The following is a 72,089-nucleotide window of genomic DNA, read 5'->3' on the forward strand; positions in this document are numbered from 1 at the left end:
TACCGAGTTTTCAAATATAAAAATAACCAAAGGTTCGTTGACCTTTAGTTCAGCGCGTAACAATTGTGAGTTTGCAATAGGGGTGTGCGGATCCCGAAAACTCGGGATCGGGATAGGGGAAAAACTTCCCTTCCCGATACCAACTTAGGGAAATGACTTCCTGATATTCCGGGATCCCGAAAAGTCGGAAAATCCCGACATATAGCGGGTATCCCGACTCTTCGGGATTCCCGACTTTTCATGAATCTTGAGGCTTCGGGAATCCCGGAGTTTCGGGAATTGCCGACTTCTCTGAAATTCCGATAGCTCGGGAAATCCTGACTACTCGGGACCCCGATTCTTCGAGAATCCCGACCTTGGTATTTACCGGCTATTCGGGAATCACGAGAGCTCGGAAATTTCCGATGATTCAGAGAGTCTCGTGTTCGAATCTATAATTATGCAATTAATTATGTGCAAAGAATTTAGAAATGTGACTAAAGCAAAGCTTTAACATAGACTATCTATTGCGAGTGAGAATATGGAGAATGCAATTAAGATACGCATTTGAATTGTGAAAAAGTTGAGTTTTTTGCATTTGTGTTTTGTATTTCATTATTTCTTCGCAAACATGATGATGATTGTTGATAAAATAAATTAATGAAGGAATACCAGTGGGCTTAAGGACCGGGTAACTACCCTGGTTGCCTGTTTCTATACCTAGGCGCTACCGTTGAGTATCACCAATATCTTATTTCTGATTATATAAAAGTGGTCATTTACTTTAAGCATATTTGGATTTGTCGTTGTTGTTGAGTTGGTGTTTTAAGTCCACTTTATGCACAGTAAGGTTAATCGGGACTGGAGCAACAGTTTAAAATGGAATCCGAACCACTTGTGCCTCTACCGGGTATCGAACACAGCACCCCTAGTTTACAAGGTGATGACGCAACCACTGCGCTATCGGGGAGGCCACATTTGGATTTGTGTAGACAAGAATTAATTGAAGACTAAAACTGGTAAACGCTGTAAGTGCCACAAGAATTCAAACACCGTTTTCCACGTTAAACTGTGAAATATGCCATGCTTGATAATGTGGTAAACGTGAAGAGTGGCTGGTAGCCCTCTAAGTAGTTCAATGGGCGTGTAAAAAGGCACTAGTGTGAACTTTCGTACGGGCTGATGTGCTGAACGATGCGATTTTCCAACGCTTTTGCTTTTGGCACTTATGACGTTTACCACTTTTAGTCCTCAATTTAATTTAATGTTGCATAACATAACAAGTATATTGCAAACTCTTGTTGCAATTTAACCTAATATATTTTGATATCATTATGTACATTTAAAAAAAAAAAACACATACCTACAGTAAAGATGTTTTGAACAGTAGCACTCAAAGTATTTAAAAAACAATATTATCTTTTTGTAATTGAAACCTTAAAAATCTAACATGGTCAATGTTTTTTATTGGGGAGAGGTGGAAAGTAGGAGTGACAGGCTGAAGATACATAGCCAAAAAAAATCTTGCCCGGAAGAACATTTTATCTTGAACCGCCCATGTGGAACTCAAGCCGGGAACTTTGGTGGGGTGCATCGGACGAGAACTTAATTGAGGACTAAAAGTGGTAAAAGTTGTAAGTGGCAAAAGCGAAAGTGTAGGGAAATCGCATCATTCCCCACATCAGCCTGTAACAACCTGCACACTAGTGACCTCTTTACATGCCCATTGAACTACTTAGAGGGCTACCAGCCACATTTCACGTTTACCACATTATAAAGCATGGCACATTTCACAGTTTAACGTGGAAAACGGTGTTTGAATTATTGTGGCACTTACATTGTTTACCAATTTTCGTCTTTAATTCATCTCACTCTCACATGCAACCATTGAGGCAGGTTGGTAAGCGGAGTCACAGCCTCCCCCTCCCAGAAAATGAATGTCAACTTAAAATAAAATGGTGTTGAGGGAACATGATAACTCAAACAGGATGAGTGTTTTTTTTTTCAGGGAGAACATGATTCTTGTAGATAATATCCCTCATTTGCCCCTCCCCTTGAAAAACGTTGCTTGCTCTTCCATGGAAATATCCTGCGTGCGTCCGTGCACACTACCCGATGTTTTGGAAATATCCTGCGTGCGTCCGTGCACACTACCCGATGTTTTGGCAGCGTGAACTCATGGTCAAAGCAACAGAAAGAGTCGGAGCGAGAAAACTATAAAGAATTGCATGCGAAATACCATTAGATAAAATTAGATTGTTTATTGTTTATTGATTTTGTTATTTTACTTCGCATTTCTGCCACTTTTGGCTAATTTCGAAGATTGATTGATTTGCTTTAATTTACTTCGTTTCTTGTGCATCTTTTGACTAATTTGCGAAGATGGGCATGAGTGATGATATGATGAAATTGATTCATAGATATTAACAAATACCAGAATTCGAACCTGGGACCCCTGGCTTCGTATAGCAATGTGCTAACCATACCGCCATGAGGGACTGTCAGAAAAGAATAGATTAGATTTGTCTTGCGACTCATTCGCTGGTTGAGATTTTCTTGTGGCTCCCATAAGAATAGCAAAGTATGATAATGAATATATATATATATATATATATATATATATATATATATATATATATATATATATATATATATATATATATATTTCCACAAAAACCCGTGATCAAAGCGAGGGATGATGCTGGGAATGACATCTCCCCAGCTAACAGAATGTTCACATAGAGTAGTAGAGAAATAGGGCATTCACCGGACAAATCCGTTTGATACCATAGCCTATTTGGGCCAAAATTAAGCTATATTTTCATATCTTCTGGTGGATTTAGCTAAGTTCTAGGTGTAGCAAAATGCCCAACCATGCTAGTACCCTCGTACTAGGGTGATTAACAAGAGCTTAAATTTTTGAATATCTAGCTTGGGAATTCTACCCTTAGAGTCATGTGACACTCTGTTGATTAGTTGTGAGTGTACTTGGGTTTATGTTTAAAGCAGGTGGCTAGTCTTGTTTAAGAATGGTGCAAAGGTAGTTTCTTAGGTATGAAAAAACTACAGACTACTTGATTACTAGTTATTTTTTAGATACTCATATTTGCTCAGATCTAGTAAATACTACAAGTATGTTACTTATTAGATATTCTTATTTAAGAGTTCAATTTTATAATTCTTCATTCTTCACATCTTCTCTGCAATAAGAATAACACTACAGTGTTGTCAGGCAGAGGCTCATGGAATTCACATACAATCTTTATATTTGTTTTATCATTGACTACCACTTGTTTTCTTTTTGATGTGTTGATGACAAACATTGGTCTGTGTGCCTTGAATTCACTAGGAGTGTAGTATACATTTACATTTCCTTCAGTTACTCTCTTGTAAGCAGTGTAAGCCTCATATAATTTAAGAGAGTCATCTTGTGCTATGTCCAGATTATCATTATGTCCATTTTTAAGATAAATATTTTTAATCTTGCAATCATCAAATTTGCTAGAATCCTTCTCTTGACTGCTCTCTCTCCCAGTCTGGAACAACACAATTACAAAATCTGGTATATCATAGTGTATACTATTGAATTGATTAGTGGCGTCAAATTCAGTAGGAATTTGTTGATTTTTTAGAATATTTGCTTTGTATTTGGGGTCATAATTAGTTTCATATTCTACTACTGATATTCTTAGCTCCATGGTCTTGATGATACACTTGTCTGTTTCATGTAAAGTGTTGGGTAATGTACCATCAGAATTTAAAGTTCTATAACTCATTATTATTATTATTGTTATTAGCTGCCCTGATAAAAGTGACCCTCAAAGCACCTTTCCATATGATGTCCTTGTAGTCTGAGAAGAAACCTGGCAGCAGACGCATGGAAATAGTACTGGTTTTTTGTCAGAATTTTGGTTCCTGATCCTGGTAATATTTTTGCATCTACTTTGTTCCGTACCTTGTGCTTTTGGAGCTAAGATGGCCGCCATATTATTCTCTGGACACTAGTACCTACTGAAAGTGAGAGAGTGAAGAGTCTGGGAAGTGAGAAGCGACGCTGTACCAGAGATGTATTGCAGGTTGGCTGCAAATAATGTATATTTTGCGACGAATACTACATCAGTTTGATGTAATTGAGTGTCTCATTTATGTGTATTAGTCTACCTACAGCACCATTACCTTCCTGGAATGCTACAAACAGCGGCCGAAACAAGAAAAGAGTCTTCTTGTTGGATGACGGGCGCGAACATGGTCCTCCTTGTGCCGGATGTTGCCTGCGATCAGCATTCGTTGTGTTGTGTTGAACTTTTGTGCTAGCGTGCATTCGTGAACTGTGAATAAATACATTGACATACGGTTTGCTACGGGTAACCAATTTCAGTGCACCTTTTGTAGTGTCAGGAAGTGTTTCGTGCGTGCATTGTAGTTTGGACAACAACAATCCGTGCGCGACTCAATAAACATGGAAGCCATATCGGCAGCAAAGACTGTGCTCAAGCGAGAAGTTACTCGCCTTGAGAATAAAGTGAACGCGGGTTTACTGGACAATGTGACAATCTCGTTATCGGTAAACAAAGCCAAACAATTAACGGACGATTGTAAACAGTTATTATTAGACCTTGCTAGTGCGTGTGATGATGCAACTTTTGAGAGTTATGACGGTGAAATCGGTTGTATTCAAGACCGTTTGGATGCAACCATGTGCAGGCTTTGTTCGTTGCAGCAGCCACAGACTCAAGCTACGGTGATGTCATCGACAGAAGCACGAACAAGTGAAGTGCGTCTCCCGAAGCTCACGCTGCCTGTGTTCACGGGACAATTACAAGAGTGGCTTTCTTTCCGTGATTTGTTTATCGCGTCGGTGGACAAAAGCAAACAGTTATCCAGTGCGCAAAAGCTACAGTATTTGAAAGCTTCGTTAAAGGGGCAACCTGCATTGCTTATCCAGTCCATGTCGGTGACTGATGATAACTATGTAGAGGCGTGGAACATTCTAAATTCTCGTTATCAAAATAAACGGGAAATTGTTATGGACACAATCAAGCATTTAGTCGCGCAACCCAAAGTGCAACGTGAATCCGCAGCAGCTTTACGTAGCCTGCTAGACACAACTACTGAGTGTGTTCGCGTGTTGAAAGTGATGGACATGCCCATAGAACATTGGGATCCTATCCTAGTATTTCATGTGACAGAAAAAATGGACAATGATACTAGACAACAATGGGAACTTTCATTAAAGACAACCGAGTTTCCTACGTTTCAGGAGTTGAGTGACTTTCTTGATCAGCGTTCTCGTGCATTATCAGCTTCAAATCTCAGTGCTCAGAGATTGAAGCAGTCGACTCACAATAGCTCCCAGTTCAAGGGTGTGTATCATGCAGTGTCGGATGATACCTGTGAAAAATGTAAACTGCATCATGCGCTATACAAGTGCAAAGACTTCAAAAGCCTTTCGGTAATGGACAGAATGAGATTTGTTAGAGAAAAGGGTTTGTGTTATAATTGCATTCAAAGTCATCATAGGGCATCGGTATGTGACTCAGGGGCGTGCCGCGTTTGCAATAAAAAGCATCATACGTTGTTACACTATTATAAGCAGAGTGACTCTAGTGAAACAACTTCCCTCCAAGAAGTTTCTTCTCATGTGGCAGGAGAAGGAGACAAGGGACTAAAGCCAGTGTTGCTATCCACTGCAGTTGTGTATGTGCAGGGAAGAGATGGTGTTTATCAACCAGTTCGTGCGCTCCTAGACTGTGCCTCAGAGACTTCCTTTGTCACCTCACGCTGTGTGCAAAGGTTAGGTTTACATCAGCATAAGGCAGACATCACTGTGAATGGGATTACAGCAACGGGTGTAGGTGTAGGCAGTGCAGTAGTGAATCTACAATTCCAACCCAGTAGCAGAAGGAAAACATTCACCACAAGGGCAATCGTACTTCCTAAAATAACAGGAAACATTCCCAGGGAACCTTTACCAGACTTCAGGAAGTGGACACATATTCAAGGACTGAAGTTGGCAGATACAAGGTTTTATGTGATGGAACCGGTGGACATTTTACTTGGAGCAGATTTGTTTCCTTTTCTTATGCAAAGTGGCAAATGTGTTGGGCCAAAGGGAACACCTACTGCACTACGTACTGTTCTTGGTTGGATTCTTTGTGGCAGTGTGGACTTTCCCAAGGTAAGGGCAGTAGCATCATTTCATGCATCTTGTAGTCTCACGGTGACGTATGGGACTTCCAGTGCACCTTATCTTGCAACAAAGTGTCTTCAACAATTAGCTACTGATGAAATGAATGCATTTCCATTAGCAGCCCCAGTGTTATTAAATGATTTTTATGTTGACGATTTGGTATTTGGTGCCAGCAATGTGGAAGAAGCTATCGAATTGCAGTCACAATTGATACAGTTACTACCAAAGGGTGGATTTGAGTTACGTAAATGGTCCTCTAGTGAGCCACAAGTGTTGACAGCAGTACCTGTAGAGTTGAGAGAAACTAATGTGCCTTTAGATATCCATTGCAGTGAACTTGTGAAAACGTTAGGTCTAAGGTGGCATCCTGGTGCTGACCACTTCACTTTTCTTGTGACTTTACCACCAAAACGTCACGCATTGACGAAAAGACTATTGTTATCTGACATTGCAAAATTGTTTGATCCTCTTGGTTTCTTATCCCCAACAGTCATACAAGCAAAAATACTCATTCAAGAATTGTGGAAAGAAAAGTTGGGCTGGGATGAGGCATTATCCGTGGAAACATGCGAACTGTGGCTACATTTTTGTAGTGAACTTCCTGTACTGCAACAATTACAAATCAAACGTGCTATTGTATCTGCAAATGCTATTGCTTGTCAATTAGTGGGTTTCTGTGATGCATCACAACAAGCATACTGTGCGGTAGTGTACCTTCGCTCAGTTTATGTCGATGGTCATGTTGAAGTGAGGTTGGTAGGAGCAAAGACTAAGGTGGCTCCAATCAAGCAAATGTCTCTACCAAGGCTAGAACTATCAGCGGCAGTTTTATTGACACGATTGCTCGTAGTAATCTCCAATGCACTATCCTACAAATTGGAAGATGCGTGTGTGTGGACTGATTCTACCATTGTGCTTGCTTGGTTATCCTCAACACCAAGCAGGTGGAAAACATTTGTAGCAAATCGAGTGGCAGAAGTGCAGGAGAGTCTTCGTCGTGAACAATGGTCTCACATCCTGGGAAAATCAAATCCTGCAGATCTTGCTACAAGAGGTATCAGTGCTTCAGCCTTAGCTCAGTGTGAGTTATGGTGGGCGGGACCAGAGTTCTTACAAGCAACTTCATTGGCAACGTTTGATCATCATGAGACAAGCAACGAAATTTTGGAAGAAGTTACAAAAGAAGAGAAGAAGATTGCCATTACAGTTATGTACAGTACAGTAGAAGAAGATCTGATCAGTAGATATTCAAGCTTTTCTAAAATGCAGAGAATAATGGCATGGATCCAATGATTTGTATTCAATACTCGCCAGTCAGTGAATCAGAGAAGGCAAGGAGCATTGACAACTAAAGAGCTTGTGACAGCAACGACCTCTCTTGTAAAACAAGCGCAGAAAAGTGAATTCTCAGCAGAGTTACATTGTTTACAAGCTAAAATTCCTCTGCCAACAAAAATCAGGTTATTGTGTTTGGCTCCCTTTGTTGATGAGGCAGGTGTCATTCGTGTTGGAGGGAGGCTACACAAAGCAAGAATAACAGTGGACCATAAACATCCAATGTTGCTACCTACAAAGCACAAATTGACTCACTTATTAATTAAAAATGAACATTTACTTAATCTTCATGCTGGTCCTCAGTTAGTGTTGTCCTCATTGCAACGAACATTCTGGATACTGAGAGGCCGAGATACAGTGCGTAACATTGTGAAGAAATGTGTAACTTGTCATCGCTTTTGTACACAAGCTGGGGAACAATTAATGGGTAGCTTACCAGAATCTAGGATCAATCCTTCTCGTCCATTTATAAACTGTGGTGTGGATTATGCAGGGCCCATACTGTTGAAGGAAATGGTTGGACACTCTCGTAAGCAGTATAAGGGTTATATTGCCTTATTTGTTTGTTTCGCAACGAAAGCAGTTCATTTAGAAATAGTGAGCAGTGGTACTACAGAGACGTTTTTGGCTGCACTTCGGAGATTTGTATCTCGTCGTGGAAAACCCAGTAATATTTACAGTGATTGTGGAACAACGTTTGTTGGCGCTAATAGAGAGTTAAAGGAATTCATGAGATTGGCAAAACAACCAAAGCACAATGAAACTATTTCAAGTGCTCTAAGCAGCTTAGGCATCCAGTGGCATTTTAATGTTCCTCGTAATCCTCATGCAGGAGGGTTGTGGGAGAGTGGCGTCAAATCAGTTAAATACCACCTCAAAAGAGTTGTGGGGAATGCCCTACTTACCTTTGAGGAATTGTATACAGTATTAACACCAATAGAAGCATGTTTGAATTCCAGACCGTTATGACGGGCACGAACAACTTTGGAAAATGTAAGTGTTCCTATGGCAGTAGAAGTAATGCCAGGATAGTCTATTCTATCTATCACAGTACCATGTTTTCTAATTTCTACTTGAGAGAACAAGTGTGGTACAAAATGATCTACTAGTTTTATGTTTGCACAAGGGGGAAATGTTTCATTATTTTCATTTTTTACTATTTCAAATTTAATATACAAGTCAGCTCTGTGAGGATGTACAAAACTGTCACCCACGTACACGTCAAAATCAATTTCACAATTGGGTTCATTGAGATTAGCAAATGTACGACGATTGGGAGGATAAGATTGTAACTCATAACTTTCAATATGCTCCATGTTAATGGTTATTTTATATATTGATTTCTATGATTGCTGTTGTAGAAGCACCTGCAAGATATACTACTTCACCTTTTTCATTGGTTACCATCAACTCTGTGGTCTATACAATTGTGAGATACTGAAAATAGATAGGTGAGGAAGGTGTGTAGATGATAGGTTCCATGAACTCAGAATTTGGTTTGAAAGTTGCTATGATTCCAGTTTGTTTGTGACTACCTATGTTGCTATCAGAATTGGTAATCATTCCTTCTGCCACATTACAATGGATGTTCAAAGTCTCTATGGCCAAGAATTTAGGATATTGTGTTTGATGGCAGGCTCAAGTTTTGTGTTGTTCTCAAAACCTAGTAGGTTACCAAGTGTACCTAGATCAACTGCTTCAGTTGTACAAACTAATTCCACCCTGTGTGTAACAGAGTTTTGTGAGAGTAACACACCTCTAGGCAGATGAGCTTGTAATGTTGATAGATTATACTAAACAGGAGTAATAATATTTTTTTCATTTCCTACTGCAATCCTATTATTGTGTTCTGTGATATTGGGAATACGATACATACTGTAGAAAGCACGTAGAGCTATGGATTTAGGATAGATAATATCATTATGTAAGCTAAGTTTTAGTATTGAAGTGTCACTAGTGAGATGGAATACTCCCATGATGCTTTGAATGCCACAATGATTTTTGGTAACCTTTGAATGTTGGGTTATTTATATGAGATAGGAAGGCCAGCATAGAAACACATAGGTGGCCACAATTTACATCCTCAAAACCCTGGATACGCTTGTCACTATAATCAAGATTAGAAGTATTAAGATAACTAATTAAGCCTGATGGTGTTATTCCACCAAAAGAATTTTGTTTGTAATAACAAATTCAGTGAGTGCCTTCATTTTTGAAACTATCCAAATTGACTACTCCACAATCTATTTTATATGGTCCCTTGAAGGGTAAGAAACCTGACATAAAAACACCTCTGAAGTATTTAATTTTCAGTAGTTTAATCATATTTTCAATATCATAGTTTGATAATGGTTCTATTTTTTTAAAAAAATTCTTAAAGCATTAATACCCTTTCCTTTCTTCCCCATTGCCAGATTATGACGTTTTTGCTCATCTAGTACAGCTTTATCTTCTTTGCGTCAATAACTGTTTTTGCTATAGCTGCACTGCCTCCTGCTAGACTCCCCACAGCACCCAGAGCTGCTAAAATAGCTGGAATACTGAATATGAATCCACCAGTGTGTTTCTTTTTTTTTTCTAGAACTCTGCACTCTACTCAAGCAAGAATGTTTTCTTCTCCTGTTGTTCTTTGGTGAGGAGATGTTCTAAGGATCCTAGAGATTTTAGATCTGAATAAGGTACTTGGTATACAATAACTTTAGGTTTCATCCTAATGGGTATATATGTATATATAGGATTATAGTCCCCACCCTAATTTTTGTTTTGTATTCATGACAATGGTTGTTCCTAATGTTGCTATTTTTTCACCTAATGAAGCATCTTTGCTGATTAGTCTTCCAAATGATACTTCTTCCAATTTTTGATCAGCCTTATGACTAACACTAAGGTCATTGTGAGTATTTTAGGCAATGTCATGGTCTTTTCAAGCTGTATCCAAAGGATTAATTCCTTTGTCTCCTTTCTCGAGTCTTTGTTCTAGGCTAGTCCGTGGAGCACAGTATTGGTAACCAGGTAAGTGCATTTCGAAAGGAAGTTTGTTAATAATATCATTAACTAAACCCTGACCCTTCCAGATTTTGGGTGGTAGAGTATTAATAATTTTAATTTAGTATCCTATGCCTTTACTGTCATTTAAAATAAAATTGGATAGTTTAGCACTAATCATATCCACAATGCCTATTTTTTCATTATATAAATTATTATTGCCAGCATTTTCTTATCCTGCTATGGCCAACAATCTATCCATGAGTTATCTCACATCATCCACCGACACAAACTCTTTGGGTAGAGTATTGTAGTGTTTAATGCCACTACCAGTTTTAAGATGGTTCCATATATGTAGGTTTAATCAAATTTCTGTATTTGTCTCCACTGCTAGATTTAACTCTATTCTGACTAGCATCATTGTTTTGGTATAGAGCATCAGACAGTATTAATATTTCTGAGTAACTCTGGTAATCTTCATCTGTATAATCTCTAGGATATTTCTTGATGATGAGTTCCCAAAGTTCTACAGTGCCAGGATATCTAGACCAGCTATTTGCTCCACCCTAATTGACTTTTACGTCATCTCCTTGAAATGGAACTCTAGATTTTTCAATTTTCCAAACTACACCCTCGTTAGGCTCCATGGTTGGATATAATCCAAACACTTCTTCTTTGTCAAATTTCCCAGTACTCAGGTAATCTCTTGCCAAGGGACCTAATTATTTTTTTTTCTGAATCTCCTATGGAGTACTAGAGAAGTATTAATACTAGATAACGGTGTAGGAGGAATATCTGCATAATTTCTAGCAGCAAGAGGCACTATCCCATTTATGAGATTTTTGTTTTGTTCTGTGACACCCTTAATTTCTCTATCAAGACCACTGATAGCATAAATATGGTTGATCTTGACGCTTGTGTTGTTCATATTATCCTCTATTCTCAGATTTCCAGCCTTTAAATCTTTTAGCCAGATAGTCACGTAAATTCAAATTGTCTTAAATTTTATGTTTTGTCATTTTTCTTTATAGGTTATTTATAACATCATAACGTATTTTGTAATGACTCAACATTTATAAAATTGTTAATTTTGTTTCTATATTTTTCATTGTTAGGTTTTTGAATCATATCAATTGTGGCAAATCCAAAATCATCTTTGTTCTAGCAGGAAGAACAGAATTTTGAAAATTGACTGTAGTTTAAATCTCCTCCTACATAGTCATTATATACATGTTTAAGATTAGTGTGTTCCTGACAAAATAGACAAACTAGATTTGTATTATCACGAAGTAACTGTTTGGGAATCTTAGAATAAGTCTGAGCCAGATAAAAACGGTCTATTCTCCTGTGACGACCCTGAGTAAAAAAAATACGTACTTCATTTTGACTTTCTAAAATTACATCATCAAAAACTACAACTGAGTTTTCAAGACAATAGTCAAGTTGCTTTATTTCTGATCCAAAGATAGCTATGCCCAGTCCTTCATACAATCTCATAAGCTGCTGGTATTTGGGTTTGTCTAAACTTTTTGAGAAAACATACAAGTGTCTGGTCTTCCAGTCTAACCAATTGGGGCAAGTAGAAAATTATCTACAAGTAGTGTAGTTTTTCCACAACCAGATGGACCTACAATGAGACACCTAATATTGTTAGGTAGCAACTCCCCTTTTATCCTTTTAGTTTCTAGTAAATCAGGCAAACGTCTGACCACATTCCATGTTGTTGCCATACAATTATTTGGTCTGTGGTAATCCAACTTTTTTCTGGAAGTCCCAGGCATTTCATTAAAAACTTTTTGTTCTTTCCACGTAATACATTCTCAATAAGATACGTATCTGGGTATTCAGTTTTGCTAAGTTCTTCTTCATAAAACCTTCCTTCCAATATTTAATTGCAATTGTCTTTTATTATATATGTATGCCTGTTCCCTGGTAAGACTTCAACCACAATGAACAACTCTGTACTCTAATTTTTAGTAAAACTCTTTTGAAAATCATATTTCAGTTTACTAACTCTCACTTGATCTCCTACTTTGTACTTGGGTTTCTTGGTTGTATGTTGATATTTAGGACAGTAAACAGTAGAAATCAATTGTAATTCGTCAGATTTAGTTACTTCAGCAGGCTTCATATGTATAATTCTATGTATAGACTTATTGTAATTATGAACAAGATCAGATAAAATGTTACCCACTTATAGTTACCTAGCATGCTATACTGTTTCTACATATGATTTTTTAATGTCCTGTTGAAACGTTCAACTATGCTAGCTTTCAAATTGCTGTATGTAGAATAATGTCTAATTGGTGAATGTGGAATTGTAAAATTATTTTCCTCTGTCTGTCTGTAGGTGACGAGGTATTCTGCTTTGTTCAAAAATAGACTTAAAGGCCTCAGTGACACAAGCTGCTGTTTTAGATTTTAGAGGAATAGCCCAGGCATATTTACTAAAAGTGTCTATTACAGTAAGCAAATACTTAAAACCATGATTTTTCTTATTCAGAGTTTTTAAATTTCCTGTCTTCATTTCAGGCAAATCAGCCTGCCACAAATCATCAATTCCTTTTGTTACCACACACAGTCGTTTGTAGTTAGGACGAGCTGGTCTGTGTAGTTCATTAACTATATCTTGTCTAGACATTGTGTTTGGTAAGAGAAGATTACATAAAAGGGATTATCCTCAGTTTAAAACTGTTTAACTTCAAATAATAATTGGTCACCAGTTTCAACATCAAAAACAGACAATTGTTTATCTTCATGTATTTTATATTTATTGGTAGTATTATCCCAAGATGCTATTCGTATTTGAAGTGCCCTGAACACACCAACTTTTCATTGTATAGTGAAAAGTGGCGCCTTAATTTGTTTTCCCTTTTTCAAATATCCAAATTTTAAAAATTGAATAGTACCATTGAGGAAAAATTTATGAGTCTGTGAGTAAAAATATAATTTGTAAATATTACCAGCCTTAATATATGTCCAGTGCCGTCTAGTATTTGGAATACTGTGGAGTCTGACAATCTCAACAGAGAATAACTGACTAGATTCTATTTCATCCAATCTACTCAATATTGGTTCCAAGTGTTCCCCTATAGTATGAACAATCTCATCATAGCTGGGTTTTTGATTTTCACATCAACGTACAGTTGTTTAAATTGTTCTTTTAAATCATGAAGCTGTGTGGTGAAACTTGATAAGGCTGATTCTTGATTTGTTTCTATAGTCCCAATTTGAAGCTTAATATTTGAAATAATTTGCTGTGTACTCTCCACAAGCCTCAATTTTGAACTCTGGCTAGAAAGATCATGTACTTGGCTTCTGATTTCCATAAATAATGAGTGAAATTCACTGACAATTTGGTTGGTGGGCAAAGTGGCAAAAGTTTCTTGAATTTGTGCAATTTCCACCTGAATGTTTTTAATATCTTCAGATTTGAGTATTCTATTTACTGATCTTGTCACAGCTCTTAGTTCCTGAGAAGTAGGTAAGCTAGCTACAGTATTTTGAAGTATTGTCAAAACTTTTTTCCCAGCATCTAATTCAGTGGCATTAGCTAAAATTCTTTACCGCATCTTGGAGTTGTGTTATGTCATTCTGTGTAGGTGTAGATTGCTGTAATGTTTCTAATTTATTTTGTATGTCATCTATCAAATGATGAAATTGGGATAATTCAGATTTAGTGTTCAGATTTTTCCAGCTTAGTAATTTGCTGTTGGACTATAGTCAGAATTTCAGTAATGCCAGGTAATTTTGATTCCAGTATTTCCTGGACATTTGTTAGTTCATTTTTCATTGTTAAAGTATCCTCAGTGTGGGCTATGGTACTTCGAATTTTCCCAAAATCCTCGTAAGTCTCAAGCTGCAGTTTGATGTTACTAACATTATGAGCAATGGCATTTAGTTTACTGGAGGAGGGTAGATTATTTATAAAATTTTCTAATATTTGAAGTTTGGTTTGGACTTCAGTTATGGCAGTATGCAGCTCATCTGTTTGTAGCTCAATTTTTATATTTTCTAATGTAGGGATCTCAAAGCATTGAAACTACTCACGCAAATAAGCAATTATACTATCATAATCTTCTTGAGTTTTAATACTTTGGATACTTGCTTGTAGTTCAGTACGAATACTGTTTGTTTGATTATTTAGTTTTTGTTTCAGTTGTTCTACATTAGTTTTCTGAGCTTGTCTGAATTTCTCAACCTCATTTTTTAATTTGCCCACACTTTCTTCTAAGTTTTGAAGATTGTCTATTGAGGCTAAATTAGTGTATTTTTGCAGTAAGGATTTGAGTTCAGCATCAATTTTGAGAATAGGATCCAGACACAGAGTCTAAGCTAGCTATCTCAGATTGGAGACTAGAGTTGAGAGTTTCTTGTAATGTTCGTAGATCAGTACGTAATTTTTTGACGCTAATGTCAAGTACAAGAATTTCATCACTGTGATCATTGTGTTTTGTATGACGAAAAATATCATTAGGCATTTTGGTAATGGTTATTTATTATAAAATAGATAATTTTCAACTCCAAAAACAGAAGTATGAGTTCATTGAAATCTTAGATAGTTTCTGAAAAATTTGAAAATTTTTAAAAATTAAAAGAAATAATTAAAAAATTAAAAATTTTCACGGGCAGATCTAGTATTGATGTTCGACTTCCAAGGCTAATTATAATAGCATGCAACATACCCATCTGGCACAGGAAAAACAGGCTTTCAGTTATACGTATGGTGCAACAGAACATGTATCCTGTTTTCTCATATTGCTTATACAAGCATAGTAGTCTTGTTATAGAACATTTAATCTGGTAAGTATTAAGCATTTTGGTAGTAATTGTTTATTATAAGATAAGTGATTTTCAATTCTAGAAATAAAGGTATAAGTCTATCATACTCTCCCAGCAAATCTATATACAAACCATCATTTGCAGATATACCATATGTGGTGGCAGTATTCATCTTATCATATTTAATACGATAGATATTACTCCCAGTAAATATTTTTATAGATAATTAGTAGTCCATTTAGTTTAGACAAGAAATTAGTGAAATTTGGTGAGGCTAACTGAACAGGCACTTCCATAGCTTGTTTTCTAAACCCAAATAGATTCATGGTTATTTTATTGGCAAATATTACATTGGTTGTCATCTTAGGCAATAGTGACCCCCATGGTAATGTATGTGTTTCACATGAGAGAATCTGTCTCTTGTCATCCTCTGAATCCAGGTAATTTTTCTTATTTTGTTTGTGGTTAATATATGATCAACACTTTGAATTATTTTTTCTTCCTTTAGTTTGGGTGACTTAGTTTTGAGACAGTTGTATTAATCATCAAAGGAGATTTTATTCTCTACTATGGTTCTACCTACTCCCTTGGCTTTTTTAATAATATCTTTTTCTGATCTAATTACATACATTTTTGCTCGTAATCCAATAAATTCCTTAATCATGACTTTTTTCATGTTTTAGTTTACCTGGCACCTTTTTGTTGTGGGAAGGAATATCAAAATTAGGAGGGTATCAACCAACTTAGGATGTTTTATATCTTCATATAGATTAGGTGTCTTGATATGATATATAAAACTATCTGTGTCCATATACAGAAGAGAAAGGTCATTTTTATAAAAAGGCTTTATTGTATTATAGTGAAGCTGGAACATATGTAGCTTAGACATTTCCAGAACTGCAGCCCCACATAGATAGGTTTGTTAAATTTGAACAATGGCTTTTCCGTTTGGAAAAGTGACGAATCTTCATGATATATTTTACAAAATTGAAATTTTGGATCTGCCCCATGAACAATTCCTGATAAGGTTAGGTTAGGTTACGTTAGGCAAGCATAGTAAAAAAGGAAGGGTTGAAACACTGACAGGGACTTATGTCATCAACGTACGGAGCATCTGGACAAAGAGAATGGGGATGTTAAGAGAAAATAAAGTTCCTATACTCACAATGGAAACTTTTCAGCAGCAGGCTTACAAGACAGCCAATCTGGAATAAGAAATTTAAACGAAACTTGCCAATCAGGAAGAAGCAGAGAATATTCTGCCACCACACGCTGTAACACTACTGCGGTTACCATTGCAACTCCGGAAGCAAAGCGCTTTGTGGAGACGCTATTACGTGTTACGCTACAATGTGCATTTTCATTTGCGCGAAATTGATAGTGAATTAGGAACTGTTTAAATTAAGCTGCCCGACCACTAAAAACTTTTACGATGCAGGCAACTTTACGGTTTAAGAAAATTTGCAAAACCAGTTTTAATACTGACGAATGTATTCATGGTACTTAGAAATTCAGGTTTGAATTCCTAATCGCCAAAAATACAGACTACATTCGTTAAAATATTAAAACTGGTTCTGCAAGTAAAAATGCATTTGCTTAAATCATAATATATATATATATTCATCACAGACTATTATAATTTTCAATACAGAAATAAAAATGTAAAGCAAACTTTTCCTGAAAATAACAGTAAAAAAGGAGAAAAAAATTTACTTGATTCAGTGTAGAGCATCTGCTGAAATGCTATCAACTCAAGACGATTCTTATAATTTTAACTTTAATAATAACAGATAATTTTTGGTGAAATGCTGATTATTTTCATGTCCAATGCAAGGAATATGTATGCACGTCATAGGAGTTTAACAAAAATTGATGTTATATCATTGAAATGAGTTTTTTATGTAAAATTTTACTTTCATTACAGACTACCGAAATTTTGCAAGGGTTGAAATAAAAATATAAACTCGAATTTTCCCTGAAAATAAGCACAAAAAAGATAAAACTTACTTGTTTCAGTGTAGACCATCTGCTAAAATGCTATCAACTTAAGATGATTCTTGTGACAATATTTTTTGGAATGCTAATTTATCATGGTGTTCATGCAAGAAATATTTTTAGCAAATCATATGCAAGTCATGCAGGTTAAACAAGCAAGCAAAATTATGTTAGTAACATAATACAGCCACAATTTTCAGCAACTCCACAAAAATTATCAAATGCGATTTTTAGCAAATAATAATCTGGTCGTACATAGGACTCTCAGTTTTGCATTGTGCATGCTGGCGACTCTAGAACCATGATAAAATAAAAGTATAATTCCAGGTTTCGAAGGCTAATTTTCCAAAACTTCAAGGGCACAAACACATACATTTAGAATATATAATTTAAGGTGGAGAGTTTACATTTGCCACTTCACATACTCAGATTTACAGACCTACACAAATGTTATGGGGTATACTCATTTACAAAAAACTTAATTGTATATTTACCTAATCAACTTCAAGATATTATACCTTGATATTCCGCCTGTCAGATAGATGGTTCTACAAAGAACACTAAAAGGTAAATGGATTGATATAATTATTTTTTTATTTTCCGCACAGCTTTCTCAATAAAAATAAAACCTAAACTGTGAAAACTTGCCTCAGGGCATTTAAGCATAAATGAAATGGGATTTGTATTAATAAAAGTTGAAATTTTTCACGTCGATAGGAAAAAAATCATGCAGAATTCACAGATAATTGCCAAAGCCAATAATTAATGCATAATTCCCAGATTTCAAGGTGTTCCTGGAGAGTAGCCACTCTCTTAAACATTACATTACCAGCTCGACATACATTGCATCAAAAATTTTTAAATTCAAGTATTTTTTTAAAAAGGAGGCACATAGGTGGGAAAAAACTAACATAAATTGCATTAAAAATCAATCTAATTCATTACAATCTGCATCTTTGCATCCTCAATGAGGAAAAAAAGTGGATGAATGCTTAATTAATTGAGTCTTCACTTATGATGATAGAATAACAAATATACATAGCATTAAGTTCCATTTCATAATTTTTTATTGCCCAGTAATGATGTAAATGTAATAATCAAGTTTTCCTTTTCTATTTGTCAATGTACAAGAAAGTATTTTAATCAAAAATTAAATTAAATTGAACTTATGTGTAGCTGGTCTATTCATGTTGATTTGCTGGACTTCTAACCACTATTTTTAATTTATATTTTTGACCACTTTTAAGACACTGTTAATGTAAATTTCAATTAAGGTACTCACGTTTTCCGCGAAGCTGTTTACCAAAATTAATAGAAAATAATGTAAAACAGCTTCGTGGAAAACGTGAGTACCTTAATTATCTATTACCACGTCTCTCATTCCCATAGCATGAAAGTAAATTTCAAGTTGATTACTCCAATTGTCAAACTCGCATTCCCCTGAAATGGAAGAGCCCAGACCAGCAAAAAATAATCCTCCCAGGCAGACACTTGACAACCAAAAACAGATCTGCCACAGACGTGGAGCCTCGACCACCAATAAAGGCACTCTGTTTATGCCAAAAATTTACACTATAACCACTCATATCAACTTTTCAGGAGTCCCTGAACATCAGGTGTTAGACAACAAGTTAAAGACAAATACGCCTCCCTGAGGACAGGGTCATAATCATAGAAGTCCAACAATTCAACTCAAATTGAACTCTTAGGCCAGATAAATATATACATATTACCTGACGATAAAATGACAGTGTAACCATTACTGCATGATAAAATGTCTAGCCCAACGCACAATCCCCAAGGAATAACATACATGCACTTCTAGCAATATTATTACTTTCCGTTACAATTATTGCAGGTCTATTATGGTGCAATGTAATATCAACAGGCAAGTAAGGATAACATAAACAAAGATAGGTATTCAAAAATTCATTGTCTCCAAAGTATACAGTACAGAAGTAAGTAATGAAAAATATGTAAATTATTATTAGACAAAATCAAAAGTAACGGTTTCTCTTTGCACACGTAACAAAAGTACCATGACTAAAAGACCACTTCATTTGATTATACAAAATACACAGTTGTATAATAAATCACTGACTGTTGAGTGACATCTGCAAACTAAATAATTTTAATTTGGAATTCTGATCTCTGGGAAAAGTATTTCTTCAATTTTACAGGAGAAAGTACTTACGGAACTGTGTTTCTGTAGACTTTTGAAAGGTCGTGGAAGTGTTTTCTCCCATCATTCAATTTATTTGGCCGGTAAATCATGTATTTTTCTAGATTGATGTCTCTCTGAAGCTGTTGCCTCCATTTCCTTCCACTACGTCAACCGGATGTAACATGCATTTCATGACATAACACCTGGTCAGTGTTTCAAACCACGCATATTTGTAACTGTGTTAATGTTACATAACCTACATAAATCTGCATCTTAATGTGCATGATTTTTGAGTACGAACCCATGTGAAACATTGAATGATGTGTAAAAAAAAAAGCAGAATATATGTTACCCTGACATGAATTATCTTGAATTTATGTTAAAGTAACCCAACCTACTTAAATGTGCATGATTTGTGATGTTGAATAATAGCACGTACACTTTGTTATTATTTTGAATTCCATAATGGAAATGGCCCGACCCTGTGGCCGAGTGGTTAGCACATCGCGCTGCGATGCCAAGGGTCCCGGGTTCGAATCCCGGTCGGGCTTGGTTGTTTGTGAATGTCCATTCATCAATTTCATCACTTCATCACTCATCCCCATCTTCGCAAATTAGCCTAGAGGCACAAAACGCGAAGTAAAATAAAAAAAGTAAATCAAATCAATCAAACCATAATGGAAATGGAAATATCTACATCACATGTAATATTAAATCAGGTAGTAAACATGCTATTATATTTTTTTTTCACTTTTGCTACGTTAACTTTGAAATCTGCAGTGATATGGTACAGCAGGCCATATATTATAATGTACTGCCAAAAGGGGTAGACAAAAAAAATAATTCAGGCATCGGGCACTTTTTTTTGTGGAGCCATGTTTTGTAAATATGGGCTAAAGCAGTTTGTACAAGATCATATTAATCACAAACTAGTCCTTGATTTGAACTCGACAATTGAAAGTCGTTGAACAGTGTTCCTATTGAAAATCTCGAATGGTCTGAAATTACATGATCAAAGAAAAATTGGACAAGTTTACATTCTATCAAAACGTGTCACTGTGTACAGCACAAAAATAAATAAATAGACTAACAATTAGCCCTAATGAAGATAATAATTTTCTTCCACATCTTTCCAAACACTGGGAAGTGCAAAATATGTCTATACACCCACACACAATGAAATAAATCAATTTTAAAAAAGGGAAAATGGCCAAATAAGGTGTAATGTGAGGGGGGGCTAGTTTGGTATTATTTCTCAGTTGTTCCGAGTGCCCATCTACAGACTCGGTTGTTGAATCAAGACAATTTTGTTCATATGGCATTTGGTTCATGATCTTTCATAAGTATCAAAATATCCACCATAATTTTCATATTAATTAATATATAAAAACATACACATCTATACTTTCTGCAAAGACACACACACACCACCACCAACAAACCTAACAAGTAACAACAAAACAAAAACAACAAAACTAACATACATACATATCTGGCCATTCACTGGTATTACATTTTAAACATGTTTTAACTGTTTACTCTCACCCCTTTTACGTGACATGCACTTAATTTGCTCATTGATGTCTTTGACACACTTATAAATAAAGATCCAAATAAAAACACCTACCAAATAATGCTTGATGATATGACTGGTATGACCATCCAACCAATGACTTGCTGCTTTAGCACATGCTCTGATTGTTGTGCCTTTTCAGAGAACTTACTAATAGTATCACACAGAGCCAATGACGGATACTTCAACTTGCAACCATCATATTCATTAAAATCTATCAGCATACCATTCAGAAGCAAATCATCTTTAGGGCCTGTTAATATCTGGAAGCAAGTAGGACATTCCTTAGTTATTGCTGCTGTCTTGCGTACGAGGTATCCAGCAATATAGTTCTTCTTCTTCTTCTCCCTTATGCCCACTTAGGCATCGGGTCAGCAATATACACTACCGCATTTTGTTCAGGAAGACTGCAATCAATGTCAGCTACAGGAGGGATATCTACAAGGATGTCCTGGCAAAGCCCAGTCTCAGAATCAGCATGATTAGCAGCAGTTCCATTATTTCCTCCTGCTCATTGAACATTTGGAAACAATGTACCTGCAACCTCACGAAACTTATTCTGACACATAGAAGCCAAAAGGACATCCAAATCAGCCTCACAATTTGACGCATCAGAATGTCTCAACAAATTGTGTGCAAGAACAGCCCTCATGGAGTATTGAAATTGCAAACAATCAGGATTGTCATTGTTTCCACCTTTTCTTCTTAAAGAAGAAAAGGTATTCTCAAGACAATCCTGGTTGACGTTTTGTCATCAAGAACTTGAGGTCTTCACTTCTCAAGCCCTCCCATAACTGAATGACAGCATTCAGTGTTAACAACCACACTTTTTTACAAGGTGGAGTTCATTTACTGTCATCTGCCTTAACAAACTGCCATGATTGTATCCATTCACACTTTGATTTCCAAAATTCCACATGTGGTGACCCATCTGTCACTGCCCTTCCCAAAATTTTGACATGGTTTAATGAATGGCTATTGAATTAGTCCCACAAACCATCCATTTCTGCACAAAACTCTGCCGTGAAGGCAGCTCCTGAGGGCAATTCACCAATAGATGTTAACAGGCACAGACCTGCAGCCACAGAATGGCTGAAGACCTGTGCTGCCAAGGAGACACGCATGGCCACAAACCCGCTGACATCAGTATGGTGCTTTGAACGGTTGGGACAACTGCGATATTTTAGCTTTGAGTCTGCTTCATAGAGCTTCTTAATGGAGCTCCATGAAGCAGACTTCTCTTGTCCTTCTCCAAAGAGTACTTTGTACTTTTGGAGATTGTTCCTTACGGATTTCTGCAGGTGTGGCGGATCATGCATGCCAAACATTTTTCGGCCCTCATACTCAAAAAATGGGTGATCTGGAGTCACATTTAAATTTCTAATTAGCCGTTGATTATGAACACCTTGATGACAGACAACAGCCACTAATGTTAATCCAGCTTCAGCAATCTTGGAGCATGCCTCCTTCAAAAGGGCTTGTAGAACTGAAGAGGGAGCACCATTACCACTGAAGAAATAGCCTATGGGTTGCTTCCGGTTACTACATAGGCCTCTGAGCATAAACACAAGTGCATTGGAGGTAACTTTGGTTCATGATCAGACGTTACAGACGGACCATAATTTTCATATCCATCTATAACAACATACTTCTGATTATACACAACACTGGTTTTAATGGCCAATTCATCAAATGAGAGCACGCATATTCTGTTCCTCTGGGGCAACTTTTTCGCGACTATAGACATAGTTTTTAAAAGCACTGGACAAAAACCGGAGCATTGGGTGAGACGAGATATTGATTTTATTAGTGTCCGTTTACTGGGAAGAATAATTATTTTAGATAAAGCTTTGTACGCAGCGGGACCATGGAGATAGACACTCAAAGCTAATGATTTGTCTTTTAAGGTCCACCTTCGACCTCTAGGAGACCTGGAACTAACACAAATTTGTTTTTCTAAAAATGTGTATAAATTTACTGGGACCATGTTTTTTAGTTGTTCCAAAACAAATTTCCTACTGGTTGTTTTTAGTGCATTTGTATTAATTAGTTTCTTCCTCAATTTACTAACTGTAATCCTTAATCTTCTAATTTCTTTTGTTTTTGGTGTCACTTCAACCTTATATTTTACACCTTCAGACTCACTGGCTTTTGTCACTGGGGTGGCAACACTGGGAATATTTACTGGGGTTGGGGTGGTGTCTGCTAAACAGACACCAGCTCCCAAAACACTGGGTGTGAACACTTGGGTTGTGGTGGTGTCTGTTGGGCAGACACGACACCACCTACAACATCACTGGTAGTAGTCACTGGGGTTGGAGTGGTGCTTGCTAGGCATACAGTGGTTGTAGTCACCAACGAACCACCATCACTGATTTGTTGCCGCTTTACCGGGGGACAGTACTCCATTTCTGGACTCAAAGTAAGTACGGCAGACACAATGAGCGTATTCTTGAATGTAGAAGTAAAGCACCAGTCCTGGAAATGTAATGCACAAATGCTGTACTTCTCCACATTGTGCATTTCTAGGTCTGGCTTTCCAACTACATTCAACCACTGGGAACGTCTGTAATATAAAAACAGAAGTTAAGATCACCTATTTGCAGAATTGATAGTTCCATATACCATACTATATTCCATGTACACACACACAACACACAAAAGATCACATATCCATTAGCAAATTTAGACATACATATGGCAGTGCATATGTGGAAAGTAACGGTTCCGATTGGTTTATGATTTTTTTTTTCAAATTCTCCTAGCAGGAAAACTAATTATCGTATAATTTTGACAATAATTATCAAATGCAATTTGAACCATCTGGCGCTTGTGCTTATTTCTATCACGTGAGTACTCACGCATTGTATTTTTTACAACACTCACTATTTTCAGTCATACCATTGTAATTCTTCAATGAAGTAGTTTTTTTATTTTAATATTTATTACTGCCTTTTACTCTAATTCTCTCTATCACAAATACTAGTAATCATTGAATAAAATAACAAGGTGAAACGAAATATGGGGATGGAATTGAAAAATGAACACAAGAGTACTCATGCATTGTAAAAAGTACAACAGACACACATTCACTGTGTCATTCTTCTGTTGCAACTAAGTGAGTGACTAATAAAACCACATATTTATCAGTAACTATGAGGAAGGACCAGCAAATGAATACTTTGGCGGAATCCATTGTTGGTGACCAAGCTTTTCATTTTACTTTTAAAAATTATACATTGTTGTACTTTTTACCACAGTGTGAGTGCCGGAAGGTTAAACTGATGAGCAGTGTTTGGATTTAAAAAAAAAGGTATTTATGTCGAAAAAACAAATTAAAAATTACCTTACGCAAGCATGTGTGCTTCCCATGGACAATGTATTTTCTGTTGACAAGAGAATGTAAGTGTTGTAGACTAGTGGAAATGAATGTAGAAGTAAATCTGAACCTTAGTAGAATGCATTTAGGGACTTTGGTAACAGTTTCATACATTGGAGACACATTTCTTCATTTTTACAGAAGAAACTACTTACGGAAATGAGTTTCTCTAAGATTTCCAACGTTTCGAGTAATTTTCTTTCATTGTGGCACATCTTTGACCAGGAAATCATGTCAAGTGTTTCCAACCACTTCTTTTTTTTAACTATGCTTGTCTAACCTAACTAAACCTAACCTTATCGGAATGGTTTGTGGGGCTATCCATGCATAATGTACAATTTGCACACATGACGAACACGATAGTAGGTATTTTTCGGTGAAGAAGGTTGGGAACGAGTTTACAATATAGGACCACTCTCCAATTTCTATGAAATGTTGCCTACTCACTAATTGTGAACCCCTAAACACAAATCTGCATGTAATAATTGGCGGTCAAGTATGGAAATCGAGAAAAGAGGAAATAAACTACAAGGTGTGTTAAAAAAAGACCGGATTGTTGGAATAGCAACTTTACCTGAACATGTACATCTTATTCATGTTTGTCTCCTTCAAAGTACTGTCCTTGGCTGGCCATACATCGCTCCCAACGTTTCTTCCAGCTTTGAAATGCATCCTGGAACGTTTCTTCCGGAATGCTCTTTAGGTCCCTCGTACATTTTTGTTGGATGTCATCAATTGTGTCAAAACCGACGACCTTTGAATGTCGATTTCAATTTTGGAAAGAGGAAAAAGTCTGCCAGAGCCAAATGGAGGTTGAGGAATCACCGTCATCCTGTTTTTGGCCAAAAATTCAGTCACAGTAGAGCGGTGTGAACCTATGCGTTGTTGTGGTGTAGCGTCCAGTTTTGGTTCCGCCAAAGCTCAGGCCTTTTCCGCATCACTACGCGTCTTAACCTCTTCATAACCTCCACATAAAATTCCTTCTGACTGTTTGTCCTCGTGGGATGTATTCGTAATGAACTATTCCTTGCCAATCGAAAAAAGGTTGATGTGAACATGGTCTGTTGATGTGGACAGTCGCCCATTTCGAGGATCTTTGTCCGTCGAAGTTCTCCCAGTTTTGAACCGAGTGTACCAGTCACAACACTGATCGGCTCATTGCTTCATCACCGAAGGTTTTTCATCCATATGACACTTCATGTGGCCGTGAAGATGTGCTTTTGACTTGAAATAATTTTTACACATGTCACATTGGAATGGTTTATTATCTGTATGACACTGCATGTGTTCCTTAAGGCCTGATTTACACTTGCAAGACCATTTACATGTATTGCACTGAAAAGGCTTCTCACTAGCATGACACGTCATGTGTGCATGAAGAGCAGATTTCTGCTTCAGAGACATCTTGCATATGTTACACTGGTATAATTGAAAGACTTTTTACATATGTCACATTGCAAAGGTTTAACACCAGTATGACGTATCACATGCTCATTAAGGTTTACTTTCCTCTTGAAAGACATTTTACATATGTCACATTGGAATGGCCTTATGTCAGTATGTGTCCGCACATGGTAGAGAAGGTCTAATTTCTGCACGAAAACTTTTTTACATATGGTACACTGGAAGGGTCTTTCTTCCATATGTCGCCGCTGCATGTGGGCATTAAATTGTGAATTCACACCGAAAGAGATTTTACATATACTACATTGGAAAGGTTTATCATCAGCATGTAACCACATGTGATTGCTAAGAGTCACTTTATACTTCAAATTCTTCTTGCATATGTCACACTGGCATGGTTTTTCATCACTATGACACAGCATGTGGTTATTTAGCTCATATTTATACTTGAAAGACTTTTTACATATGTTGCAGAGGAATTGTTTTGCAATCATGTGAACATTTGAGTGGCTGATTTGTTCACCTTCTCCTCTGAATATTATGCAACCAATTTTACGATCATGCTTCTTCTCTGCACAAGTGGAATGAGACTCTGGATATAACTTTGTTGTATACGACTTTCTACGGGTATTGTAGCTGTGATCCTTCACTCCAGTGTGCCTCCTCAAGTTATCATCATATCTATCCTTCTTTTGAAATGACTTTTCACACAATGGGGAAAAATATGTTGTTCCATTCAAGTTGGTGAGTAAACTATTATTCAAAGAGCATTTATTTAGCAACTTATTCTCATCGATCTCACATGAAAATGTCTTCTGACCTGTTTGAACGCATGTGTGTTTCTTCCAAGCATCTTTAGCAGAAAATACTTTATTACAAATGTTGCAGGTGTGGGACTTATCTCTGGTACCACTGTGAAAATGTTTAACTGAAGGTGTAGATTTCTTCATGTACATTGCTTTCATTAAAACACTAGAATGAGAAAGACATAGTTAGGAATTATTGTTGGCAGCATCAGCTTCAAAAGAACATTTGTAATGATCTCCGTGCATTGTACCATAAAAATAGACCAAGTACTTTGAAAAAAGAAAGTAATTAGCTGCCAAGGCCATCAAATAGGTATGTGTGTAAGAGTGAAATGTACTAAATGAACTATAGCGTAGATGCCATACAATTTTTCTTAGGGAAATAACTGGTTCATTATGTAACAATACTTGAATTCCTCTGGTGTTGAATACACTCATTCAATTTTTTTCGAAATTTATTCGCATTCGAATGATACAAGTTCTTATCCTATTCAGGCCCTGTGCAGGTAGTTAGAAGTTGAATATTACGCACAGGTCAGGTGACACACAGTGAGTGAATATCTACAAGATAGAAATGCAGGGATGATCTATCAGAACACTTAGGAAAATAAAAATATGAATTTGAGAGAATATCAGAAGCTACCTTAGAATATTTTTGCAGGGGTGTCCAAGGGAATTGGGGAAAGTACTAGGTGGGAGTCAACAAAAATTGTCCACCAATATTCTCAAAAGCATTTATATATTCCCTACTAATTAATAATACAGCTGGGGGAATTAGTCCTTGAACGAGAGGGCACTGACAGAAAAATTAAAGAAAGGATGGAGAAAGAATACACAATGGATAACCTCATGAAAATATTGAACTTCTACATGAGTGTTGGTAGTTTCTTCAGATGGGACAACAATGCCATGGTTCTGGGTTTGAATGACAGCCAGGATATGCCTCCTTGTGAATGTATTGTTATCTTGTAATGTTATGTACCAGTTATATTTGCAACAAACAGTCATTTATTAGTAGTAACACAAATTATGGTAATGATTACATGGCATTAATTTTTTTTATGAGGGTATGAAATGACTGCAACCATCCACAAAAGTATTGTTGGGTTACTTCTTCACTAATCACAGTATCTTTAATGAAAAAAACATTTGGCCTTCAAGTTACGTTGATATTAAACACATTGCCATGTTTCTTTTAAAGTTGTAGCACATACTGATATGTCCAATGACCACCTATCTTTATAAATCACATTCAATTCAACATTGCAGACTTCAAAATGGATACCACGTTTGCAACATACCGTAACAAATTACACACTTTTCCGATATTGTCTATCAAAATGTTGTATTCCTTTTTCCTCATTCAAAGTTTTAAAACAGATGTTTCCACACTTAAAGACCACCATCAGAAAATTATGATTCAAGCAGCATAACAGACAATTTTAATAAGTCATTTGAATGCCTTTTTATTTAAGGAAATGAAGTTAACTCCCCAAGATGACTGAGTCAACTTTGTCAACATTCTGGAAAAAGTGTTTCTGAGTTGTGTGGGTTTCAGGATGTTACATGCATGTTTCCCAATCCACATTTCTTATATGTGGGTATTTTTTTACAGAAGATACACAAAATATTAATTTGACAGATTGTGTGTACTTTTATACTTTAGTCTAGATAAGATAAAAATCAGTGACAAAAAATAATATATTTTAAAGAAGTAATGAATGAAATTTTTTGTATCATCACTACCCTAACAATATACAATATGCCTTGTTCCATCACTAAATAAACAATGACAAGAATATTTGACTACTCCTGATTTTTCTTCTGAAAACTATGTGTTTTGCATTTGAGTGCCACTTTCTAATCACCACCAAATAGAAAAAAAAATGCTTTCCATGTTTCCATAAATTTGTTTGATAATTGATTTCAGTATCATGTACTCTAATTGACTGACCTCAGCAGGAATTTGGTATATTTGGGCTGCATCAAAATTTGCAAAGGAACAACTATCTTTTCCCCATTGCTATCCTGCGTCATCAAAATCTTGCAAATAGAAAGAGTTGCAATCAGTACAATTGCCACTTTCCCTCACATGTGTTAGTTTGAACATCACCCACTTCGCTCTGGGGTAAAGGTGCAAATTATCGAAGAGGAAGGCAGATGCTATTAAACATCAAGATCCTACTTTCAACTTCAACTGAAAATGTGGCATATGATAGCTTCATGTGATCTTAATAAAGCAAGCATTGTTATTGATTAGAAGTAGTAGTAAACTAACTTTTAGATCTATACAATGAATGTTGCCTCTACAAAGTGAAAGCTGAAATATGGCAGCCAAGGACAGTACTACAACAGGTTGAAGAGCACTTCCACCTCTCTCTTCCCACTACACCTGGCATGAATTCATATTATGACCGCACAGGGATTGAAAGCTAGGACTGATGCCCCATGCATCAGCAGCTGCAGATGCCAACATGGCCAAAGTTTGTAATCTAGCTGACTGTCACATCTAAAATGAATCCATGCAGTGAGTGAATCACTGGTCACCATGAAATGTAATGATTATAGTATTACAAAGTAAATTGTACATCACTACATTTAGTCTCTATGTTTGACCAATGAGAACTTTGAGAATTGAAACAAACAACTGAAAACCTCTGCAACAGTGCGTACAAAAATCCATTCTTTGAGAGCATGCAGGATACAAAAGATATGAGGGTCATTTTTCTTTCTTGTAGTGGCAACATGTATGAGGAAGAGACATGAAGGAAGATACACACCTGGAATAATTTACGACCCTTCATTGTAATCTCCTGCTGCTGCATGAACACAATTCAAAACATCTGGCAGTCTTTGGATGCCATTGATAGCTTCCATTTGTGCCAGTGTGCACAAACACTACTGTGTGACCAAAAAGATGGTCAGGACGCCTGGAAAGTGTTTCCTTCATCTTGGGAAACAAATCAAAGTCACAGGGACTCATGACAGGAGAATAAGGTGGGTGCTTCAACATCTCCAAACCCCATTGATGCAGTACGTTCTGCAACACTTGTGCTGTATGACATCTTGTGTTATCATGGAGAATGATGAGTCCTGATATGCGGTACCCATTTTGAAACCAATAAGTTGCTGACCGAGGCAGTTTATTAAGATAAAAACACTTAACACGTAACGTTTCGACCCTGTATCAGGGTCTTCCTCAGACGAAGAACTAAACTAAAAATCTAATTTTGCCGAAATCTTACACAGGCTGAGGTCCTGAGTTTGTATCTGGTATACATACGATGGTGAAATCTTCAGTTCATTTGCTAATTCACTACATGTCCAACACCGATCATTCTCCAGCAATCTGCAAAGTGCATCAAGGTGGTGTGGATCTGTTGCCATACAAGGATGCCAGCCACCATATCCTATCGTGGCTGATTCACGACCACTTTCAAATGCCTTGACCCATCTGGCAATGGTACAATATGGTAAAGCATGGTCCCCACATGCCTCGCATAAGCCCTTGTGAATTTGCCCTGCATTCCATCTACATTCAACCTGAAGTTTGATGAACATTTGCTGTACTTCACTCGTGAACATTGTTCAGGGCAGTAGTATACACACACTTCACTTTAACGTTTTCAAACTACCACATAACAGTGCTAACAGTGCTCTTCAGCACCAAACACCTACACGCGATCCATATAACAAGATTAAACAAGATCCGATCCTCTTTAGTTACAGCAAAAACTAACAAGCATATACGAACAGTGTTGCCACTACAAGAAAAAAGGCCCTCATAAATTAATCAACATAGCACAATGTATGATAAACAATTTGCTGACAGGGTGGTCACTCTAGCACCATGATAAAAATTAATTATAAATAATGATTTCAAAATGAAATTACAAAAATTCAAGCATACATGCAGATGTTTTCTCTATTTCAACCTTACATATTACCACTTCTTACCACTAATACACACACACACACACACACATATATCAACAATATAGCAGTCCCCCATGGTGGAGTGGTTAGCACATCATGCTACGGCACTAGGGGTCACGAGTTCCTGGGGATAGATGTTTGTGAGAATCCATTCATCAATATCATCACTCATCCCTATCGTCGCAAATTAGGCAAAAATGGCACAAAAAGCAAAGTAAAATAAAGCAAATCAATAAATATCAACAATATTAAGGATCTGTGAGATTACAATTTCCAAAAATTCTAATTTAATTCAATGACATATATTAAAAGTATTTAAGGTATGTAGTTTCCATTTGTCATCTTACATTCTCAGACTTAAAATACATCTACAAACACAAGTTGCAAATGTTACGAGATATAACAATCTACAAAAATATTGTTTGTTGTTTAGGAATTCCAAACTTTAATTTACCTAACCATCTTCAAGGTATTTAATTTTGCAATAATCTTCCATCTGTCAGATAGATTTTTTTGTATAAGAGACCCATAAAGTAAATTCTTGTGTGTTCCGCTACATGAGAGAAGGTGGGTGCTCAGAATGAGCATTAGGCATGGCTACACCTTTTTATTTATTGATTGATTTAATTATCAGGCAAATGATACCACGGAACACTGTACCATGCATACTACTTTGTGCATTACAGAAATTTAGCCATATACATAAAATATTATAAAGTCAGTAATTCACTTGGGGTAGAGGGGCGACCCAGGGTAAGGTGAAGTGAACATATAACCTCTCCCTTGCCAAGACCGCAGTGCATGTTCGATGAACACATCCTTCTCGAGGTGACCCTGATTTTGCTAAACACTGTGGATCTAGACTGGGAAGTCGATAAAAATCCCTGAAGAGGGGCAGCAGCCTCTTCAGTACTGGCCTAGAGTCGATAAGGACATCAGCCCAAAAGAGTCTAGAACCAGACAGTCACAGGCAGAGTTGGAGCAACAGAATGGCTGTGACACTGCGAGGGAGTAAACCCTCCAAACTGGCAGGCCGGAAAGCCATAAGAAGGCGGCCCCTTCATTCAGCTAGACTCACCGTAGGGCTAATAACCCACGTGGCATTGAAATTCATTTTATTCAGAGAATACATAAGGTAGATGTCTGACAGATGAAATGGAAATGACAAGGCAAGAAAAGGAAAATGATTATTGGAACATGGAATATAACCTCTCTGACAGGAAAAGAATGTGAGCTAATAGAAGAAATGGAAAAATACAAAATTAAAATCTTAGGCATAAGCGAGACCAAAAGGAAAGGATCAGGAGAGATGCTGATGAATAAGGGATATACATTAATATTCTCAGGAGTAGATAGGAAAGCAAGAGCAAAAGAAGGTGTAGGTATAATATTTGAAGAAGAATGCACAAAGAAAATAGTAAATTGGGAACCAATTACATCAAGAATATTAAGAGTAGATATGGAAATGGAGGAGAAGGTATCATTTATTCAGATCTTTGCACCTACAGAGGATGCAAATGAATGTGAAAGAGATATTTTCTATGTCAACCTACAGGATACTATAAATAAGGCTAAGGACTTTGCTAGACATGTGATCATCATGGGAGACTGGAATGCCAGAAGTGGAAATGAATCAGAGAAGGGGAACGAGTGTATGGGAAAGCATACAGCAGAAACAGTGAAAAATAGCAATGGAGAGAGAATGATTGAAAATACATTTTTCCCACATAAAACAATACATAAAATAACATTTGTAGCAGAAAGGAGAGAGCAAGAGGTGCAATAGATTATTTCACTTACACAGAAAATACAAGGTATGCAATACAATATGTCGGAGTGTACAGAAGTGCAGAACTAAGCACCGAGCATAAATTACTAATATTGAAAACAAAATTTCAGGAACCTAAACAAATACAAAAAGTACACAAAAATTAAAATAGGAGAACTAAGGACAGAATGCAAACAAAAGGAATTTAAAAGGCAAGTGAAGGAAGAGTTGAACAAAAGAGAGAGAAAGCTAAGTATCCAGAACCAAGATAAAGAAGAATTAAAAGAAAGATGGAATATTCTAAAAAGAGTACTGATTAAAACAGCTACAGAAGTTTGTGGCTTAACAACTGTAGGAAATCAAAAGAAAAGATCAAGATGGTGGAATAACTTGGTTAAAGAAATCGTTAAAAGGAAGAAACAAGCATGGAAGAAATAAAACAGAGGAGAAATGGAATGAGTATGTTCAGAGGGGAAGTGAAGCAAAAGAAGCAGCCCGACAAGCAAAGAAAGAATCATGAGAAGAGTTTAGGTTAGAAATAGAGAAAAACTACCAAGGGAATAGTCGAAAGTTCTGGCAGACAGTAAAAGCAATGAAAGGAAAACATGGGAAGAGAATAAGAAACATAGAAGATGAATCAGGAAAGATCCAAACAGAAACTGAAGACATATTGAAGAAATGGAGTAAGTATTACGAAAACACATTTAGAGCTGAAAATGGGAAGATGAATGAAGAAGATACAATAGAGAGTGCAAATGTAGAAGAGGATGGAAGGGATGAAATAAAAATGCATAAAGTGGAGGATGCAATAAAGAGAGTGAAATTAGGAAAATCAGCAGGAGCAGACAGAGTATACTCAGAACTAATAAAGATGGGAGGAAAGAAAGTTGTACAATGGTTGTGGAAGATTTGTAATGAAGCATGGAAGAGAATAAAAATACCCAAAGATTGGGAAAGAAACATGATCATACCAATCCACAAAAAGGGTAGCACTGTAAAATGTGAGAACTATCTGTCTATCTTCAGTAGCTCTAAATATATACACAAGAATCTTAGAAAGAAGGCTAAGAGATGAAGTAGAGGAGGAGTTAGAAGAAGAACAAGCAGCTTTCAGAGGAGGAAGACAAATGCAAGATCACATTTTTACGCTATGACAAGCCATAGATAAATTTCTTAGCAGAGAAAAAGAACTGTTTGTAGCCTTTCTGGATTTAAAGGCAGCCTTTGATACAGTACCACGACAGCAACTATGGTCAGCGTTACAGAAAATAGGAGCCTCAGAAAAATTAGTAAGAATAATACAAAGTGTCTACAAGACAGTTAAAGGAATAGTGAGAATAGGAGGGGAGAAATCAAAAGAATTTAACATGAACAAAGGAGTTAAACAAGGAGATAGCTTCAGCTCCTTAGTATTTATAATACTAATGGATCAAATACATAAACAAAGTAGAAGAAAAACATGAAAATGTAAGGTTGGAAATAGGAAACTGAAACCAGTTTATGTACAATCACTTCTGTATGTTGATGACATAGCATTAATAACATCAACAAAACAGGAACTACAAAATACAGTAATAGAATGGGCCAGCTCAATACAAGAGAGAAATGATAGTGAACCCAAAGAAGAGTAAAGTAATGTATATATCAAAGCATGGAAATGAAGAGAGATTGGAAATAAAATGGCAAGGAGAACAGCTAGAACAAGTGAATAGATAATAATATTTGGGAACAATAATAACAGCCGATGGAAAAGTAAAAGAAGAAATAAATAGCAGGGTTCAAAAAAACAAATAAAATATATTACCAAATAAGTAATACAATAGTAGGGAAAAAGGAGCTACAAGAAAATACTAAATTAAGGATTTACAAAATCATAATTATAGCAATGATGCTCTATGGCATACAAAGCTTAACAGTCCAAAGTAAGCATTAAAGTAGATTAAGAGCAACAGAGATGAAATACCTCAGAAGAGTCGTAGGAAAAACCAGACGAGATAGAATCAGGAACACTAAAACCAGGGAACAGCTACAAGTAGAATCAATTGAAGAGATAATAGAGAGAAGAACACTGGGCTGGTATGGCCATGTCATGAGAATGGGAGAAGAAAGAAAACTGAAACAAGTAATGGAAGCGAGACTAGAAGGAAGTAGAGGAAGAGGAAGACCTCAGATAGAATGGGAGCAATACCTGTCAGAGATGGTTACCAAAGGAGGAAAGGCACTAATGGAAGTTAAGAGAATGGCAAAAGATAGGAAGAGTTTTAGCAGATTGTTGAAGGACCCCGATGCCTAACAGCATGAAGGAGAAGAAGAAGTAAGTTAGCAGTAATTCACTTACAATGAACTCCTAATTCTATTCTCCACTGCACAGGTGGAGTGCAGTGACATTCTACTTACATCACTCTATACATCATTTGCACTAGTTCATCAAAATTTTGGTAATTTTCCGAATTCGGATATATATCTGCTTAAATACAATACATGTTATACAGTTTGATATGTATCCATGTAGAGTTTTTGCAATATTTTGTTAATCTAATTTAGATGGTTTTCACATTTTGCAATGAAACCTTGATGATATGTAATTCCTCACGGAAACTTTAAGAATAAATACAAAGATTTATGTACATTTTCTTTTCCAGTGAAATGTGGTGACTGTTCCTAAGTTGTGCGCTGATCAATAAAATTACAAGGAGCCTCTCCAATAGCACAGTCTCTAATATGAAGTATAGATTTGTTTAGAAGGGGGTGGGGGTGGGGTGTTGGAAAGCTCGAGCTCATATTTTCCTCTGTGAACATTGCTTTGAAAAGAGGCATGAAATGAGACACCATCATATAATCCAAATGTGGTAAATACACAAAAAATATAACACAACATCTCAAATAACTTCCCCTAAATTAGAACGAAAATTCTATACACAGGGCCTCACAATGATGATGTTAGTTCTTGCCCTCCTCATTGTATAAATCCAAGTCTAGCAAATGTTGTTGCTTTGCATTAAAGGACTCCTTGGTTTGATACATACAAGTAGACAACTTATTGGTTTGGATCTCAATTTACAATTATTACAGTCCAGATCAGGCTATATCTGTATCAAAATTGACAAAAAGTGATGGAGTTGCTAGTGCATGACTACACTATGAATGACTCACATAAAAACATCAGTCACAAGATATCTTGGGAATATATGTGCTACATTCAAATAAGAATATTGTGAATTTTCTTTATACCTGGTTTCTCAGATGTGACACTTTTTAGCAGTTACTAACAACTAAATAATTACTAACAATTATTATCATGTTTAAAATCATTGTTTAAATAAGTTTCAAGAGTGATGCAGCACTGCACGCAATAAAGAAAATGTTTGATTTTGATTGATTTAGTTTATTTTACTTTGCTTTTGTGCCACTTTTGGCTAATTGCTGATGGGGATGAGTGATAATGTGATGAATTGATGAATGGATACTTCCAAAAACCCATGCCCAGGCTGGGATTGGAACCTGGGACTCCTGATGTGCTAACCACTCTGGCAATAAAGAAAAAGTGACACAACCATATTTGTCACTGATGATATAATAGAAAAAGTACACTTCAACAGCAAGGAGAAGGGTTAGTAACTTAGCTGTGCTAATTATAGACTAACTAATTTTTTTTTTGTTCACTAATTTCCATTTTGGTTAGGATCCAGTTTTAAAGCACGATATATGTTAGTTACATCACCAATGAAACAATAGTGGTAATGAAGAAGACAGTAAAGGCAGGTGCCTTGTATGTGAGGGAAGTGAATTCATCTTACAGAAACAAAACACACTGAAACAAGTGTGCAATGTACCCATCAAGAAGCTTGTCCTGTGTGTTTCAAAAGGAGGGGTAGCAGGCAACGAGTAAAGCATTTCATTCGGGCATTGGTACTGGTCCTTACAGTCATGTCTGATGTACACACACACACACACACACACACACACTCAAAACAAATTTGTGAGAAATTTGTTTTCATCTTCATTCATTAAAATTTAAAATACAGAATATTATTGTGTCCCCCAAACAAAGAATGAATTGTCAGTGCAAGGAAGGTTATGGCCTTTTTTGACACATTGGGGGTTGGGCAGTGTTCACAAGTGCTGGATGTCGAACATTGGTTCGAGTAATAAGAGGATCCACCTCCATCAAAGAACATGTCTTTATTCTTCCATTGTCCTAATCTGATGACTAAAAAATTACGACATTGATACTGATTGTAAGTAGTGAAGAAGTGTCATTTAATATAGTGTAAATGTAAAGAAAATTCACACATTCAAACAGATATTTTCTCCATTTCAGCTTTATACATGTATTACCAATTCTCCTTTCTGTCAAATAGGTTGTTCTGCAAAGGACACTAATGAAGTTAACAAATTGAGAGAGTACTACATCGTTTTCCACGCAGCTTTCTTTTTCTTCCTCGATAAAAATACAAGGGAAACTGTGAAAAACTTGTCTTCATGCATTTATAAATATGTATAAATTCAATGGAATTTCGAATAATAAAACTTGCAATTTTTCAGATCTATGGAGAAAAATTCATGCAGAATTCCTGGAGCCAATAATTCATAGAATTCCTGGTGAGTAGCCATAGTTTTAGAACCTGAAAAATGCATGCATGCCATAGTCATAACACAATGTCTGTAATCACTTACATACTGTCATGTGTGTGATGCTAATTGCGTAAATAGTCTGTATGGTTTATAAGACCTTTGAAATTGTCAATATGTGGGTAAAAACAGATTGTGTTTTGTCTTGTATAAATGGAGTTCATTATAGTTTGTTGAATGGTAATGTGTGGTCAATTAACTAATGTTGGATTATGTGTGCATATAATTTATAATCTATTCGACACCTTGTGTGAGATCCGCATGTCTTCCAAACACACACAGATGTATTAAATGGGGACGAGAAAAATACTTAATGGCATAGTACATATTTAGGTGAGTTTTGTCTATGATTAATTGGATGTAATCGTTGCTGTAGGCATCATGTCGTACGTGCCAAGATTTGACAAATATGATCCAGATGAAGGATCCATAAACTCTTATTTGGAAAGATATGATAATTACTGCCAAGTGTTCAACATATCTGAGGAAAGCAAAGTCTCTCAATTCGTATGTGTCATGTGTGTCTCTCTCCAATACTACAAGAGAAGAATTTGATCAAGGAAATCTCTGATAGGCTCATTTCTTATTACAATCCAAGTAGTAATTTTATAGTTAAACGTCTAAGTTAAGAAAATTTACGCAATTGGGTTTGGAGATGGTTGAAGATTTTACAAAAAGGCTCCGATATATAGGTGAAGCATGTGGATATGGTGAGTTTTTACCTATTGCATTGTTTGACACGTTTGTGAGCGGTTTAAGGTCTGACGTTATTAGGAAGAAAATAATAGCAGAAAACATCATGGAATTCCAGAAAGCTTTTGAGTTAGCTAGACAAATGGAAAAACTCGAGAGTGATATGAAGGATTATTACTATGAAGTGAACTTACATGGCACAATGACTATTAAGTACAAGAGCAATGACAGAAGATTTCATGAAGTGAATAAGGTTTCACGTAAAAATGAAAATGATTCCAAACTTAGCAATCAGCAAAATAATCTTCATGATCAAGGTAAGAATTCAAAATCATATAAATCAAAGTCCAAAGTGCAAGGATATTATGGAGGAAGCTACTGTTCATTCTGTGGGAAGCAAGGCCATACTTATTTGAAATGTTTTAAAAGGATTATCATTGAACGTAGAAATTCCACAAATTATGAACACAATAACAGATTTGTTGCTCATACAACTGAGTTAGAATCCGTACCTAACTCTGAAGCTAATCCAACAAACACAGCTGCCAGTCAAGATTTATTTATTGCCACTATTTTTACGCATTCTAATAATGCACAAGTCAACGTTAATAGTAAAGTTGATAAAGAAGAAATCGTGGATCAGACATCCAGCCTTCGATCATCACAACATGTGGTCAACGATTCTGAAAATGATTTAAAAGTGTGTACAAGGGAACTAGATTACAACACTAACCAGCGTGCATATTTAGTAGAAATTAGTGTAAATGGACATGAAACAAAGTTTGAGATTGACACTGGATTCTAAGCATCTGTAGCTAGAAAAGGTTTTTATCAAACATTTCTGCAAAATGTACAAATATCTGAACCTAACTGTACATTGAAAGGTGCTGGTAATAATGTGATACCTTTACTGGGAAAGGTTAATGTAACTGTTGCGTGGAGAAATCAGTTCTATAGTCTAAATTTGTACATAATTAACTGTCATTTAGAATATCCACTTTTAGGAAGAAGTTGGATTCAAATTATGTTCCCCAAGTTACATTGTGAGTTGACTGAAATTTGTCCAAGGGAAACTTGTTCTGTGCAGCCTGATATTAATACACACAATGTCACAGTAAATAATGCAATGATGTTGTTAATGTCAAGCACATATTAAATAAATGTGACAGTTATATAAAAACTAATGATATTCACGGGATCGTTGATATTCTAAAGGAAGAATTTCATCTTACATTTGATGGCAATTTAAGCTTACCTATAAAGCATTTTAGAGCTGATATTTCATTTAAACCGGACGCAACTCCGATTTTTAAGAGACTTTACAATGTGCCTTATGGAATTAAAGATATGGTAAAATCGGAATTGGATAAATTGATAGAAAATGGCATTTATGAAAAAGTTGATACTAATGAATGGGCCAGTCCAATGGTTATCATTAAAAAGAAAAATTGAGATTTTGAAAAGTACACTGAACAAATACATAGAAAACGCTTCTTATCCCCTACCACTGTTAGAGGATATTTTCCAGAAAGTTAAAGGAAATGCTGTATTTGTTAGTTTGGATTTGCAAAAAGCCTACTGGAAAATAGCCTTGAGTGAAGAAGTGAAAAGGTTGCTTGTAATGAAAACGCCATGGAGATTATTGCAACATACAAGATTGCCGTTTGGAGTTAAAATTTCATCTTAAATATTTCAGAGAGTAATTGAACAGATATTGCAAGGTCTGCATTATGTAATGCCATATCAAGACGATATTCTAATTTGTGGATCTGGATTGAAAGAAACGGTTAGCAGATGTATTGAGGTCATGGACAGGTTAGCTCAATATAACATGAAGGTTAATTTGGAAAAGTGCAAGTTCTTTAAATCATCCATTCAATATTTAGGATATTAACTTTTTGCGGAAGGAATTAAACCATGCCAGTGTAAGATTGAAACATTGCTTAATTGTCCACGTCCGCGCGATGTGAAGGAATTGAAGTCGTTTTTGGGAGGCATTAATTTTTTTCGAAGGTGCATTCCAAATGTGGCTATATTGATTCCAGCCTTGTACAAATTATTAAAGGAGAATGTGCATTGGAATTGGAGTGATGACTGTGAAAGTCAGTACAAAAATGTTAAAGAAGCACTGCAGTCATCCAAAACTTTAACCCCCTTTGATCCTAGCAAGGATACAGTAATCATATGTGACCCTTCGAGCTATGGACTAGGAGCTCAGATATGCCATAGAATTAATGGTGAATTGAAAACAATAAATGTGCATCTACTACTCTTTCAAAACATGAAATGGCTTATCCTCATCATGAAAAGGAAGTGCATTGAATTATATCCACTGTGAAGAGATTTAGAAAATATATCTATGGAAAACATTTTCAAATATGTACTGATTCACTACCCGCCAAACAATTACTACAGTATGGAAAGGATATACCCATTATGGCTTCATCCAGGATTCAACGTTGGTGTTTGTTCTTGGCTAATTATGAATATGAAATTGTGTACAAGAAGAATGTTGAAGTAGCAGATTTGTTATCAAGGTTGCCGTTGCAAGGGGAAACAGTTGATTTCGACGGAATTCAGTTTGTAAATACAATCAAGCTCATGGATCACTTCAAAGAGGTCTTCCAAACTTTGCAAGAACAAGATGTGATGTTGAGACAGGTCAAAAGTACGATATGGAAGGTTGGCCAGAATCTAAGATAAAGGATTCAAATATAGATGCAAATGAGTTCGAAGCATTGAGAAGAAGAAATGAACTACAATGTGAAGAAGATACATTGCTGTGGAGTGCTAGAGTTATTGTACCTAATTCAATGATACAGCAAGTTTTGGAGAAAGCTCATGATAATCACGATGTCATAGTTAAAATGAAGTTGCTATTGTGTGAAAGATATTGGTGGCCTGGTATAGACAAATGCGTTGAGGATCACGTAAAATCATGTGACGTTTGTAATGCTGTGAAACCAGACACCAAAAAGAAAGAATACAATGATTGGAAGGAAGTAACTAAGCCATGGGAGAGAGCATACATGGATTTTTTTATGTTTTCAAGGAAAAGTGTCGCTTCTCGTTGTTGACGCATTTACTAAATGGCCAGAATGTGAAGTTTTATCTTCTACATCATTCAGGAATGTAAAAGGATTTATGTCGAGACTAAGTTCAAGGTATAATCCACCATACACCTTAGTTATGGATAATGGTCCTCCCTTCCAATATGCAGAATTCAAGAAATATTGTGAAGATAAAGCGATTGCTTTGATGCATTCATCGGCTTATCATCCGGCTAGTAATGGACAAGCTGAGAGACTCGTACAAATTATTAAAAGTGCTCAGAGATGTAAATTATAAGAAACTAGAAGAGATTACAAGCATTTTGATTTAAATAACGCTTTGCTAGATATGCTACATAGTATCCGAATGGCTCCAAACATTGTTAATTTGAAATATCCTGCTGAAATGATGTATGCATTTGAGCCGAGACCGAAAGATGATGTATATCGGTTGAAGCATATTCCTGATAAAAACAAATGTGAGGATACCAGAGGAGGTGTCGAAGTTTGGGTGAAACTTGCCAACCGAGATTCCAGTGGTGCATCCTATGTTCAATGTGAAGTTGTCCGGAGAGCAGGGACATATACTTGGTATATTAAAGTTGGTAAAGATGTTAATTTAGTGCATGGAAACCAGATAAAACGGAGGAATGTGAGAGAAAATGATAGAGGAAATCATCATGATAGTGATGAAACAGGCAATAAGAATAATGATGCATCTTCAGAAATCCAAGAAGGAAGATATTTAGATGAGAATGATATGTTTAAGGATTACGAGTGGTGGAAGAAGCTGCAAGAGAGAACATAGATTTAGATAGATGTGAAGCAGCTGAGTCAAGAGTGTTAAGAAGAAGTCAGAGGCAGCAAAGAAAACCACCTGACAGATTGGATTTAAGTGATTATGGTAAAAAGAAGTAACAAAATTTCATCGATGCAGGGGAATGTCCTATGTGTGACACTTATTACTTAAATAGTCTGTATGGTTTATAAGACCTTTGAAATTGTCGATATGTGTGTAATAACCTTTTTGTGTTTTGTCTTTTATAAATGGAGTTCATTATACTTTGTTTATATATGTGTTACTAACTCTCCTTTCTGTTAGATAGGTTGTTCTGCAAAGGACACTAACGAAGTTAACAAATTGAGAGAGTACTACATCGTTTTCCATGCAGCTTTCTTTTTCTTCCTCGATAAATATACAAGGTAAACTGTGAAAAACTTGTCTTAAGGCATTTATAAATATTTATAAATTCAACGTGATTTCGAATAATAAAACTTGCAATTTTTAACATGTATGGAGAAAAATTCACACAGAATTCTTGCAGGAATTAATTCACAGAATTCCTGGTGAGTAGCCACACTGTTATAGAACCTGAAAATGCATGCCCTAGTCATAACACAATATCTGCAATCACTTACATACCTTGATGATTCTTTTTGTGACTCTGAGTTGCTCTCTAAGCTGGGGTTAGGATCAACAACTGCAGAGCCATTTTCTTCAGACTGATTGGAATCACTGTCATCACTTGAAGTATCACTCACCACATTGACCTGGAAATAGAAGTAAAAGTACAGGCAAATATTCATAAAGTATTATTATTAGTTTAATAGTTCTAACATTATTATAATAATAATATTTAATTGAATAGCTTTAATTTTTATAAGATTAGTTACATATATTTCCTATCTACTGAGTAGTGTACACAAATAGCTCAAGAGAACCAACTCTTTTGTTCATGCAGCTATGGAAAGTAAAGCTACTTTCAAAATGTAGAATTATTTTCCTGTAGTTTACGGTTATTACAAGCATAAGAAAACAGTTTTTCTTTGTGACGTTTCAGGAGAACAAACGCTCCCTTCATCAGACATTTATTTTCATTTTCACTAAAGATACAGTTACAACAATGGTTAGCAATTTTTTAAACAAAAATAATCCGTTATATAATGGATGTTGTCAATGTTAGGTTGTTGCAATATAGCAACTTAACAGTGAAAAGAAGCAGTCTGTTTTATTTTTATTTCAGATAATTAAAATAGATCACATTATTTCTTATTTAATAAATATAAATAAATAAATAAAAATAAAACAGATTGCTTCTTTTCACTGTTAAGTTTCTATATTGCAACAATGTAACATTGACAACAACCATTATATAACGGATTATTTTTGTTTAAAAAAATTGCTAACCATTGTTGTAACTGTATCTTTAGTCAAAATGAAAATAAATGTCTGATGAAGGGAGCGTGTGTTCTCCTGAAACGTCACAATGAATAACTGTTTTCTTATGCTTGTAATAACCGTAAACTTGAGGAAGATAATTCTACAATGCAAGCAATGCGTACATACAAGGAAAACTATTTCAAAATGTAGTATTCTGATTGCTCAAATTAGCATTTTTAAGAATAATGGACTGGTTCATTTATAGATCTCCACCAATGACAACCATACAAACATGTTGAAGATGTTTCTTCAAAAAATATCTCGAAGTGCCTAGGTATAGGGGTTTCAGCTCTAATTGTATCAACATGAAAAAGGACCCCCCATAAGTGCTGAATTTTTTAGAATCCCTCGTTAGTGGGTGCTTACATGTCATACAAGGGTGTCCGAATAATAATATAAAAAAATTACACTTCTCGAAATTGAAGGGAGCAATGTGAAGAATCCAAGATGGCAGTAACAAACTTTGGGCAATACCTGAAAAAAAAAATATTTCCACCTTGTGGAGATAAAATGTAGAAAATATCATGCATTTTCTCACAAGGAATGCACCATTTTGTCTTGCGGTAGCATTAACTTAAATATTTGCAAATTAACATTTTTACCTGTCCTGTCCCCCTTTGACTGAAGTTCATTTTCCTTGTGGAGATTTTATCTTTCATCATCATGTCACGATTTTGACATGTTTGGAGGAAATCATGAAAGAGATCAATCTCTGCAACACATTGGATGCATACAATATCTGATGAATCAAGTGCAGTTGTTGCCTAAAAGAAAATATTTTTGTGATAAATATTAAGGAAAAATATACTTCTGGGGACTAATTAGGTCTTCTTTAGGGACACCAAAAGTGTCAAATTCACTTCACATGTAGTACACCCTAGACTCCTTTTTTCCAGACTAATGAGCCAATGGCACCTGAACTCAAAGTCAGTACAATGCTTTGCGGAGTACTTGTGATTGTCTTCTCACAAGTGTTGTCTGAAAACTACTTATTGACAACTTCCTGATTAGTCTTACTGTGTACAAACAAGTTACGATGTCCCCACTCCTCTTGAATAAATAGCTGATAACAAAAGTGGTGCCACACAAATTATTACAAAAGTGTAATCTTTGTTCAACTATACTCTCGAATTAATTTTCTTGCAGTTTTTGGTTCTTACAAGCACTTAAACAGAATTTTTGCTGTTACGTTTTCGGAGAACGCACATTAACTTCATCAGATATTTATTTTTAGTTTGAATAATGTTGCAGTTATAACAATGGAATGACTTTAACAAAAACATATGGAAATAGTAATACAATGAATCTTGTGGATAATATTACATTGTTTAACATAACAATTCAACTGTGAAACAAGCAAATTATTATTTTAAATAATGTTCTCAAATTTTAACCTTTTCAGTCCCAAGGCCATTTTTTTACATGTAACCCCCTTAGTCCCTAGCCGATTTTGAGCAAAATGTAGAGTTTCAATTAAATGAGTGTAGATCGGAGGCTAATTGCCCTAGACAGATGAGTGATATACCGTTGTACGCGGAATGAACCAGAGATTCAGACTATATGAAATGTATGCAAATTCCGCGTATGTGTGGCAGGGGAGGGGGCTAACTCTCAAAATTCCAAAATGTCGGGGAAAAATGGGGTCCTCCTCCCCCAAGAAAAAGTACATGACAGTGTCGACATGCACATGGGAATGATCGCTGACATGTAAGGAACACAAAAATATTTGCATTATTATCTTATGACCAATGTAACATGAGTTGTACCCTCAAAAGTAATGGTCGGCACGCCACTGATTCAAGCTTCAAAGTGCAGCGGTACCTTGAAATGGCTTTAGCTCAGGGACTATTTGCCCTGGAGATATGAACGATATACCGTTGTACGCAGGATATATCACAGTTTTGGACGATATATAATTTATGCACATTCGGCGTACATATGGAGGGGGAAATCCCATGAAAAATACTTTTTTTTTTAAAAAAAATGGGGTTTCTCCCCCAGCCCCCCCCCCCCCCCGAACAAAAAGGATGTGAAAAGTTCAAAATGCAGCAGGCACAAACGACACTAGCACACTTTTCACACCACAAGAAAAACACGTAGATGACAAAAAGTCCTTGGAAGTCTGTCACTTCACTCAAAAAATATCTTCGCACTTGGGCACAAAACAACACACACCTACACACAGTGAAAAATGAGCGCTGATTCAGGGTAACCTGTGTTGCAACTTGTGGAACACTTCTGCTCAAAACCAAAGGTTTTCTTCAGCGTGCCTCTAAATTCCATTCTCACAATGCAGATTCAACAAGCAGTCTTCCCCCTCCCCCTGCTTGCGCCCGCAAGGAAAACTTTCATTTTGACATCGGATACTGATAAACAAGCTTCCTTTGAATGCAGTCACCAGGCGGGAGTGAAAAGCATTGCTTTAGGACAACAAAGCCAGTCTTCCTTTGTCGGCAAAAATTTTCCCTTGAAAAGAGAAGTGCCTTTTCCCCTCCATTTTCATGAAGAAAAAAAAGTGCAAGAAACATTTCTGTTAAATACATGTGTTAGGAACAATATTAAAAAAAAAATCGAAATTCTAGCGAAAATAGAAAAATTATAATTTAAAAACTACGACCTTGACACAGAGTTTTGATCGAGACACTTGGGTCCTAAAAGGTTAATTATGGATCGCAAATATCAGTAGATAATTCAAAATCCTCCTCCTTTCTCCAAAGATTTTCGATCTCTTGTGTAGGATTAAATTTAAAAGCTAGTGCCTTATCACACTTGTGAAAAAGGGAAATCTGCAGTGAGTTCATATTGCCATTCTCTTTAATTTCTTCCAGAGTCTTCTGCAATAAATGAAGTCACCCATACATTTCAGAATATGTCTCCCATCATTTTTTAAAAACATTTCTCTTCGTAATTGTTTTTTTTTATTTTTTCAAATCACCAACTTTTCAGTGTATTGCAATACTTTAAAACGTTCTGCAACATTTCAAATTCTTCTTTGTGCACTCTTTGGGTCTAGAAAGAAATGTCACAAGATTGTTACATGAGAATAATTTGAGAGTTATTGAATGTCATTAGAGGAATGTGATATAATGAGTTAGTATGACTCATTGACAAGTCTTTCTAATTTGATACTTGAATTATACATGTATCGGTAATAGCAGCAATCATCAAATGGTGGTACTGGTTTAGCCCTAAAACATATAGTTAACAAAGTTTCACAAACACAAAATTTGTGAACTGCCGGATGAGGTTATCCAGGAGCTGCAAGAACTTACATAACTCAGAGACTCTTAGGGCATCATGAATGTTTTACAAAATATACTTACGGTGATAAAGTTAACAAAACCAACACTAGCCCCTCTCTTTATTGGTGAACTGCTGTGTTTAGTCTACTTTATGCAGAGATAGCCTATTCGGAACTGGAAGTACTCCGCACTTTCTAGATTCCATTAGTGGAGGGCTGGTGCAGTGCTGATGCACGCTTCGGCATTCTGTATGTCACTGGTGTGCACCAAAGCTTTCACCACGTTAACCATGACATCATCATTTTACATCAGCATCCAGGACTGGTGAATCAGAATAGCATCATCTGCACTAAAGCTTGTTCTGATTCATGATATGCATTCTGTAGGCAAGAGTACAGAATGTAATGCGATTTTGTTGCAGGCAGGGTGAAAAAAATGGTTCCAGGCATAAACTGTCAAAATTTTTAATAGCGCTCCACCTTCACTTGCACGCAAGGTGAAATAAAGTATGTGATGCATCAAAAAATGAGTCCCACATCTGCTGCAACATGCAGGAAAGCATCTATTCCCAATATTTGATATTTTTACAAAATAATATCACATAAATTGCTAGTGCACATGCAAAATAAGATGTTGTTCAGTGAAAATATACAATTTTCATGAAATATATTCTGTAATTTAGTCACCATCAGTAACTTTTTCCCAATGAACGTGAATATTCCGAATCTAGTTTTCAGTTGTTTCAGAATGAAGCTTTCTAGATTTCACCAAATTTGGTGCTATTTTTGGTACACCAGTCTGATACATGCTGGTGAATTCTGGAAAGTGCGGACTGTTCAAAGTAGCATCCAAACTACTGTGCAATGTCCTTCCACTGAGTTTCGAACCTGGGACACCTTGATGAAGTTATTCTCATTAGCAGCAGAAGAAAAATACAAGGTGCCCAGTCACCATGGGACCTGAAAATTTTCACCTGGCACCTGACTTCTGAAACTAAGTCCCTTTTTTTCATATGTTTCTAGTTCAGAATGTGTTTAAGTAGAATGTGAAGCACGGATACATTAATTTGGTCTGATAATATTGCATCCAAAGTATACTCTAATATACTGCAATATCATATCCATATACAGAGCATTCCCTGACATTCGCTATGAGACTCGGCAGAAAGCGGCCTGGCATCAGCGCTTGTCTTTCCCGGTGAATGGGTCCGCGAGAGTCGCTTATATTAAACCTCGTAAAAAAGTTTAGAGTAACTGGGTCAGTTCTGAATAAAAGCAGAAAAAAAATGGGGGGAAATAAAGTATACAAGGACAATCTGCACACCATCCGTGAGTTAAAAGAGAGTATTGTATGAAAAATCGGGAGAATTACAGTAGACGAACTTGCACGTGTAAATTCCAATTTCCTTCGGAGATGCCAGGAATGTGTTGCAGCAGAGGGACATCATTTTCAACACATTCTGTAGTCAAAATTAGTACATATGAAAACTGTAATTTTAATAGCCGACTTTAGCGACTGTCGATGACCCGTTCACCAGGAAAGACGGGTGCTGATGATGGGCAGCTTGCCACCGAGTCTCGTAGCGAATGTCAAGGAATGCTCTGTACATATCCCATAGTGAATATATGTATTACATATATCAATCATTAGTTGAATTCTCCTGTCAGAAAAATAATGATCATTTATTGTTATACTTGTGTGGTGAATTTGTATTACTTTCTTTGTACATAACCAATAATTCTTGGCTTTACTCTTATATAATGTGATTTTTTTTCGACTAAGCATATTCTAGATTAGCATGTCAAATTCTAATAATGTAATCAACAACGAAATTACTTGTATGTGTGTGACATTGTATATTTGTGGCTGTAACTCTTAAATGTAATTAGCGTAGACCTATAATTGGGCAGCTAAAATCCCTGTTGGTCCCCCAAACTTAAGTAAATAATAAAACATTTTAATCTAAAGGGTTTGAAGGCTCTAAAGATATCTCCCACAATTTAATTCATTACAGTTGGCAAATCTAGTTTTATGGAACATAAATTTTGTTTAAGGGTGCAGTTGGGAACCAACACAAATGTACTATCACCCGCATAAGTGAATATACTATTTTCGATTAATTTCTCTTACTTCTTTCCATCTCTTAGACACGTATGAAACAAAATAATAGAGAAAAATGCTATTAACATCAAACAGAACAACAACAACAACAAAAAGGCCCATAATACTGTAGAAATCAAATTACTAATACTATTGAACCTAAAAACGTCAGATTAGTATTCAAATGTCAAATTAATACTAATACCAACGAACCTAACAACAACGTCAGATTAATATTCCAATGTCAAATTAACACCATAGAACCTTACACAACAAGATCTCATTCAGGGGTGCCAACAGGGGGGATTATAGCGCAGGTTGCGCCATCGAGATTTTTTTGGGGGGGATTTTTTCTTTAAAATAATATAACATTTAACATTCATATTTTTTCCCAATATTAATAATAATAATAATAATGTCTTTATTGAGAATGCGTGTTTCAGCCTCGCGGGCCATTCTTACAACAAACATATATGTAAAAAATTGACACATTAAATGCACCATATTTAATTCATTAGATGAAGAAAAGAAAGTGTTTAAGGGTATTATCGAAAAAGGGGGGATAAGTATCCAACTCTTACATATTAGGCCTTAATTGACATGTGGGTTCTGGATGGGGGATTCTGAATTAAAGTTTGGGGGGACAGTATCCAACTCTAAGTCTAAGATAATGGCAGGTATTTTGGTTAAAGGGGATTGAGCATTAAATTGAGGGGGGTATCCAATTCGGGGCCATCGACCCACTGTACCCCCTCGAGAATTAAGTCGATTTTTTTTAATCGACAGATTTCAATGTTTTACATAATATAAAAGTAGTTCCAGCATTAGGAAACCACAAATAACAGAGATATTTGATCACAAAGTATGACCAGCGTATGCACAAGATACTTCTATTCCGTACTACTATCGCTCATTTTTCCTGTAAAAAATTCCCAAACAGCAGCAAAACTAACACTCCTTTCGCATCCTGACATTACTACAACCCCACATTTTAACTATGTTTGCCTAACCTAACCTTACCATGCATGGTTTGTGGGGCTCTCCATGGGGCCATCAACCAACTGTACCTCCTCGAGAATTAAGTCAATTTTTTTATGCTCGCTGCCATATTTTTAACTTCATCCACACATTCTTGCGATATTGTCCACTGCATTTGACACATTTCTTTTTTCCGGTCACTAAACCATCCTCCTGCAACTCATGGATCTCCGGCTCCCAGCTGAAGAACGCCACGATACTGAAAATGTCAATACACTTCAAAATATGCATTTCCGATGAATACCACTTGCCACACTAAAAACGCACGCCCACCTTGCAAACAAAATCCCAGTATAATGCGACATGAACTGATTGTTGCTTGCTTCCTTGGTTTCATTAATGGCCTTCACCTGTTTTGGTGACTTTTGGCCAAGTTGAGACTCTCACTTTTCTTCTTAAGTTCCTTTTTTTTTTTCGATCTAAATTGTGTATTGAGTAGTTCTGTTAGTTGATTCTAGACGATCACACAGTTTGGGAATGTTAGTATACAGTTAAACATTTACTATTCTTCACTCCTTCGAGGCACACCGAGGAGTCTTCTTACTGGGTATCTTGTGCCCTGGTGGGGATGAAAAAAACAAAAATGTAGACAAATTATATACACAGGGTTACATTGTATTACATAAATGTCCGTGTTGTTGTGTATTTTTTTTTTCATTATTATATGGTGATTTGGGATTTCTTTATAAACTTACTAATACTGTTTAGGATGTGTGGGTTTTGTGTAAAAATAAGTGTATTTAGTTCAGTGGGTGTGGAATTTTCAGTTGAGTTAATCTTTCAATGAGTATGTCTCTTTCGTGTTGATGAAAGATGCATTCAAACATCATGTGTTCTATGGATCCAATTGCCTCTCCACACTGACATAAATTTGTGGGCCATTGTCCTATTCGATGTAAGAATTCGGGTGTTCGGATATGTTGAGTCCGTAATCTGGTAATGAGAATTTTTGTCCTTTGGGGTAGGTTCAGTTCATACCACCAAGGTTGGTCCTTTATGGTTGGATAAAATTGGTGGTGTTTCTTACCTGTTGTTTGGGATAAAATGTCGTATTGGTTTTGCCATTCTTCTTTAATTTTTTGTTTAGCTCTTGGTAATAGTATCGTATATGAAGTGGCCGCAGTGGCTCAGTTGGTAACGCGTCTGACTACCATGCTAAAGGTCCCGGGTTCGATCCCTGGCCGGTTCAAATTCGGGAACTTTTCTAACAATGGAAGCGGCCCCGGTGCCCACCCAGCATCGAACAACATGGGTACCTGGGGGAAACCCTGGGGGTAAAGGCGGTCAGGGGTGTGATGCTGATCACATCACCCCCCACTCACGACCAGATCAAGAAAGTGTGGGGCATTACCCCCACCCCCTATACGCCTTCATGGCATGGTGCTAAGCACAGGGGAACACTTTACCTTTTTTATGGTAGAGGTAGTGTTTTACAATTTTTTCCATTGGTAGCTTTGGCTAATTTACCTGCATATTCGTTTCCTGGAAACCATGGGTGATGGCCTGGTATCCATTGTAACCTGACTGTTCTAGCTGCCCTTTGTAATCGTGTTAATATTCTTATTATTTGGCAACAATAATAGTTAAGGGACATATTTATAGGGGTTTGTAAAGCTTGTAGGGCTGACTGGGAGTCAGTTAGTATCACGACGGTGGTGTAGTCTGTGTGGCATATGTATATCATAGCTTGAAGAATCCCATAAACTTCTGCATCAAATATCGTGAACTGTGTTGGTAAGCTAAAATTCTGGCTGTTGGTGGTTGCTTCATCATAATATGCACTGCCTACATATTCTGGTGTTTTGGATCCATCAGTGTATATACATTTATATCCCGGATACTGCTCCAAAATTTCTTGACTGTGGTTATACCTGGTTAAATTTATGTGTGGATGGTAATTGTATGGTATGTTGAATAAGAAAATTGGGGGTGAGGTTGTTTGAATTAATGTGTTATCTCTGCTCTATGTTGTATCCATGCTTGCAAAAGTGGTGATCGTGAGTGTTTGACTGTGTGGATTCCAGTGTTATACATTTGTGTTTGTTTGCTAAGTATGTTTGTAAATGGATTGTATTGTTTCCCATGAGTTTTGAATAGATATTTTGTTGCTAACCATTTTATTCGTAGGTTATATGGTGGCTCTCCTGTAGCTGCATGTATTATTTGTCTAGGAGTTGTTTTCATCATACGTGTGCATATACGTAATATCTGTCGTTGTTGTGTTTCTAATCTGTTGATGTGTGTGGGTGCTGCACTACCATAAAGTATAGCTCTGTAATCAAGTTTAGCTCTGTAATAATTTTTATAAAATAATAATAGAGTGTCAGGGTCAGCTCCCCATTCTAATTTGCTCACTGCTTTAAATTGTTGTATGATCTTTTCACCTTTTTCATGTATGTCTTTAATATGTTCTTTCCATTGCAATTTGGTATCTAGTTTCAGTCCCAAATTTTTAACTATAGTTTCTGGGGGGATACCCGTTACTTGTCTGAGGTTTGGGAAATTTTGGTGTATTTTCTTCCTAGTAAAATAGATATGCTGATTTGGATGATGATATCTCCATTCCATTTTCCCTCAACGATGTTGATATGCTATTGTAAAAACTAACTGCTCTGCGTTCGCATTCTTCTGCTGTTTTCCCTATGATTAGGCAACTGAAATCATCTGCATATTGTATAATTTTTGTATAATCCGATTGAAGTTTGTGTAGATCTCTGGTGTAGATATTAAAAGTAATGGGCTCAGTTTACTACCTTGAGGCAATCCTTGTCTTATCGTGTATGGTCCTTTGTAGCCTGTGGTAAATTTGAAATATATGTTTCTGTGTGTTAGTAAGTTTATTAAAGTCTGTTTATAAATAGATGAGATGGGTGTGTCTTGTATTTTTATCTCCAGCACATTCAGTTGCACATTGTCATATGCTCCTTGTACATCTAAGAAAAAAACGATTGCATGTTGATTTTGTAAAAATGTATTTCTAATGTATTGTATTAATATTGTTAATGCATCTATGCAGCTATATCCCTTACGGAAGCCTAGCTGGTGTTTATGAAAGAATTTTTGTTTTTCTAGTTGCCATGCAATTCGATTGTGTAATATGTGTTCGAATTGTTTGGTGATACAAGAAATTAATGAGATTGGCCGATTGGATCCTACTTCATTTGGGTTTTTGTTTGGTTATGGGAAGTATGATATGTTTTCTCCATTCTTCCGGAATATTTCCTGTGTTCAATATACTCATAAAAATTGTGCGCATATGGTGTTTTATGATAGGTGATAGTTCTCTGAGGCTATTATAATCAATGCCATCCCAACCAGGGGCTGTGTTTTTTGGTCTGTTTAAGGTTTCTTGTAATTCTAATTCATCACTTTTTTCTTTTTACTTTTGTCTGTTCCTTTGTAGATCTTTTTTCGTCTTTTCGAAGGGAACTGTTGGGGGAGTGAATTTAGTTATAAATTCTTCTTGCCATTCATTATTAATAGGTAATTGTGTGTTTTGTCTTGCTTTAGTTATGCTTTTAATTCTGTTCCAAACTTCTGATATTGATGTGTCTTTGGAAAGGCTTGAGCAAAAATCTCTCCATGCTATGCGTTTGGCTGCCTTAAATGTTTTTCTTGCCTGCGCTTTGGTTTGTTGTACTTTTATCCAATTTTGTGGTGTGGAATTGTATTTAAAAGTATGAAACGCTGCTACACGGATTCTCTTGGCCCACGTACATTCTCTTGTCCAGCAATAGATGGATGGATATATTATTGTTGGGCATGGTAGTTTGTGTGCTTGTAAGATGTTTAGTGTTTGGAATATCAACTGTTGTAGTGTACTGTACGTGATGTCTCTTTGTGTGTTGTGTTCGTGTTTTATAATTTTGGATTCCAAGATGGTATTGAATTATTTCCAGTTGATCTGTGAGGTTTTCCAGTGATATATATCTGGATGCGTTAAGTTGTGTAGTTCCGTTTCTAGGATCTTACAGATACGACGACGCATATATTAACAATAACAACTATTTATTACTGCCAAAACAGTAAGATACAAAATTGTACAAATTTCTATGACGTCTTCACCTCGAGACCGCCATTCTACCGGATACCCACAGACTATTCAATCCCGCGTAAAGTGAGCATAGTTGCCAGTCCGCAACATTCCCCCCTTTGCGAACATTATGCGCTAACAATACTATTTCTACTTTTACACATACACTAGCTAATACTAAATTATTTTACATGTATATGCCCTTACATATTTTCTCCATTTTTGATTTAGTCACATTTTTAGTTAGTATATCAGCTTCTAGATTTTCTGAGTTTACATGTTGAAGATACACATTCCCATTTGCTACATCCAGTTTTACAAAATTATATTTTCTATTTATATGTTTAGTTCTTGCCTTTACATTGTTACTTGAGATCCAATCAATTGCTGATTTACTATCAGTTTTAACAATCACTGGTCTATTTACAAAATTTCCAACATCTAATTCTGATATTAAACTTATGACCCATTTTATATCACACAAACCTTCACATAATGCAATCAATTCTGCCTCACAAGTAGATAAAGCAACCAAATTCTGTAATTTGCTTTTCCAGCTGATGACTGAGTTTCCAACCTTGACAAGATAGCCAGTACGAGATTTTGCTTCTACTGCTGTACTCCAACTTGCATCCGTGCATAATTCAAGCTTACCACCTTCACTTGAAAAATTTAATGCATAATTGCACGTACCTTTCAAATATCTATATACTCTTTTTACTGCTGCTAGATGTATTTCCCTTGGATCTTTACTATACCTTGACAATTGACTCACACAAAAAGCTATATCTGGTCTTGATCCTACAGATAAATACATAAGTGAGCCTAACATTTGTAAGTACTTTGTTTTATCAACTGGTTTTGACTCTTCAAAATTATGCAAATCTTGGTTCAAATCACCTGGTGTTTTCACTGGATTACAATCATGAAGTTCATACTTCTTTAATATTTTTGAAATATAACCCTTTTGTGACAACTGATAACCTTCTTCAGTTACAATTATATCCATACCCAAAAAGGAACTTAAGCTATTATTCTCTTGAATTACAAAATATTTCTGAATTATTTGCATTATCTTATCTATGCTTTCATTATTTGGACCTACTACCAAAAAATCATCAACATATACTCCTATGTACAAAAGTTCTTTTCCTGTCAGTTTATAGATACAAGGATCACTTTCCAGTCTTTTGAAACCTATTTTGGTGAGAACTTCGTTCAGTTTCTCATTCCAACAAAGACCTGATTGTGGTAACCCATACAAACTTCTTTGTAATTTACATACTTTGTTTCTATGCCTTTCTTCCTTGAAACCTTCTGGTTGTTCCATGTATATTTCTTCCCTTAAATTACCATATAAATATGCAGTTTTTACATCATAGAGTTTTACTTTCATTTTGTAATGTGCTCCCACAGTTAACAATACACGTACTGATTCCATTCTTATTACTGGTGAAAACGAACTCTCATAATCAAGCCCTTCTCTCTGTCCGCAACCAACTGCCACCAATCTTGCTTTTCTTTTGTATATTGTCCCATCCATGTTCTCCTTTGTACAAAATACCCATTTGCTTCTTACAACCTTCATGTTCTCCTCTCTGGGAACTAATGTCCAAACAATATGTGATTCCAATGCTTGCATCTCTTCGTTCATTGCAATCTTCCAATTTTCACTGTACGCTGAACTCATAGCTTCATCGAAGGTTTGTGGTACGATATCTTGTGCAAAATTTGTTTGTTCTCTTGCTTTTATCCTCTCAGATCTTTTCACACCTAGACTTTTGAGTTGATTTTCATTTCTTTTCAAATTTTCTTTGTGTCTTGTTTTTAACACTTCGTTTGTTTCTCCTTTCTTCCATCCACTTCTTTTGGCTCCACTGTCTTCTATGGTTAACTCATCTGTTTGTATTTCTTCTGGTAGATCTTCAGGTGTTAAGTCAAGAAATATGTCCGGTCCTCTTTCTTCTACCTTCGATTCATGCAAATGGACATTGCTGTTGTCATATTGCTTACTTTCCCTGTCTTCATCATGTTTATACTTCAAGTTGTTGAATTCTAGTTGCTCTTCCAAATTACAATTCATCAGTAAGCCTCCACAGTTTCTTTCATCAAACACAACACTTCTAGCTTCATGTATTTGTTTCGTTTTGGGGTTGTACAGCCTGTATGCTTTCCTTTTTCTGGAATATCCAACAAATATTTCCTTTTCTCCCTTTGGTTGAAATTTGCTTCTACACTTCTTCGGAATGTATCTGTATGCCACACATCCATATACTTTCATATGTTTTACTGTAGGCTTCCTTCCCGTCCATTTTTCCATTGCAGTTTTTGTGCCACCATCCTTGGTAGGTATACAATTTTTGATGTACGCTGCCGTTGCAACCGCTTCAGCCCAAAATTCTATGGGTACCCTTGCATCAATTAACATTGTTCTTCCCATATCTAGTAGTGACCTGTTTGCTCTCTCAGCAATACCATTACTTTGTGGACTGTATGGAACAGTTAACTGGTGATCAATACCTTCTTTGTTAAACAACTCTTGAAATTTACTGTTAACAAACTCAGTACCATTGTCTGACCTTACACTTTTTATACAATTGTTAGCTTCCTTTTCATATTGGCTTTTAAATTTTACAAAGTAATCAAAAGCTTCATCTTTAGTTTTGAGAAAGTATACAAACACCCTTCTACTGTAAGTATCTACAATAACATACATGTATTTAGCACCCCCCAATGACTCTTTTTCTACAGGTCCACATAAATCCATGTGTATCAAATCTAGTGGTTTCTCACATACATCATTGCTTTGTTTAAAAGGAAGTTGTACAATTTTTCCTTTTGTACATGCATCACACAATTCTAATTTTTCTGAAGTTTGCTTAAAATCTAAATCTCTTACCATATCACTGTCCTTCATTTTATTTAAATATTTTTCATTCAAGTGACCTAATCTTCTGTGCCACATGTATTTTTCATTGTTTACATTAGTTTCCATACTTAAGCATGCATCCTTACAATGACTTACATGTGATTTTACATAAGTTTGTAACGTGTACATACGATTCTTTTCCTGTGCTTTTGCCACTAACATGCCATTTTTGTCAATTATCCTTGCACTATTTTTGGAAAACAACACTTCATTATCATGATTCACCAAACCTCTAACTGACAATAAATTCAAACGCAAATCAGGTACATATAATACATCATAAATACACACATCGTGAAGTTGGCCATCATTTGTGACTGTTGATACCTTAATGTCACCTTGCACTTTGGCCTCCATCGATTTTCCTTCCTCCGCAAGTTGCACTTCACTTTGCACTTCTCTTCTATTTATCAGCCAGTCTTCTTTATTTGTCATGTGAGATGTACAACCAGAATCTATACACCATACCTGCACTTCTCTTCTGTCTTCCTGCATGTCGTATACACTGTAAGCAGCTTCCATGTTGTCTTCGCATGTGAATCCCATCTGTTTCATTTTTCCCTTCGGTGTTTTAGAAGATGTAGATGCAGAGGTAGACGTAGAAGGTCTCCTAGCTTGAGCTTTCCCACCTTCTTTATTGTGCCAACATTCTTTCGAAAAATGTCCTACTTTTCCACACGTCCAGCATCTTCGCACAGCTTCTTTATTCTTCCAATACTTCTTATCCCGTGCCTTGTATGCCTGTTCGGATTTTTCATTGTAGTCCATTTTATGCAACCTAACCATCATGATTTGTGGTTGCATGATGGGGAAATGTTGCGCTTGGACCGTATGGTGTATCATTATAATTATTCCTCTGTCCGAGGCCTGCCACTGAGGGCTGTATGTTATATAACCCTTAATTGTATATTTTCTGTCCCTTTTCCCCCAAGCTTCTTGTAAACAAATAACTTTGGGCTGGTATTTAGTAACTAAAATTAGTAGTTCTTCCCATTTTGCAGATGTCAATTGTATATTCCAGGACAAAATAAATATGTCAGTAGGAGAGGCTTTGGAATGTAGTATTGTATTATGTGGTTTCGCCATTAGTAAGTAAAGTTATAATTAGCTGCATTAGATGTTGTAAGAGTTGTCTCATTTCTGAAATGGTTAATAGTTGCTGATTTTGTAACATGGTTCCTATGAGGTTGTTTAATTGGGTTAGGGTGTCATGCAGAATATTTGGTTGTATAGTGGGACGTAGAGTGTGTGTAGTGTCTGTGTGTACTTGTTTTGTCTGTAGTGTGTTTGATGTTGGATTGATAGGTTTTTCCTTTTCTCTATGATGTGAGGTTGTGGGTTGTTCTTCTGACTGAATCTGTTGTGGTATACAATCTTTCTGTTGGGTGGTTTGTTCTATAGGTGTTGGTGGATGTTGAAGTCGGAAATTGGGTCCCCATTTTTTTATGATTGTAGCATATGAACGATCTGTTACGGGTGGTATGGCTTTCCAGCACGTAACATATGTGTCTTGTCGTCTCGGTCTATTGTCATGTTCTGTGGGTTGTGGAGGAATAATTTCTTTTCGTTGTAGTGGGTCTGTTCTACTATCCTTACTCAGTGGGGGAAAACATGTGGAGTTAGTGGTTGGTGGGGGTGCATTTTGAAAATTTGGGTTGTAATATCTTCATTTTGCTTGTTGGTACGCCATTAATCTTGCTATTTCTCGTTCAATTTCCCACATGTTGCATATTTTATCATTGGCGGAATGTACCCCCCCCCCCCCCCCAGTGGATGCATTTCTGGATGCACGAGTTCGATTCGTTGTGTTCCAGATTACCACACCTGGGACATTTTGGCTTGCTCTTGCACTGCTTTTTTAGATGTCCAAATAGGTAACATTGTGTGCATTGTTTTACATTTGGAACACTAGGTGTTACTTGCACACTATGTTTGAGAATGTATAGGTATTTCGGTAGGGTCTGTCCTTGGAAAGTAATTTTAATCATTCGGATAGGTTCATACTTTGTTTGTTCCGTTTCCGTATTGTATATGCGTCTGGTTTTTCTTTCTATTTTGAGTATAGGTATTGTTGTTTCTATTGATTCATTAATCTCGTCTTCAGAGAATTCTAAATCTATTCCATATACAATCCCTTCCCTTTGTGTGGTGCCATATGGGATATGTGCTGTAATGTTACTTTTAGTTAAGAAAAGGTGATCCTGGGTGAATTGATTAGTGGTATCCCTATTCTTGAAGAAAATTTTGTATCTATTGCTTCCTACTTGGATTGTTGTATTTATGTTGTCATGAAATGGTTTTAACATTTTGCCTAATTTATGCCTGTGAAATTTCCTTGGAATGTTGGCACAGGTTCCACCATAGCTATGTATGGTCCTGGATGAGAGTTATAATACAAGTTAGTTGGACGTACTTGGTTTCGCTTAGTAATGTTTTCACTATTATTGGTAGGACTACGTCCTCGTTTTTGTGAAACTCTGGTGTTACTACTATGTGTGTCCATGTTGTTGTCATCGTCTGGAATAATGCTTAGTATTGCTTGTTTCAGTATGTCATTATTTTGGTTAGATGTCATTGTTAATACGCAGGGGATAATATCCCCAGAATTGTGGAAATGTTATACTATTATCTATATCTATTTTAGATCGAAAAAATATACTTATCAATCCATGTTCTCTACGAATTCTTCTCTTACTCGGTACTTTCACGGTCAACGATGTGCATACGTCGACCATTTGCCAAGCTCTCTGAGAACTGATTGTTTGCAGTAAATCTCGCGCGGCTTGACGTAACACCAAGATTGCCAACCTTCAATCTCAGATATTTCCAACACAGCTCCAAGTTACAAAACACAAGTCACGTAACAAAATGTTCCTTCATATCACATGCAGATGGCAATGATGAAAATGACGTTATAAATAGTCCCATGAAAAAGTCTCATTACTCCACTATAATACATCTCCTAAAGCTAAAAACAACACAAATCGTTTGTGTAGAACAGTGTTCCGCAACCAGTGTGCCGCGGCACACTGGTGTGCCGTCACAAGATGAAAGGTGTGATGCGAACTTTTACCTACTATTGCAATATTGCAAGAAATTAATTGTCGACTTTAAGTAAGAAGGTGCTTGTTTATTCTTGCTGATAACTGTTATATTTTCATAGAAATTAAATGTAATTTATTTACTCAATATTGTTATAGTTTGCTCATCTTATATGTATTCTCGCCTGTAATATTGGGCCGGTTTGATGGGTTGCAGGCGGCAAGCTTTGTGTTCAGAAAGCCAGGTAAGACTTTTAGCAAGCCTTTTAGCGACCCGCATCAATCATACAATAGATTTAATTTATGTTAAGCAAAATATTTCCAACTTTGCCACAAATGAGGAAATACATGGCCTAAACACAAGAAATAAAGACAAACTTCACATAAAACACTACCGCCTTAAATTATGTAAGAAAGGTCCCTCAAATTCTTCCATAGATCTCTACAATAAACTACCACAAGATGTGAGGAAAGAACCAAAATTGATGATATTCAAGCACAAGATAAAATCAATGCTTCTGAAGCATGTTTTTTATTCTATAGCTGAATACATGGAAGCGACTTTTACATAAGACAAATGTACATAATGTAGTATAATCACATATTATTCTTGTAAAATTAAATGTCAAATGAAAGTGGGTAATTAGTATATCTTCTCATGTTATATTTTTTTGTGATTTTGATATAATAGCAGAGTAAGACCCATTTTTTTACAATTTTTGGCTATATATTTTGTATTTGTAAAAATCTATTAATGTACCTGTATTGTAATGTAAGTTTTGACATGTCCTATATTACCATGTACTGTAATTTGTACATACCGGTAGTCCTTGGACGTAAATAAACGAAACTAAATTAAACTAGAGCTATTCAAGCGAGTTCTTTGTTTGTAACACTGCATCTTTTGTGTACGGCTGGCTGTTTTGTGCCTGTTTGTCAGCGCTTCTTAAACAAAACAGAAAAATGCAAGGTAGAAACGAAAATATTCTGACTAGTATGGATAAGATTCAAGGATTTATTAATAAGTTGAACTTGTGGATACATGCAATTGAAAATGGATCGTGTGAGATGTTCCAAACTGTATGGCCCCTTGCTGACGATAACAAGGTGTTGATGGACTTAATTAAAGAACATTTAGTACTCTTGCAGCAGATTTTCAAAAAATATTTTGAAGAGAGCGTTGAAGATTTTGACTGGGTTCGTGATCCATTCAGTATGGATTTGAAATATCTTCCGAAAAATTTACGCTTACAAGAGGAACTGGCAGATTTGAAAGCAGACAGAACCTTGAAATTCAAATTTTTCGAAGTGCCTTTTGATACATTTTGGTTGTCAATAAGCAGTGAATACCCGGCTATCTCCGAGATGGCAGTTAATGTATTATTACCATTTTCAACTACTTATTTGTGTGAACTGGGCTTCTCGACGTTGACTGCAATTAAAACATCAAAGAGAGAGAGACTCAAATCCATCGATGAAGAAATGAGGCTTGCTTTGTCAATGATTCCACCACGAATCAGCCGTCTGTGTGCAGCTAAGCAGGCTCAAGTATCACATTGAAGGTATGAGTAGAGTTATTTACTTTAAAATTCGTATTAGAAATGTGTATTTTCTACACTGAATTAAAGTTAATAAATGTTTAATAAATGCATGTCTATTCATGTTTTATAATAATAATAAGAACAACAACAATGATGATGATAATAATAATTGATTACATAACGACGTAATATTTCGTAATTATATTAAGATTCATATGATTTTGAAGGGAAAGACATTTTGGTGTGCCGTGTTGAGTCTAGGCCCATCTGGGGTGTGCCGTGAGTAAAAAAAGGTTGCGGAACACTGGTGTAGAACATAATCTTCATAAATGACAAAAAAATCATCTTATCGCGGGGGGTTTTCTGGCTTTGAAAATTTTACCAGTATTGTCACCCCATTAAATTAATAATATTCTTGAAAGTCTGCAAAAAATGGATGTAAAAATTTTATTGTTGTTAGGATGTGTGTTTGGCACTTTAATGAGGTGAATGTGAAGTTTTTATACGTACTATTGCTGCACTACAAAACAAGCGATATTCTAGATTATGATGAACGATTTTAGGGGTGGTCTTGAGTGATGGGCTCCCTGTTTAGGGCGGTGGGGCAGATTAAGTAGCTATAGTGTTCAGAAAAGCTAAAAAAAAGTTACTTTCTGTAGACATGCTGTCGTAATTAAATACTTTGTGGCATTACGATATGGTTTGAAGGTGCGAATGATATGATTTGGGTGGGACGCATGACATGATTTTGGGGGGGGATGCGTCATTGGCATTGAAGGGGATGGGCATCCCTTATCTCATTTAATATCTTAGTATAAACGAATTATTCTTACCTTTCCGGTAAGTTTCAGACACTTGCAACGCAGAAAACGTCATTTCCCGAAGTCGGGATCGGCCAACATAACACTGTTGTTAGTTTACACCAGGATTGGCACGTTTAAAACAAAAGTGTTTAAAACACTTTGTTTTAAACGTTTAAAACACACGGCTTTGTTTTTTTACAAATGTTTTAAACGTTTAAAACAATGCGTTTTAAACATGTTTTTTTACAAGTGTTTAAAACACATTTTGGTGGTAGATATTTTATAGTCTGTGATAATTTTTTTGTTTGGCAACCCTGTTTTTTCATTGAATCTGTGTCAATTAATCCGTACTTTACAGGTCTCACTTGACCAAGCTTATGTTCTGACGTCACGGGAGAAAGCTTTTTAATTTTAGGCTAAATGCCTATGTGGTTATGTTAGGCAGGCTAGCTATGTATGCACAAGGTAGCAAAATTGTTGTGCTACAAGAAAGACACGTGCTTTACTGTAGAAATCGAAACTCTCAGTTCCTTGTTTCATATCGTCCTGTTTGTGTGCTGAACGACCGGCTTATTGGAAATGTTTTTTCTGTTTTGAACGAATTAGCTCAAACGAAAGTAGCCTATAAGCATTCTGAAGGCTGAAGAAATGGAATGGAAATTCTAAGGAAGATTAAAAGTTGCTTCGGGATATGAGTAAGAATACTAACGAAGATCAAATGTTGCTTCGGCATATGGGTAAGAATAAGTCATGTATACTATGATATAAATGAGATCTCATGCTGGTGTTAAAACGTTCTGTGGTAAGACTCTACTTTACGTCCTTTTCCTAAGGAATACGTGTCATATATCGTTGGAAAGGTTAGACGCATTTCTTCAAATTTACAGGAGAAAGTACTTACGGAAATCATTTTCTGTAGCGTTGTGGAAGTTCGTGAATGTAGTTTTGATCCATTTTAATGCGAATACATGATGTTTTCTGCAAAAATCTCTATCCGACACGATGTTTCTGCTGCCGCCATTTGCTTTCTGCACGAGAGCATAATGCTCTGTGTGTTAAGATGACGTAACCCCATAGTCAGTGTTTCAAACTCACCGTGTTTTCGCTAGAACATGACGTGTCGAATATTTTTAATTAATTTTTAAACTATGCTTGCCTAACCTAACCTTACGGAAAATTGTTTTGGGGGCTTACGTCAATGGTTTTTGAGGCTAACGTCAATGGTTTGTGAGACTAATGTCAATGGTTTGTGACGTATTAGCGTAATTTCAAATCCGGGCACGAAAGTAGGTATTTTCCGGCGAACGAGTTTGCAACACTGCATAAATCGACAAAACACTCGCCCAGCGCGCCCTGAACCAGTACGCTATCGCCCGCTAAAATGTGTTACTGAATCGAAATAACAAGTAACAGTAAGTACTCGTAAATGTAAGAAATAGACATTATCTTAGTTAGAAATGCATTATTTCACCTTAGGTAAAAGTTCGAAATATATTATTTATAGGTGTCTCACCCATACTATAATAGTACCTATTCAACAACGTAAATCCCAAATCCTGATGACGTATTTGTAGTTCATATTTGGCGGTCATTGTCCATACACAGCAATTCGGAACCATCTATCTTTCGCAATTCGTTAATGGTCTTCCTTTACGCACAGCAATTTTGCTGATGTCAGATGAGGAATGCCTATGAGGTTAGGTTAGCCCTGTTAGGTTAGGTTTCATTAGAGTAAATACAAAGAAAAATTAATATTTTAGCTAAGAGAACTAAAGTGTAAATCACCAACCCTGAGACCTTCTGTAAACAAACGGTCTCACCAATTCGATGTATCACTCCGCGTCAGCTGATTCATGACCGCAATCATCTGTTGTTACACTCATAGTTCGCCGCACCTATTCATTTTATATAAGAGCCTCTGAATGGAGAACCCGCTCTCAAAACATCAGACGAATATGCAGCCGCATACATTGCTACTCTCCTGGTCATTCTCTCTTTCATAACCCTTAAAGCTGCAGACACTGACACACCACTGCACTGGGATACGAACTTTACCACTTAATTTACTGGTTTCTCAGGATACCACTGACAGAACGTTACATAAATATTGAGTAGAATCTGTTTCTCACCCCTTTTCAAAGGCTGTCCTTGCTGGTGTTTTGAAAACAAGCTCTGAGAACACGGAGACTTTCCCGCATGCATAGAACTCTACATGTTATTTTTCTAAGGATAAGTCAGGCAATATTACTAAGTTGCACTACTTCCTTGCTGTTCACATGATTATTTTTAGAAAATAACCAATGTTATAAAATATCATTATGTACACAAATCTCTAAGCTCATTGAAAGTTACAATGCATATTACTACAAAATGTTCACACTTATCTTGCCTTGCCATGTCACAAAGTTATTTTACGAAGTGAACTATATTTGGCAGAACAAAAATCGTTATTAGGATGCTTGTCAAGCTTTTCAAACGCAATAAATTTACAAACTTTTTGTCTTGTTTTGATCATCATCATCAATATATTTATTGGACTTACAGCAATGCATATGGCTGTTTATGCCCATTATATATTTTATTTACATAAGATACAATTTACATAAAATCTACAAACAAATTTCAAATACACTTCTATCTATATCATCGTTAGAAATATACATTACCATGTTATATCATTTTGTCTAAAAAAATGCAAGTAAAATATATTCAATTCACATGCAAGAAAGAAGCCAAATTTATGGGAAATGATTACTTGTGCAAAGAGTTAATCATAAAGGTGAAGCAATAAGTAAAAAAAGAAAGAGCATTGGGTTTAAAGTGAGATGTCATTTGCGGCAGTGTATCCCATACTACAAATTGGCCATTTTTTTTACCTTACGTAATGAATCCTGTAACAACGCTGGATTTTCGTGTGGATTATTTTACTTCTATGAGTTTGCAATGTTCTCTGCATGCAAATGGTTTTGTTTACAGAAGGTCTCAGGGTTTGTGATTTGAACTTTATACCTTGTCTTGCCTGTTGATTTCTTCATGTTGGGAAAATGGCATCTTCCATGGAGCTATTGTTCTCATGGTAGGGTTACGTTACGTTAACAAAACATACAAGGTGTGTTCAAAAAAAGGCTGGATTGAGTGCACTACGCGCAAACTACTTGATGGAATCAAATGAACACAGTTGCGCCATCTAGCGTCATCTTTGTGAACTACATTGCAACAAGGCCCGAGCTCAGTGCGAGCCATTCGCGCGCGCGAGCAACACATGTCAGAGTCTGCAGCGGTCAGTGGGACATTTTGTGGCTGTGTTAAAAATGAAAGATTTGCAGGAGCAACGTGTGTGCATTAAATTTTGTTTCAAGCTGTGTAAAAGTGCCACAGAGACATTCACAATGCTTCGGGAAGCCTTCGGTGATGAAGCAATGAGCCGATCAGTGTTGTGACTGGTACTCTCGGTTCAAAACTGGGAGAACATCGACGGACAAAGATCCTCGAAGTGGGTGACTGTCCACGTCAACAGACGATGTTCACATCAACCTTTTTTCGATTGGCAAGGAATAGTTCATTACGAATACATCCCACAAACAGTCAGAAGGAATTTTATGTGGAGGTTATGAAGAGGTTAAGATTCGCAGTGATGCGGAAAAGGCCTGAGCTTTGGCGGAACTAAAACTGAACGCTACACCACGACAACGCGCGGGTTCACACCGCTCTACTTGTGACTGAATTTTTGGCCAAAAACGGGACGACGGTGATTCCTCAACCTCCATTTGCCTCTGGCAGACTTTTTCCTCATTCCAAAATTGAAATCGACATTGAAAGGTCGTCGGTTTGACACAATTGATGGCATCCAACAAAAATGTATGAGGGACCTAAAGAGCATTCCGGAAGAAACGTTCCAGGAGGCATTTCAAAGCTGGAAGAAACATTGGGAGCAGTGTATGGCCAGCCAAGGACAGTACTTTGAAGGGGACAAACATGAATAAGATGTACATGTTCAGGTAAATTTGCTATTCCAACAATCTGGTCTTTTTTTGAACACACCTTGTAGTTTATTTCGTCTTTTCTCGATTTCCATACTTGACCGCCAATTATTACATGCAGATTTGTGTTTAGGGGTTCACAATTAGTGAGTAGGCAACATTTCATAGAAATTGGAGAGTGGTCCGGTATTGTAAACTCTTTCCCAACCTTCTTCACCGAAAAATACCTACTATCGTGTTCGTCATGTGTGCAAATTGTACATTAAGCACGGATAGCCCCACAAACCATTCCGATAAGGTTAGGTTTGGTTGGGTTAGACAAGCATAGTTAAAAAAAAAAGTGGTTGGAAACACTTGACATGATTTCCCCGTCAAATATATGCCATGATGAAAGAAAATACCTCGTAACAGAAATCTTAGAGAAACTCATTTCCGTAAGTAGTTTCTTCTGTAAAAATGAAGAAATGTGTCTCCGATGTATGAAACTGTTACCAAAGTCCCTAAATGCATTCTACTAAGGTTCAGATTTACTTCTACATTCATTTCCACTAGTCTACGATACTTACATTCTCTTGTCAACGGAAAATACATTGTCCATGGGAAGCACACATGCTTGCGTAAGGTAATTTGTAATTTGTTTTTTTGACATAAATGCTCATCAGTTTAACCTTCCGGCACTCACGCTGTAGTAAAAAGTACAACAATGTATAATTTTTAAAAGTAAAATGAAAAGCTTGGTCACCAACAATGGATTCCACCAAAGTATTCATTTGTTGGTCCTTCCTCATAGTTACTGATAAATATGCGGTTTTATTAGTCACTCGTTTAGTTGCAACAGAAGAATGACACAGTGAATGTGTGTCTGTTGTACTTTTTACAATGCGTGAGTACTCTTGTGTTCATTTTTCAATTCCATCCTCATATTTTGTTTCACCTTGTTATTTTATTCAATGATTACTAGTATTCGTGACTGAGAGAATTAGTGTAAAAGGCATTAATAAATATTAAAATAAAAAAAAAACCTTCTTCATTGAAGAATCACAATGGTATGACTGAAAATAGTGAGAGTTGTATAAAGTACAACGCATGAGTACTCACGTGATAGAAATAAGCACAAGTGCCAGATGGTTCAAATTGCATGTGATAATGGTTGTCAAAATTCTACGATAATTAGTCTTCCTGCTAGGAGAATTTGAAAAAAAAAAAATCATAAACCACTTTTGTGTGTTGTGTGTGTACATGTAATATAGTATGGTCTATGAAACTATCAATTCTGCAAATAGGTAATCTTAACTTCTGTTTTTATATTACAGACGTTCCCAGTGGTTGAATGTAGTTGGGAAGCCAGACCTAGAAATGCACAATGTGGAGAAGTACAGCGTTTGCGCATTACATTTCCAGGACTGGTGCTTTACTTCTACATTCAAGAATATGCTCATAGTGTCTGCCATACCTACTTTGAGTCCAGAAATGGAGTACTGTCCCCCGGTAAAGCGGCAACAAATCAGTAATGGTGGTTCGTTGGTGACTACAACCAGTGCTTTTGGGGGTGGTGTGTGCCTAGCAAGCACCACCCCAACCCCAGTGATGTTGTAGGTGGTGTCTTGTCTGCCCAACAGACACCACCACAACCCAAGTGTTCACACCCAGTGTTTTTGGGGCTGGTGTCTGTTTAGCAGACACCACCCCAACCCCAGTAACTATTCCCAGTGTTGCCACCCCAGTGACAAAAGTCAGTGAGTCTGAAGGTGTAAAAAATAACGTTGAAGTGACACCAAAAACAAAAGAAATTAGAAGATTAAGGATTACAGTTAGTAAATTGAGGAAGATACTAATTAATGCAAATGCACTAAAAACAACCAGTAGGAAATTTGTTTTGGAAGAACTAAAAAACATGGTCCCAGTAAATTTATACTCATTTTTAGAAAAATAAATTTGTGTTAGTTCCAGGTCTCCTAGAGGTCGAAGGTGGACCTTAAAAGACAAATCATTAGCTTTGAGTGTCTATCTCCATGGTCCCGCTGCATACAAAGCTTTATCTAAAATAATTATTCTTCCCAGTAAACGGACACTAATAAAATTAATATCTCGTGTCACCCAATGCTTCGGTTTTTGCCCAGTGCTTTTAACAACTATGTCTATAGTCGCGAAAAAGTTGCCCCAGAGGGACAGAATTTGGCCATTAAAACCAGTGTTGTGTATAATCAGAAGTATGTTGTTATAGATGGATATGAAAATTATGGCCCATCTGTAACGTCTGATCATGAATCAAAGTTATCTCCAATGCACTTGTGTTTATGCTCAGAGGCCTATTAGTAACTGGAAGCAACCCATAGGCTATTTCTTCAGTGGTAATGGTGCTCCCTCTTCAGTTCTACAAGCCCTTTTGAAGGAGGCATGCTCCAAGATTGCTGAAGCTGGATTAACATTAGTGGCTGTTGTCTGTCATCAAGGTGTTCATAATCAACGGATATTTAGAAATTTAAATGTGACTCCAGATCACCCATTTTTTGAGTATGAGAGCCGAAAAATTTTTGGCATGCATGATCCGCCACACCTGCAGAAATCCGTAAGGAACAATCTCCAAAAGTACAAAGTACTCTTTGGAGAAGGACAAGAGAAGTCTGCTTCATGGAGCTCCATTAAGAAGCTCTATGAAGTAGACTCAAAGCTAAAATATCGCAGTTGTCCCAAGCTTTCAAAGCGCCATATGGGAGGGCTTGAGAAGTGAAGACCTCAAGTTCTTGATGACAAAACGTCTCAACCAGGATTGTCTTGAGAATACCTTTTCTTCTTAAAGATGAAAAGGTGGAAACAATGACAATCCTGATTGTTTGCAATTTCAATACTCCATGAGGGCTGTTCTTGCACACAATTTGTTGAGACATTCTAATTCGTCAAATTGTGAGGCTGATTCGGATGTCCTTTTGGCTTCTATGTGTCAGAATGTGTTTCGTGAGGTTGCAGGTACATTGTTTCCAAATGTTCAATGAGCAGGAGGAAATAATGGAACTGCTGCTAATGATGCTCATTCTGAGACTGTGCTTTGCCAGAACATCCTTGTAGATATCCCTCCCGTAGCTGACATTGATCGCAGTCTTCCTGAACAAAATGTGGTAGTGCATATTGCTGGATACCTTGTACGCAAGACAGCAGCAATTACTAAGGAATGTCCTACTTGCCTCCAGATATTAACAGGCCCTAAAGATGATTTGCTTCTGAATGGTATGCTGATAGATTTTAATGAATATGATGGTTGCAAGTTGAAGTATCCGTCATTGGCTCTGTGTGATACTATTAGTAAGTTCTCTGAAAAGGCACAACAATCAGAGCATGTGCTAAAGCAGCAAGTCATTGGCTGGATGGTCATACCAGTCATATCCCCAAGCATTATTTGGTAGGTGTTTTTTTTTAATTTTATTTATAAATGTGTCAAAGACATCAATGAGCAAATTAAGTGCACGTCACTTAAAAGGGGTGAGACTAAACACTTAAAACATGTTTAAAATGTAATACCAGTGAATGGCCAGATATGTATGTATGTTAGTTTTTTTTTTTTGTTGTTGCTTGTTAGGTTTGTTGGTGGTGGTGTGTGTGTCTTTGCAGAAAGTATAGATGTGTATGTTTTTATATATTAATTAATATGAAAATTATGGTGGCTATTTTGATACTTATGAAAGATCATGAACCAAATGCCATGTGAACAAAATTGTCTTGATTCAACAACCAAGTCTGTAGATGGGCACTCGAAACAACTGAGAAATAAATACTGGATAATACATAACAAAAACACCAAGGCTGTCATTCCACAAGTTGCATTACTTTAGTTTTCCTGATGTACTGCAAGAAAGAGAGGTTGCCATTTGAGCTCCTTTTCACTGTATGCATGTAAAAAATCAAGAGCACCACATTATGTAATATTCTCAATGTTAATTTTAGTTTTATACATTGTATGAATTTTCTGCATATCTTATATGGCTACAATATACCAAACTAGCCCCCCTCACATTACACCTTATTTTGCCATTTTCCCTTTTTCAAAATTGATTTATTTCATTGTGTGTGTGTATAGACATATTTTGCACTTCCCAGTGTTTGGAAAGATGTGGAAGAAAATTATTATCTTCGTTAGGGCTAATTGTTAGTCTATTTATTTATTTTTGTGCTGTACACAGTGCCACATTTTGATAGAATGTAAACTTGTCCAATTTTTCTTTGATCATGTAATTTCAGACCATTCAAGATTTTCAATAGGAACACTGTTCAACGACTTTCAATTGTCGAGTTCAATTCAAAGACTAGTTTGTGATTAATTTGATCTTGTACAAACCGCTTTAGGCCATATTTACAAAACATGACTCCAGAAAAAAATTTGCCCGATGCCTGAATTATTTTTTTTGTCTACCCCTTTTGGCAGTACATTATAATATATGGCCTGCTGTACCATATCGCTGCAGATTTCAAAGTTAACGTAGCAAAAGTGAAAAAAATTTATAATAGCATGTTTACTACCTGATTTAATAATACATGTAATGTAAATATTTCCGTTTCCATTATGGAATTCAAAATAATAACAAAGTATTTTTCAGAACTAAATTTGAAAATTCAAGTGTGAAGTGAAAATTTTCATGTGCATGACATCCGGTCTACCCCTGTTCTGAGTGTGTGTAAAAATCATTAGTGTTTCTCTCTATTATTATACATTACATGCACGTAATTTCATCAAGGAGTCCATGGTTCGATAACAGGTGTAGGCACATAGTGGTTTGGATCCCACTTTAAACTGTAGGTCCAGTCCCAGTTAGCCTCACTGTGCATAAAGTGGACTTAATCCACCAAATCAATCAATCAATCAAAGCAAGTAATTTCAGTTCAGATTAAGTGACAAATTGTGAAAATTGCAATAAAGATCTAATTTTAAGACTCCATTGTGAAAGAAAAGTACCATCTCACAATACATAATTTTGCCACACTCCAAAATCTTCCAATGATGAAATATTTCCCCCAGAAATTCATTGGTGGGGGTTAGTTTGGTATCCTTGGTCTTCTATCAACATGTAGAATGTGTTTTGGCCAATTTTTGTTTTTATATGTTCACAGAGGAAGATGTTTGTGAAAGAGAAGGTAACTATAACATTATTTGTTTTGCCTGTGTTTGGCCACATACATTTGGTAATCTCATGGTTTATATTTTTACTTGTATACCTTCACTTCTACACCTTCCATTATTATTCATCATCATGTTTTGATGCAAATTGTCCTAAAGAAAAAGTTTTTGTCAGGTGCTTTGATTCTTAAAAAGTTCAGTTCTTGTTGTTTATTTAATTTCATGTGTATAACTTTTTTATTCCAAACACAGGTATGCAAGATCCTTGAATTGTTGAAAGGTTTTTGCTTTTGTTATTGGGGTGTTTCTGTGTGGTACAATTTCTATTAAAATTCCAATCTCAGAGAGACGTCTCAAATTCATTTATTTTGTTATTTTTCACATTCATACTTACCTATTATGCATTGCTTAAGATTCTTTAAGGTGGGATTTGGCTTTTTCATGAAAATAATTTCAATTTTACACATATCGAGTAATTATTGTTTGTTCCTTTTTCGCTTGCATTACACACAATATGGTGGACAAATTTTGACTAGCGTTGTCTATCATCAGTGAGTATGCAGTGTTTCCAACCTTCCTAACCGAAAAAGAATGACTTCTCTAACCGAAAAATAACTACTACTACTGATGTATTTCTTCCCGGGTTCAAAATTATGCTAATACCTCATGTTCCATGCACGGGCTCAGTTGGGTTAGGTTAAGTTACATTAGTTACATTAACTAGGTTAGGTTAACAGTTAAAAAGGGTTACATTAGTTACATTAGGTTAGGCTAGGTTAACATAGTTAAAAAAAAAGGGTACGTGCTATTATTCAACATCACAAATCATGCACATTTAAGTAGGTTGGGTTACGTTAACATAAATTCAAGATAATTCATCTCAGGATAACATATATTCTGCTTGTTTTTTTTTTACACATCATTCAATGTTTCACATGGGTTCGTACTAAAAAATCATGCACATTAAGATGCAGATTAATATAGGTTATGTAACGTCGACATAGTTACAAATATGCATGGTTGGAAACACTGACTGGGTGTTACGTCATGAAATGCATACAACATCCGGTTGACGTAGTGGAAGGAAATAGAGCCAACAGCTTTTGTGCATCAGAGAGACATTAATATAGAAAAATACATGATTTACCGGCCAAATAAATTGAACGATGGGAGAAAACACTTCCACGAGCTTTCAAAAGTCTACAGAAACACAGTTCCGTAAGTACGTTTCTCCTGTAAAATTGAAGAAATGCATTTCCCAGAGATCTGAATTCCAAATTAAAATTATTTTCTTTGCAGATGTCACTACAATCAGTGATTTATTATACAACTGTGTATTTTGTATAATCAAATGAAGTGGTCTTTTAGTCATGGTACTTTTGT

General features: G+C 36.3%; 4 protein-coding genes across 4 annotated transcripts; all 4 read left to right on the forward strand.

Moving 5' to 3' along the window:
- Window positions 1-4,438: 4,438 nt before the first annotated feature.
- Window positions 4,439-7,462, forward strand: LOC146002768 (uncharacterized). Its single transcript, XM_083140703.1, has one exon. The coding sequence runs from the start codon at window positions 4,439-4,441 to the stop codon at window positions 7,460-7,462; it is 3,024 nt and encodes a 1,007-aa protein (XP_082996829.1).
- Window positions 7,463-7,927: 465 nt separating this feature from the next.
- LOC146002769 (uncharacterized) lies at window positions 7,928-8,473 on the forward strand. The gene has a single exon (XM_083140704.1). It carries the CDS (start codon window positions 7,928-7,930, stop codon window positions 8,471-8,473), a length of 546 nt encoding a protein of 181 aa, XP_082996830.1.
- Window positions 8,474-31,711: 23,238 nt separating this feature from the next.
- LOC146002770 (protein CFDP2-like) lies at window positions 31,712-32,314 on the forward strand. Its single transcript, XM_083140705.1, has one exon. It carries the CDS (start codon window positions 31,712-31,714, stop codon window positions 32,312-32,314), a length of 603 nt encoding a protein of 200 aa, XP_082996831.1.
- A 574-nt stretch (window positions 32,315-32,888) lies between these two features.
- LOC146002771 (uncharacterized) lies at window positions 32,889-33,371 on the forward strand. Its single transcript, XM_083140706.1, has one exon. It carries the CDS (start codon window positions 32,889-32,891, stop codon window positions 33,369-33,371), a length of 483 nt encoding a protein of 160 aa, XP_082996832.1.
- The last annotated feature ends 38,718 nt before the right edge of the window (window positions 33,372-72,089 follow it).

This window comes from Lepisma saccharinum, chromosome 19 (assembly GCF_977018435.1).
Source record: "Lepisma saccharinum chromosome 19, izLepSacc3.1, whole genome shotgun sequence".
Taxonomy (NCBI): domain Eukaryota; kingdom Metazoa; phylum Arthropoda; class Insecta; order Zygentoma; family Lepismatidae; genus Lepisma; species Lepisma saccharinum.

Coding starts and splice junctions, on each gene's coding strand:
- LOC146002768 (XM_083140703.1), top strand. CDS start 4,439: ATGGAAGCCATATCGGCAGCAAAGACTGTGCTCAAGCGAGAAGTTACT.
- LOC146002769 (XM_083140704.1), top strand. CDS start 7,928: ATGGGTAGCTTACCAGAATCTAGGATCAATCCTTCTCGTCCATTTATA.
- LOC146002770 (XM_083140705.1), top strand. CDS start 31,712: ATGATTATTGGAACATGGAATATAACCTCTCTGACAGGAAAAGAATGT.
- LOC146002771 (XM_083140706.1), top strand. CDS start 32,889: ATGAAAGGAAAACATGGGAAGAGAATAAGAAACATAGAAGATGAATCA.